Raw genomic sequence first — 72,089 nt, 5'->3', positions numbered from 1 at the left:
GACATGGAGGAGTGACATGGAATAGCGACATGGATGAGTGACATGGAGGAGTGACAAAGATGTTTGACGTGGAGGAGAGACATGGATGAGTGACATGGAGAAGTGACAGGGTTGATCAGGAAGGAGGATTGATATGGTGGAGTGACATGGCGGAGGGACATGGATGAGTGACATGGAGGAGTGACATGGAGGAGTGACATGGAGGAGCAACATGGAGTAGCAACACGGAGGAGCGACATGGAGGAGTGACATGGAGTAGTGACATGGAGGAGTGAGTTGGTGTAGCGACATGGAGGAGTGACATGAAGGAGTGAGTTGGTGTAGCGACATGGAGGAGTGACATGGAATAGCGACATGGAGGAGTGACATGGAGGAGTGACATGGAGAAGTGACATGGAGAAGTGACATGGAGGAGTGACATGGAATAGCGACATGGAGGAGTGACATGGAGGAGTGACAGAGGATTGAAGTGGATGATAGACATGGATGAGTGACATGGAGAAGTGACAGGGTTGATCAGGAAGGAGGATTGATATGGTGGAGTGACATGGCGGAGGGACATGGATGAGTGACATGGAGGAGTGACATGGAGGAGCAACATGGAGTAGCAACACGGAGGAGCGACATGGAGGAGTTACATGGAGTAGTGACATGGAGGAGTGAGTTGGTGTAGCGACATGGAGGAGTGACATGGAGGAGTGAGTTGGTGTAGCGACATGGAGGAGTGAAATGGAGGATTGATATGGAGGAGTTAAATGGAGGATTGATATGGAGGAGTGACATGGAGAAGTGACAGGATTGATCAGGAAGGAGGATTGATATGGTGGAGTGACATGGAGGAGCAACATGGAGTAGCAAAACGGAGGAGCGACATGTAGGAGTGACATGGAGTAGTGACATGGAGAAGTGACATGGAGGAGTGACATGGAATAGCGACATGGAGGAGTGACATGGAGGAGTGACAGAGGATTGAAGTGGATGAGAGACATGGATGAGTGACATGGAGAAGTGACAGGGTTGATCAGGAAGGAGGATTGATATGGTGGAATGACATGGCGGAGGGACATGGGTAAGTGACATGGAGGAGTGACATGGCGTAGCGACATGGAGGAGTGAAATGGAGGATTGATATGGAGGAGTTAAATGGAGGATTGATATGGAGGAGTTAAATGGAGGATTGATATGGAGGAGTGACATGGAGAAGTGAAATAGAGGAGTGATATGGAAAAGCGACATGGAGGAGTGACATGGAAGACATATAGAAGTGAAATTGAGGAGTGACTTGGAGTAGTGACATAAAGGAGTGAAATGGAGGAATGACATGGATGAGTGACATGGAGGAGTGACAAGGAGGTTTGAGTTGGTGTAGCGACATGGAGGAGTGACATGGAATAGCGACATGGATGAGTGACATGGAGGAGTGACAAAGATGTTTGACGTGGAGGAGAGACATGGATGAGTGACATGGAGAAGTGACAGGGTTGATCAGGAAGGAGGATTGATATGGTGGAGTGACATGGCGGAGGGACATGGATGAGTGACATGGAGGAGTGACATGGAGGAGCAACATGGAGTAGCAACACGGAGGAGCGACATGGAGGAGTGACATGGAGTAGTGACATGGAGGAGTGAGTTGGTGTAGCGACATGGAGGAGTGACATGGAGGAGTGAGTTGGTGTAGCGACATGGAGGAGTGACATGGAATAGCGACATGGAGGAGTGACATGGAGGAGTGACATGGAGAAGTGACATGGAGAAGTGACATGGAGGAGTGACATGGAATAGCGACATGGAGGAGTGACATGGGGGAGTGACAGAGGATTGAAGTGGATGAGAGACATGGATGAGTGACATGGAGAAGTGACAGGGTTGATCAGGAAGGAGGATTGATATGGTGGAGTGACATGGCGGAGGGACATGGATGAGCAACATGGAGTAGCAACACGGAGGAGCGACATGGAGGAGTTACATGGAGTAGTGACATGGAGGAGTGAGTTGGTGTAGCGACATGGAGGAGTGACATGGAGGAGTGAGTTGGTGTAGCGACATGGAGGAGTGAAATGGAGGATTGATATGGAGGAGTTAAATGGAGGATTGATATGGAGGAGTGACATGGAGAAGTGACAGGATTGATCAGGAAGGAGGATTGATATGGTGGAGTGACATGGCGGAGGGACATGGATGAGTGAAATGGAGGAGTGACATGGAGGAGCAACATGGAGTAGCAACACGGAGGAGCGACATGGAGGAGTTACATGGAGTAGTGACATGGAGGAGTGAGTTGGTGTAGCGACATGGAGGAGTGACATGGAGGAGTGAGTTGGTGTAGCGACATGGAGGAGTGAAATGGAGGATTGATATGGAGGAGTTAAATGGAGGATTGATATGGAGGAGTGACATGGAGAAGTGACAGGATTGATCAGGAAGGAGGATTGATATGGTGGAGTGACATGGCGGAGGGACATGGATGAGTGACATGGAGGAGTGACATGGAGGAGCAACATGGAGTAGCAACACGGAGGAGCGACATGGAGGAGTGACATGGAGTAGTGACATGGAGGAGTGAGTTGGTGTAGCGACATGGAGGAGTGACATGGAGGAGTGAGTTGGTGTAGCGACATGGAGGAGTGACATGGAATAGCGACATGGAGGAGTGACATGGAGGAGTGACATGGAGAAGTGACATGGAGGAGTGACATGGCATAGCGACATGGAGGAGTGACATGGAGGAGTGACAGAGGATTGAAGTGGATGAGAGACATGGATGAGTGACATGGAGAAGTGACAGGGTTGATCAGGAAGGAGGATTGATATGGTGGAGTGACATGGCGGAGGGACATGGATGAGTGACATGGAGGAGTGACATGGAGGAGCAACATGGAGTAGCAACACGGAGGAGCGACATGGAGGAGTTACATGGAGTAGTGACATGGAGGAGTGAGTTGGTGTAGCGACATGGAGGAGTGAGTTGGTGTAGCGACATGGAGGAGTGAAATGGAGGATTGATATGGAGGAGTTAAATGGAGGATTGATATGGAGGAGTGAAATGGAGAAGTGACAGGGTTGATCAGGAAGGAGGATTGATATGGTGGAGTGACATGGAGAAGCAACATGGAGTAGCAAAACGGAGGAGCGACATGGAGGAGTGACATGGAGTAGTGACATGGAGAAGTGACATGGAGGAGTGACATGGAATAGCGACATGGAGGAGTGACATGGAGGAGTGACAGAGGATTGAAGTGGATGAGAGACATGGATGAGTGACATGGAGAAGTGACAGGGTTGATCAGGAAGGAGGATTGATATGGTGGAATGACATGGCGGAGGGACATGGGTAAGTGACATGGAGGAGTGACATGGCGTAGCGACATGGAGGAGTGAAATGGAGGATTGATATGGAGGAGTTAAATGGAGGATTGATATGGAGGAGTGACATGGAGAAGTGACAGGGTTGATCAGGAAGGAGGATTGATATGGTGGAGTGACATGGAGGAGCAACATGGAGTAGCAAAACGAAGGAGCGACATGGAGGAGTGACATGGAGTAGTGACATGGAGGAGCAACATGGAGTAGCAAAACGGAGAAGTGACATGGAGGAGTGAGTTGGTGTAGGGACATGGAGGAGTGACATGGAATAGCGACATGGAGGAGTGTCAGAGGATTGAAGTGGATGAGAGACATGGAGGATGGACATGTAGAAGTGACAGGGCGGATCAGCAAGGAGGATTGATATGGTGGAATGACATGGCGGAGGGACATGGGTAAGTGACACGGAGGAGTGACATGGCGTAGCGACATGGAGGAGTGAAATGGAGGATTGATATGGAGGAGTTAAATGGAGGATTGATATGGAAAAGCGACATGGAGGAGTCACATGGAAGACATATAGAGGTGACATGGAGGAGTAACTTGGAGGAGTGACATAAAGGAGTGACATGGAGGAATGACATGGAGGATTGACATGAGGAGTGAGATGGTATAGCGACATGGAGGAGTGCCATGGAGTAACGACATGGAGGAGTGACATGGAGGTGTGACATATAGGAGTGATGTGGAGGAGTGACATGAAGGAGGGACATGGAGCAGTGACATGGAAGACATATAAAAGTGACATGGAGGAGTGACTTGGAGGAGTGATATAAAGGAGTGACATGGAGTTATGACATGGATGAGTGACATGGAGGAGTGACAAGGAGAATTGAGTTGGTGTAGTGACATGGAGGAGTGACATGGAGTAGCGACACAGAGGAGTGACATGAGGAGTGAGTTGGCGTAGCGACATGGAGGAGTGACATAGAGGAGTGATGTGGAGGAGCGACAAGGAGGAGTGACATAGAGGAGTGACATGGAGGAGTGACATTGAGGAGCAAGGAAGAGTAACATGGAGGAGTGACATGGAGGAGTGACATGTTGGAGTTTCATGGAGGAGGAAAGACATGGATGAGTGACATAGAGGAGTGATGTGGAGTAGCGACATGGAGGAGTGACATGGAGAAGCGACATGGAGGAGTGACATGGAGCAGTATCATTGAAGTGCGACAAGGAGGAGTGACATGGAGGAGTGACATTGAGGAGCAATGAAGAGTGACATGGAGGAGTGACATGGAGGAGTGACATGGAGGAGTGACATGGAGGATCAACATGTAGGATAGACATGGAGGATTGATATGGAGGAGTGACATAGAGGAGTGACATGGAGGATTGACATTGAGGAGCAAGGAAGAGTGACATGGAGTAGTGACATGGAGGAGCTTCATGGAGGAGTGACATGGAGGAGTGACTTGTAGGAGTGACATAGAGGAGCTTCATGGAGGAGTGACATGGAGGAGTGACATGTAGGAGTGACATGGAGGATCGACACGGAGGATAGACATGGAGGCTCAACATGGAGGAGTGACAGATGAGTGATGTGGAAGAGCGACATGGAGGAGTGACATGGAGGAGCGACATGGAGGAGTGAGATGGAGGAGTGACATGTTGGAGTGATATGTAGGAGTGACATGGAGGATTGACATGGAGGAGTTACATGGAGGATCGACATGGAGGAGTGACATGGAGGAGTGACATGGAGGAGCGACATGGAGGAGCGATATGGAGGAGCGAAATGGAGGAGTGACATGGCGGAGTGACATGAAGGAGGAGTGACATGGAGGAGTGACATAGAGGAGTGATGTGGAAGAGCGACATGGAGGAGTAACAAGGAGGATCGACATGGAGGAGCGACATGGAGCAGTGACATGGAAGTGTGACATGGAGGAGCGACATGGAGGATCGACATGTAGGAGTGACATGGAGGAACGACATGGAGGAGTGACATGGTGGATCAACATGGAGGAGTGACATGGAGTAGCTTCATGGAGGAGTGACATGGAGGAGTGACATGGAGAAGCGACAAGGAGGAGTGACATAGAGGAGTGATGTGGAGGAGTGACATGGAGAAGTGACGAGGAGGAGCGACATGGAGGAGTGACAACAAGGAGGTACATTCTGGAGGGACATGGTGGAGCGACATTCTGGAGTAACATGTTGGATCTACATGGAAGAATGACATTGAGGATCGACATGGAGGAGCGACATTGAGTAGCGACATGGAGGACTGACATGGAGGATCAACAAGGATTAGTGACATGGAGCAGTGACATGGAGGAGAGACATGCACGATCGACATGGAGGAGTCACATGGAAGATCGACATGGAGGAGTGACATGGAGGAGTATCATTGAAGTGCGACAAGGAGGAGTGACATGGAGGAGTGACATTGAGGAGCAATGAAGAGTGACATGGAGGAGTGACATGGAGGAGTGACATGGAGGAGTGACATGGAGGAGTGACATTTAGGAGTGACATGGAGGAGTGAAATGGAGGAGTGACATTGATGAGCAAGGAAGAGTGACATAGAGGAGTGACATGGAGGAGCTTCATGGAGGAGTGAAATGGAGGAGTGACATTTAGGAGTGACATGGAGGATCGACATGGAGGAGTGACATGGAGTGGTGTGACATGGAGGATTGACATGGAGGAGTGATATGGAGTAGCGACATGGAGGAGCTATATGGATGAGCGAAATGGAGGAGTGACATGGAGGAGTGACATGAAGGAGGAGTGACATGGAGGAGTGACATAGAGGAGTGATGTGGAGGAGCGACATGGAGGAGTGACATGGAGGAGCGACAAGTAGGAGTGAAATAGAGGAGTGACATGGAGGAGTGACATTTAGGAGTGACATGGATGATCGACATGGAGGAGTGACATAGAGGAGTGACATGGTGGAGTGACATTGAGGAGCAAGGAAGATTGACATAGAGGAGTGACATGTAGGAGCTTCATGGAGGAGTGACATGGAGGAGTGACATGTAGGAGTGACATGGAGGATCGACACGGAGGATAGACATGGAGGCTCAACATGGAGGAGTGACAGATGAGTGATGTGGAAGAGCGACATGGAGGAGTGACATGGAGGAGCGACATGGAGGAGTGAGATGGAGGAGTGACATGTTGGAGTGATTTGTAGGAGTGACATGGAGGATTGACATGGAGGAGTTACATGGAGGATCGACATGGAGGAGTGACATGGAGGAGTGACATGGAGGAGCGACATGGAGGAGCGATATGGAGGAGCGAAATGGAGGAGTGACATGGAGGAGTGACATGAAGGAGGAGTGACATGGAGGAGTGACATAGAGGAGTGATGTGGAAGAGCGACATGGAGGAGTAACAAGGAGGATCGACATGGAGGAGCGACATGGAGCAGTGACATGGAAGTGTGACATGGAGGAGCGACATGGAGGATCGACATGTAGGAGTGACATGGAGGAACGACATGGAGGAGTGACATGGTGGATCAACATGGAGGAGTGACATGGAGTAGCTTCATGGAGGAGTGACATGGAGGAGTGACATGGAGGAGCGACAAGGAGGAGTGACATAGAGGAGTGATGTGGAGGAGTGACATGGAGGAGTGACGAGGAGGAGCGACATGGAGGAGTGACAACGAGGAGGTACATTCTGGAGGGACATGTTGGAGCGACATTCTGGAGTAACATGTTGGATCTACATGGAAGAATGACATTGAGGATCGACATGGAGGAGCGACATTGAGTAGCGACATGGAGGACTGACATGGAGGATCAACAAGGATTATTGACATGGAGCAGTGACATGGAGGAGAGACATGGACGATCAACATGGAGGAGTCACATGGAAGATCGACATGGAGGAGTGACATGGAGGAGTATCATTGAAGTGCGACAAGGAGGAGTGACATGGAGGAGTGACATTGAGGAGCAATGAAGAGTGACATGGAGGAGTGACATGCAGGAGTGACATGGAGGAGTGACATGGAGAATCAACATGTAGGATAGACATGGAGGATTGATATGGAGGAGTGACATGTTGGAGTTTTATGGAGGAGGAGTGACATGGAGGAGTGACATAGAGGAGTGATGTGGAGTAGCGACATGGAGGAGTGACATGAAGGAGTATCATTGAAGTGCGACAAGGAGGAGTGACATGGAGGAGTGACATTGAGGAGCAATGAAGAGTGACATGGAGGAGTGACATGGAGGAGTGACATGGAGGAGTGACATGGAGGATCAACATGTAGGATAGACATGGAGGATTGATATGGAGGAGTGACATAGAGGAGTGACATGGAGGATTGACATTGAGGAGCAAGGAAGAGTGACATGGAGTAGTGACATGGAGGAGCTTCATGGAGGAGTGACATGGTGGAGTGACTTGTAGGAGTGACATAGAGGATTGATGTGGAGGAGTTTCATGGAGTAGTGATATGGAGGAGTGAGAAGGAGTGATGACATGGAGGAGTGACATGGAGGAGTGACATAGAGAAGTGACATGGAGGAGTGACATTGAGGAGCAAGGAAGATTGACATAGAGGAGTGACATGTAGGAGCTTCATGGAGGAGTGACATGGAGGAGTAACATGTAGGAGTGACATGGAGGATCGACATGGAGGATAGACATGGAGGAGTGATATGGAGGAGTGACATAGAGGAGTTACATGGAGGAGTGACATTGAGGAGTGACATTGAGGAGAAAGGAAGAGCAACATGGAGGAGTTACATGGAGGAGCTTCATGGAGGAGTGACATGGAGGAGTGACATAGAGGATCGACATGGAGGAGTGACATGGAGGAGTGACAAGGAGTAGCGACATGGAAGACGGACATGGAGGAGTGAATTTAAGGATAGTCATGGAGGAGTGACATGGAGAAGTAACACGGAGGCTCAACATATAGGAGTGATATTGAGGAGTGACATTGAAGGGCGACATGGAGGCTCAACATGGAGGAGTGACATAGAGGAGTTACATGGAGGAATGACATGGAGGAGTATCATTGAAGTGCGACATGGAGGCTCAACATGGAGGAATGACATAGAGGAGTGATGTGGAGGAGTGACATGGAGGAGTGACATGGAGGAGCGACATGGAGGAGTGACATAGAGGAGTGACATGGAGGAGCAACAAGGAGGAGTGACATGGTGGAGTGACATGGAGGAGTGACATGGAGTGGTGTGACATGGAGGATTGACATGGAGGAGTGATATGGAGTAGCGACATGGAGGAGCTATATGGATGAGCGAAATGGAGGAGTGACATGGAGGAGTGACATGAAGGAGGAGTGACATGGAGGAGTGACATAGAGGAGTGATGTGGAGGAGCGACATGGAGGAGTGACATGGAGGAGCGACAAGTAGGAGTGAAATAGAGGAGTGACATGGAGGAGTGACATTTAGGAGTGACATGGAGGATCGACAAGTAGGAGTGAAATAGAGGAGTGACATGGAAGAGTGACATGTAGGAGTGACATGGAGGATCGACACGGAGGATAGACATGGAGGAGTGACATAGAGGAGTGACATGGAGGAGTGACATGGAGGTGTATCATTGAAGTGCGACATGGAGGCTCAACATGGAGGAGTGACAGATGAGTGATGTGGAAGAGCGACATGGAGTGACATGGAGGAGCGACATGGAGGAGTGACATGTTGGAGTTATATGTAGGAGTGACATGGAGGATTGACATGGAGGAGTTACATGGAGGATCGACATGGAGGAGTGACAGAGAGGATTGACGTGGAGGAGCGACATGGAGGAGTGACGAGGAAAAGCGACATAGAGGAATGACATGGAGTAGATTCATGGAGGAGTGACATGGAGGAGCGACAAGGAGGAGTTACATAGAGGAGTGATGTGGAGGAGTGACATGGAGGAGTGACGAGGAGGAGCGACATGGAGGAGTGATGTGGAGGAGCGAAATCGAGAATTGACGAGGAGGAGCGACATGGAGGAGTGACATGGAGGACTTTCATTGAGGAGTGACATGGAGGGGTGACATGGAGGAGTGAGAAGTTGGAGTGATATGGAGTTGTAACATGGAGGATTGACATAGAGGAGTGACATGGGGGAGTGACATGGAGGAGTTTCATGGAGTAGTGACATGGAGGATCGACATAGAGGAGTGACATGGAAGACGGACATGGAGGAGTGAATTTAAGGATCGTCATGGAGGAGTGACATCGAGAAGCAACACGGAGGCTCAACATATAGGAGTGATATTGTGGAGTGACATTGAAGGGCGACATGGAGGCTCAACATGGAGGATTGACATAGAGGAGTGACATGGAGGAGTTTCATGGAGGAGTGAAATGGAGGAGGGAAATGGAGGAGTGACATTCTGGAGTTAAATTCTGGAGGGACATGGAGGAGAGGCATTCTGGAGTGACATGGAGGAGCAACATGGCGGAGTGACATGTAGGAGTGACATGAAGGATTGACATGGAGGACTTACATGGAGGAGTGACATGGAGGATCGACATGGAGGATCAACATGGAGGAGTGACATAGAGGAGTGAAATGGAGGAGCTTCATGGAGGAGCTTCATGGAGGAGTGTCATTTAGGAGTGACATGGAGGATCGACATGGAGGAGTGACATGGAGTGGTGTGACATGGAGGATTGACATGGAGGAGTGATATGGAGTAGCGACATGAAGGAGGAGTGACATGGAGGAGTGACATAGAGGAGTGATGTGGAGGAGCGACATGGTGGAGTGACATGGAGGAGCGACAAGTAGGAGTGAAATAGAGGAGTGACATGGAGGAGTGACATAGAGGAGTGACATGGAGGAGTGACATTGAGGAGCAAGGAAGATTGACATAGAGGAGTGACATGTAGGAGCTTCATGGAGGAGTGACATGGAGGAGTGACATGTAGGAGTGACATGGAGGATCGACACGGATGATAGACATGGAGGCTCAACATGGAGGAGTGACAGATGAGTGATGTGGAAGAGCGACATGGAGGAGTGACATGGAGGAGCGACATGGAGGAGTGAGATGGAGGAGTGACATGTTGGAGTGATATGTAGGAGTGACATGGAGGATTGACATGGAGGAGTTACATGGAGGATCGACATGGAGGAGTGACATGAAGGAGTGACATGGAGGAGCGACATGGAGGAGCGATATGGAGGAGCGAAATGGAGGAGTGACATGGAGGAGTGACATGAAGGAGGAGTGACATGGAGGATCGACATAGAGGAGTGACATGGAGGAGCGACAAGGAGGAGTGACATTGAGGAGTGACATGGAGGAGTGACATTGAGGACTAAGGAAGAGTGACATATAGGAGTGACATTGAGGAGCTTCATGGAGGAGTGACATGGAAGAGTGACATTTAGGAGTGACATGGCGGATCGACATGGAGGAGTGACATTGAGTAGTAATATGGAGGAGTGAGAAGGAGGAGTGACATGGAGGAGTGACATGGAGGAGTGACATAGAGGAGTGACATGGAGGAGTGACATTGAGGAGTGACATGAAGGAGGAGTGACATGGAGGAGTGACATAGAGGAGTGATGTGGAGGAGCGACAAGGAGGAGTGACATAGAGGAGTGACATGGAGGAGTGACATTGAGGAGCAAGGAAGAGTAACATGGAGGAGTGACATGGAGGAGTGACATGTTGGAGTTTCATGGAGGAGGAGTGACATGGATGAGTGACATAGAGGAGTGATGTGGAGTAGCGACATGGAGGAGTGACATGGAGGAGCGACATGGTGGAGTGACATGGAGGAGTAACATTGAAGTGCGACAAGGAGGAGTGACATGGAGGAGTGACATTGAGGAGCAATGAAGAGTGACATGGAGGAGTGACATGGAGGAGTGACATGGAGGATCAACATGTAGGATAGACATGGAGGATTGATATGGAGGAGTGACATAGAGGAGTGACATGGAGGATTGACATTGAGGAGCAAGGAAGAGTGACATGGAGTAGTGACATGGAGGAGCTTCATGGAGGAGTGACATGGAGGAGTGACTTGTAGGAGTGACATAGAGGATTGATGTGGAGGAGAGACATGGAGGAGTGACATAGAGTGTTGATGTGGAGGAGAGACATGGAGGAGTGACATGGAGAAGTGACAGGTTTGATCAGGAAGGAGGGTTGATATGGAGGAGTGACATGGCAGAGGGACATGGAGGAGTGAGTTGGTGTAGCGACATAAGGAGTGACATGGAATAGCAACATGGAGGAGTGACATGGAGGTGTGACATGGAGGAGTGACATAGAGGAACAACATGGAGGAGTGACTTGGAGGAGTGACATGGAGAAGTGACAGGGCGAATCAGCAAAGAGGATTGAAAAGGTGGAGTGACATGGCGGAGGGACATGGATGAGTGACATGGAGGAGTGACATGGAAGAGCAACATGGAATAGTTATATGGAAGACTTATAGAAGTGACATGGAGGAGTCACATGGAGTAGCAACATGGAAGAGTGACTTGGAGGAGTGACATGGAGTAGCTACATGGAGTAGCTACATGGGGTAGCTACATGGAGGAGTGACATGGAGGAGTGACATGGAGAAGTGACAGGGCGGATCATCAAGGAGGATTGATATGGTGTAGTGACATGGCGGAGGGACGTGGATAAGTGACATGGAGGAGTGACATGGAGTAGCGACATGGAGGAGTGACATGGAGGAGTGAGTTGGAGTAGTGACATGGAGGAGTGACATGGAGGAGTCACATGGAGTAGCGACATGGAGGAGTGACATTGAGGAGCAAGGAAGAGTAACATGGAGGAGTGACATGGAGGAGTGACATGTTGGAGTGATATGTAGGAGTGACATAGAGGAGTGATGTGGAGGGGTGACATGGAGGAGTGAGAAGTTGGAGTGATATGGAGTTGTAACATGGAGGAGTTACATAGAGGAGTGACATGGCGGAGTGACATGGAGGAGTTTCATGGAGGAGTGACATGGAGGAGCGACATAGAGGAGTGACATAGAGGAGTGAAATGGAGGAGTGACATTGAGGACTAAGGAAGAGTGACATAGAGGAGTGACATGGAGTAGCGACATGGAGGAGTGACATGGAGGAGTGAGTTGGAGTAGTGACATGGAGGAGTGACATGGAGGAGTCACATGGAGTAGCGACATGGAGGAGTGACATTGAGGAGCAAGGAAGAGTAACATGGAGGAGTGACATGGAGGAGCGACATGGAGGAGTGACATGGAGGAGTTACATTGAGGAGTGACATGGAGGGGTGACATGGAGGAGTGAGAAGTTGGAGTGATATGGAGTTGTAACATGGAGGAGTTACATAGAGGAGTGACATGGAGGAGTGACATGGAGGAGTTTCATGGAGGAGTGACATGGAGGAGCGACATTGAGGACTAAGGAAGAGTGACATAGAGGAGTGACATGGAGGAGCTTCATGGAGGAGTGACATGGAGGAGTGATATTTAGGAGTGACATGGCGGATCGACATGGAGGAGTGACATTGAGTAGTAATATGGAGGAGTGAGAAGGAGGAGTGACATGGAGGAGTGACATGGAGGAGTGACATAGAGGAGTGACATGGAGGAGTGACATTGAGGAGTGACATGAAGGAGGAGTGACATGGAGGAGCAAGGAAGAGTAACATGGAGGAGTGACATGGAGGAGTGACATGTTGGAGTGATATGTAGGAGTGACAGAGGAGTGATGTGTAGCAGCGAAATCGAGAATTGACTAGGAGGAGCGACATGAAGGAGTGACATGGAGGAGTTTCATTGAGGAGTGACATGGAGGGGTGACATGGAGGAGTGAGAAGTTGGAGTGATATGGAGTTGTAACATGGAGGAGTTACATAGAGGAGTGACATGTAGGAGTGACATGGAGGAGTTTCATGGAGGAGTGACATGGAGGAGTGCCATGTAGGAATGACATGGAGTAGTGACATGGAGGATCGACATAGAGGAGTGACATAGAGGAGTGACATGGAGGAGTGAAATTGAGGACTAAGGAAGAGTGACATAGAGGAGTGACATGGAGGAGCTTCATGGAGGAGTGACATGGAGGAGTGACATTTAGGAGTGACATGGCGGATCGACATGGAGGAGTGACATTGAGTAGTAATATGGAGGAGTGAGAAGGAGGAGTGACATGGAGGAGTGACATGGAGGAGTGACATAGAGGAGTGACATGGAGGAGTGACATTGAGGAGTGACATGAAGGAGGAGTGACATGGAGGAGTGACATAGAGGAGTGATGTGGAGGAGCGACAAGGAGGAGTGACATAGAGGAGTGACATGGAGGAGTGACATTGAGGAGCAAGGAAGAGTAACATGGAGGAGTGACATGGAGGAGTGACATGTTGGAGTTTCATGGAGGAGGAAAGACATGGATGAGTGACATAGAGGAGTGATGTGGAGTAGCGACATGGAGGAGTGACATGGAGGAGCGACATGGAGGAGTGACATGGAGCAGTATCATTGAAGTGCGACAAGGAGGAGTGACATGGAGGAGTGACATTGAGGAGCAATGAAGAGTGACATGGAGGAGTGACATGGAGGAGTGACATGGAGGAGTGACATGGAGGATCAACATGTAGGATAGACATGGAGGATTGATATTGAGGAGTGACATAGAGGAGTGACATGGAGGATTGACATTGAGGAGCAAGGAAGAGTGACATGGAGTAGTGACATGGAGGAGCTTCATGGAGGAGTGACATGGAGGAGTGACTTGTAGGAGTGACATAGAGGAGCTTCATGGAGGAGTGACATGGAGGAGTGACATGTAGGAGTGACATGGAGGATCGACACGGAGGATAGACATGGAGGCTCAACATGGAGGAGTGACAGATGAGTGATGTGGAAGAGCGACATGGAGGAGTGAAATGGAGGAGCGACATGGAGGAGTGAGATGGAGGAGTGACATGTTGGAGTGATATGTAGGAGTGACATGGAGGATTGACATGGAGGAGTTACATGGAGGATCGACATGGAGGAGTGACATGGAGGAGTGACATGGAGGAGCGACATGGAGGAGCGATATGGAGGAGCGAAATGGAGGAGTGACATGGAGGAGTGACATGAAGGAGGAGTGACATGGAGGAGTGACATAGAGGAGTGATGTGGAAGAGCGACATGGAGGAGTAACAAGGAGGATCGACATGGAGGAGCGACATGGAGCAGTGACATGGAAGTGTGACATGGAGGAGCGACATGGAGGATCGACATGTAGGAGTGACATGGAGGAACGACATGGAGGAGTGACATGGTGGATCAACATGGAGGAGTGACATGGAGTAGCTTCATGGAGGAGTGACATGGAGGAGTGACATGGAGGAGCGACAAGGAGGAGTGACATAGAGGAGTGATGTGGAGGAGTGACATGGAGGAGTGACGAGGAGGAGCGACATGGAGGAGTGACAACAAGGAGGTACATTCTGGAGGGACATGGTGGAGCGACATTCTGGAGTAACATGTTGGATCTACATGGAAGAATGACATTGAGGATCGACATGGAGGAGCGACATTGAGTAGCGACATGGAGGACTGACATGGAGGATCAACAAGGATTAGTGACATGGAGCAGTGACATGGAGGAGAGACATGCACGATCGACATGGAGGAGTCACATGGAAGATCGACATGGAGGAGTGACATGGAGGAGTATCATTGAAGTGCGACAAGGAGGAGTGACATGGAGGAGTGACATTGAGGAGCAATGAAGAGTGACATGGAGGAGTGACATGGAGGAGTGACATGGAGAAGTGACATGGAGAATCAACATGTAGGATAGACATGGAGGATTGATATGGAGGAGTGACATGTTGGAGTTTCATGGAGGAGGAGTGACATGGAGGAGTGACATAGAGGAGTGATGTGGAGTAGCGACATGGAGGAGTGACATGGAGGAGCGACATGGAGGAGTGACATGGAGGAGTATCATTGAAGTGTGACAAGGAGGAGTGACATGGAGGAGTGACATTGAGGAGCAATGAAGAGTGACATGGAGGAGTGACATGTAGGAGTGACATGAAGGATTGACATGGAGGACTTACATGGAGGAGTGACATGGTGGATCGACATGGAGGATCAACATGGAGGAGTGACATAGAGCAGTGAAATGGAGGAGTGACATTGATGAGCAAGGAAGAGTGACATAGAGGAGTGACATGGAGGAGCTTCATGGAGGAGTGAAATGGAGGAGTGACATTTAGGAGTGACATGGAAGATCGACATGGAGGAGTGACATGGAGTGGTGTGACATGGAGGATTGACATGGAGGAGTGATATGGAGTAGCGACATGGAGGAGCTATATGGATGAGCGAAATGGAGGAGTGACATGGAGGAGTGACATGAAGTAGGAGTGACATGGAGGAGTGACATAGAGGAGTGATGTGGAGGAGCGAAATGGAGGAGTGACATGGAGGAGCGACAAGTAGGAGTGAAATAGAGGAGTGACATGGAGGAGTGACATTTAGGAGTGACATGGATGATCGACATGGAGGAGTGACATAGAGGAGTGACATGGAAGAGTGACATTGAGGAGCAAGGAAGATTGACATAGAGGAGTGACATGTAGGAGCTTCATGGAGGAGTGACATGGAGGAGTGACATGTAGGAGTGACATGGAGGATCGACACGGAGGATAGACATGGAGGGTCAACATGGAGTAGTGACAGATGAGTGATGTGGAAGAGCGACATGGAGGAGTGAGATGGAGGAGTGACATGTTGGAGTGATATGTAGGAGTGACATGGAGGATTGACATGGAGGAGTTACATGGAGGATCGACATGGAGGAGTGACATGGAGGAGTGACATGGAGGAGCGACATGGAGGAGCGATATGGAGGAGCGAAATGGAGGAGTGACATGGAGGAGTGACATGAAGGAGGAGTGACATGGAGGAGTGACATAGAGGAGTGATGTGGAAGAGCGACATGGAGGAGTAACAAGGAGGATCGACATGGAGGAGCGACATGGAGCAGTGACATGGAAGTGTGACATGGAGGAGCGACATGGAGGATCGACATGTAGGAGTGACATGGAGGAACGACATGGAGGAGTGACATGGTGGATCAACATGGAGGAGTGACATGGAGTAGCTTCATGGAGGAGTGACATGGAGGAGTGACATGGAGGAGCGACAAGGAGGAGTGACATAGAGGAGTGATGTGGAGGAGTGACATGGAGGAGTGACGAGGAGGAGCGACATGGAGGAGTGACAACGAGGAGGTACATTCTGGAGCGACATGGTGGAGCGACATTCTGGAGTAACATGTTGGATCTACATGGGAGAATGACATTGAGGATCGACATGGAGGAGCGACATTGAGTAGCGACATGGAGGACTGACATGGAGGATCAACAAGGATTAGTGACATGGAGCAGTGACATGGAGGAGAGACATGGACGATCGACATGGAGGAGTCACATGGAAGATCGACATGGAGGAAAGACATGGAGGAGTGACATGTAGTATTGACATGGAGGAGTTACATAGAGGAGTGACATTGAAGGAAGGGAGGAGTGACATGGAGGAGGGACAAAGAGGAGTGACATTCTGGAGTTAAATTCTGGAGGGACATTCTGGAGTGACATTGAGGAGCGACACGGAGGAGGGACATGGAGGCGTAACATTCTGGAGTTAAATTCTGTAGTGACATTCTGGAGTGACATGGCGGAGCGACATTCTGGAGTGACATGGAAGAAAGACATGGAGGAGTGATATGGAGGAGCAAGGAGGAGCGACATGGGAGATAAACATGGAGGAGTGACTTGGAGGAGCGACATTCTGGAGTGAAATGGAGGAGTGAAATGGATGATAGACATGGAGGAGTGACATAGTAGAGTTAAATAGAGGAGCTACATGAGGAGCAACATCACGGAGCGACTTGGAGGACTGACATGGAGGAATTACAATCTGGAGGAACATGGAGGAGCGACATTATGGAGTGACATGTAGGAGCGACATTCTGGAGTGACATGGAGGAGCGACATGGAAGATCGACATGGAGGAGTAACATGTAGGATCTACATGGAGGAGTGACATGGAGGATCGACATGGAGGAGTGACATGTAGGATTGACATGGACGAGTTACATGGAGGAATGACGTGGACGAGCAACATGGAGGATCGAAATGGAGGATCAACATGTTAGCAGTGACATGGAGGACTGATATGGAAGTGTGACATGGAGGAGTGACATGGAGGATCGACATGGAGGAGTCACATGGAGGAGCGACATGGTGGAGTGACATGGAGGAGTGACATGTAGGCTTGACATGGAGGAGTTACATGGAGGAGTGACATGGAGGAGCGAAATAGAGGATCGACATGTAGGAGTGAGATGGAGGAGGGACCTGGAGAAGTGACATTCTGGAGTGACATGGAGGAGCGACATGGAGGAGGGACATGGAGGAGTAACAATCTGGAATTAAATTCTGGAGTGTAATTCTGGAATGACATGGAGGAGCGACATGGTGGAGTGACATGGAAGATCAACATTGAGTAGTGACATGGAGGAGTGAAAAGGAGGAGCGACATGGAGGAGTAACATGAAGGATCTACATGGAGGAGCGAAATGGAGGAGTGAGATGAAGAAGTGACATGGAAGACATAGAGGAGTGACATTGAGGAGCAACATGGAGTATCGACATGGAGGAGTGACATGGAGGATCGACATTGAGTAGTGACATGGAAGAACGACATGAAGGAGTGATATGGAGTAGCAAGGAGGAGCGACATGGAGGATAAACAAGGAGAAGTGATATGGAGGAGCGACACGGTCGAGTGACATGGAAGACATGGAGGAGTGACATGGAGGATTGACGTGGAGGAGAGACATGGAGGACTGACATGGAGAAGTGACAGGGCGGATCATCAAGGAGGATTGATATGGTGTAGTGACATGGCGGAGGGACGTGGATAAGTGACATGGAGGAGTGACATTGAGTAGCGACATGGAGGAGTGACATGGAGGAGTGAGTTGGAGTAGTGACATGGAGGAGTGACATGGAGGAGTCACATGGAGTAGCGACATGGAGGAGTGACATTGAGGAGCAAGGAAGAGTAACATGGAGGAGTGACATGGAGGAGTGACATGTTGGAGTGATATGTAGGAGTGACATAGAGGAGTCATGTGGAGCAGCGAAATCGAGAATTGACGAGGAGGAGCGACATGGAGGAGTGACATGGAAGAGTTTCATTGAGGAGTGACATGGAGGGGTGACATGGAGGAGTGAGAAGTTGGAGTGATATGGAGTTGTAACATGGAGGAGTTACATAGAGGAGTGACATGGAGGAGTGACATGGAGGAGTTTCATGGAGAAGTGACATGGAGTAGTGACATGGAGGATCGACATAGAGGAGTGACATGGAGGAGCGACAAGGAGGAGTGACATAGAGGAGTGACATGGAGGAGTGACATTGAGGACTAAGGAAGAGTGACATAGAGGAGTGACATGGAGGAGCTTCATGGAGGAGTGACATGGAGGAGTGACATTTAGGAGTGACATGGCGGATCGACATGGAGGAGTGACATTGAGTAGTAATATGGAGGAGTGAGAAGGAGGAGTGACATGGAGGAGTGACATAGAGGAGTGACATGGAGGAGTGACATTGAGGAGTGACATGAAGGAGGAGTGACATGGAGGAGTGACATAGAGGAGTGATGTGGAGGAGCGACAAGGAGGAGTGACATAGAGGAGTGACATGGAGGAGTGACATTGAGGAGCAAGGAAGAGTAACATGGAGGAGTGACATGGAGGAGTGACATGTTGGAGTTTCATGGAGAAGGAGTGACATGGAGGAGTGACATAGAGGAGTGATGTGGAGTAGCGACATGGAGGAGTGACATGGAGGAGCGACATGGAGAAGTGACATGGAGCGACACGGTCGAGTGACATGGAAGACATGGAGGAGTGACATGGAGGATCGACATTGAGTAGTTACATGGAGGAGTGACAAGGAGGAGCAACATGTAGGAGTAACATGAAGGATCTACATGGAGGAGCGACATGGAGGAGTGAGATGGGGGAGTGACATGGACGAGCGACATGGAGGAGTGAGATGGGGGAGTCACATGGAGGTGTGACAAGGAGGAGCGACATGTAGGAGTAACATGAAGGATCTACATGGAGGAGCGACATGGAGGAGTGACATGGAGGAATCGACATGGCGCAGTGACATGGAGGAGTGACAAGGAAGATAGGGAGGAATGACACGTAGGAGCGACAAGGAGGTGTGAAATAGAGCATCGACATGGAGGAGTGACATGGAGGAGGGACATGGAGGAATGACATTCTGGAGTGACATTCTGGAGGGACATTCTGGAGTGATATTCTGGAGGGAAATTCTGGACTGACATGGAGGAGTGACTTGGAGGATGGACAGAGAGGTTTGACATGGAGGAGGGACATGGAGGAGTGACATTCTGGATTTAAATTCTGGAGTGACATTCTGGAGTGACATGGAGGAGCGACATTCTAGAGTGACTCGGAGGAGGAACATGTAGGAGCAGCATGGAGGATCAACATGGAAGATCAACATGGAGCAGTGACATGGAGGATTGACAAAGTGTAGTGACAAGGAGGAGAAACATGCTGGATCGAAATGGAGGATTGACATGGAGCAGTGACAGGGCGAATCAGCAAAGAGGATTGATAAGGTGGAGTGACATGGCGGAGGGACATGGATGAGTGACATGGAGGAGTGACATGGAAGAGCAACATGGAATAGTTATATGGACGACATATAGAAGTGACATGGAGGAGTCACATGGAGTAGCAACATGGAAGAGTGACTTGGAGGAGTGACATAAAGGAGTGACATGGAGGAGTGACATGGAGGAGTGACATGGAGTAGCTACATGGAGTAGCTACATGGGGTAGCTACATGGAGGAGTGACATGGAGGAGTGACATGGAGAAGTGACAGGGCAGATCAGCAAGGAGGATTGATATGGTGTAGTGACATGGCGGAGGGATGTGGATAAGTGACATGGAGGAGTGACATGGAGTAGCGACATGGAGGAGTGACATGGAGGAGTGAGTTGGAGTAGTGACATGGAGGAGTGACATGGAGGAGTCACATGGAGTAGCGACATGGAGGAGTGACATTGAGGAGCAAGGAAGAGTAACATGGAGGAGTGACATGGAGGAGTGACATGTTGGAGTGATATGTAGGAGTGACATAGAGGAGTGATGTGGAGCAGCGAAATCGAGAATTGACTAGGAGGAGCGACATGGAGGAGTGACATGGAGGAGTTTCATTGAGGAGTGACATGGAGGGGTGACATGGAGGAGTGAGAAGTTGGAGTGATATGGAGTTGTAACATGGAGGAGTTACATAGAGGAGTGACATGGAGGAGTGACATGGAGTAGCGACATGGAGGAGTGACATGGAGGAGTGAGTTGGAGTAGTGACATGGAGGAGTGACATGGAGGAGTCACATGGAGTAGCGACATGGAGGAGTGACATTGAGGAGCAAGGAAGAGTAACATGGAGGAGTGACATGGAGGAGTGACATGTTGGAGTGATATGTAGGAGTGACATAGAGGAGTGATGTGGAGCAGCGAAATCGAGAATTGACGAGGAGGAGCGACATGGAGGAGTGACATGGAGGAGTTTCATTGAGGAGTGACATGGAGGGGTGACATGGAGGAGTGAGAAGTTGGAGTTGTAACATGGAGGAGTTACATAGAGGAGTGACATGGAGGAGTGACATGGAGGAGTTTCATGGAGGAGTGACATGGAGGAGTGCCATGTAGGAATGACATGGAGTAGTGACATGGAGGATCGACATAGAGGAGTGACATGGAGGAGCGACAAGGAGGAGTGACATAGAGGAGTGACATGGAGGAGTGACATTGAGGACTAAGGAAGAGTGACATAGAGGAGTGACATGGAGGAGCTTCTTGGAGGAGTGACATGGAGGAGTGACATTTAGGAGTGACATGGCGGATCGACATGGAGGAGTGACATTGAGTAGTAATATGGAGGAGTGAGAAGGAGGAGTGACATGGAGGAGTTACATGGAGGAGTGACATAGAGGAGTGACATGGAGGAGTGACATTGAGGAGTGACATGAAGGAGGAGTGACATGGAGGAGTGACATAGAGGAGTGATGTCTCCACATCACTCCTCTATGTCACTCCTCCATGTCACTCCTCCTTCGACAAGGAGGAGTGACATAGAGGAGTGACATGGAGGAGTGACATTGAGGAGCAAGGAAGAGTAACATGGAGGAGTGACATGGAGGAGTGACATGTTGGAGTTTCATGGAGGAGGAGTGACATGGAGGAGTGACATAGAGGAGTGATGTGGAGTAGCGACATGGAGGAGTGACATGGAGGAGCGACATGGAGAAGTGACATGGAGCGACACGGTCGAGTGACATGGAAGACATGGAGGAGTGACATGGAGGATCGACATTGAGTAGTTACATGGAGGAGTGACAAGGAGGAGCAACATGTAGGAGTAACATGAAGGATCTACATGGAGGAGCGACATGGAGGAGTGAGATGGGGGAGTGACATGGACGAGCGACATGGAGGAGTGAGATGGGGGAGTCACATGGAGGAGTGACAAGGAGGAGCGACATGTAGGAGTAACATGAAGGATCTACATGGAGGAGCGACAGGGAGGAGTGACATGGAGGAGCGACATGGCGCAGTGACATGGAGGAGTGACAAGGAAGATAGGGAGGAATGACACGTAGGAGCGACAAGGAGGTGTGAAATAGAGCATCGACATGGAGGAGTGACATGGAGGAGGGACATGGAGGAATGACATTCTGGAGTGACATTCTGGAGGGACATTCTGGAGTGATATTCTGGAGGGAAATTCTGGACTGACATGGAGGAGTGACTTGGAGGATGGACAGAGAGGTTTGACATGGAGGAGGGACATGGAGGAGTGACATTCTGGAGTGAAATGGGGGAATGACATGGAGGGTGGAAATAGAGGATTGACATGGAGGAGGGACATGGAGGAGTGACATTCTGGATTTAAATTCTGGAGTGACATTCTGGAGTGACATGGAGGAGCGACATTCTAGAGTGACTCGGAGGAGGAACATGTAGGAGCAGCATGGAGGATCAACATGGAAGATCAACATGGAGCAGTGACATGGAGGATTGACAAAGTGTAGTGACAAGGAGGAGAAACATGCTGGATCGAAATGGAGGATTGACATGGAGCAGTGACAGGGCGAATCAGCAAAGAGGATTGATAAGGTGGAGTGACATGGCGGAGGGACATGGATGAGTGACATGGAGGAGTGACATGGAAGAGCAACATGGAATAGTTATATGGACGACATATAGAAGTGACATGGAGGAGTCACATGGAGTAGCAACATGGAAGAGTGACTTGGAGGAGTGACATAAAGGAGTGACATGGAGGAGTGACATGGAGGAGTGACATGGAGTAGCTACATGGAGTAGCTACATGGGGTAGCTACATGGAGGAGTGACATGGAGGAGTGACATGGAGAAGTGACAGGGCAGATCAGCAAGGAGGATTGATATGGTGTAGTGACATGGCGGAGGGATGTGGATAAGTGACATGGAGGAGTGACATGGAGTAGCGACATGGAGGAGTGACATGGAGGAGTGAGTTGGAGTAGTGACATGGAGGAGTGACATGGAGGAGTCACATGGAGTAGCGACATGGAGGAGTGACATTGAGGAGCAAGGAAGAGTAACATGGAGGAGTGACATGGAGGAGTGACATGTTGGAGTGATATGTAGGAGTGACATGGAGGAGTGAGAAGTTGGAGTGATATGGAGTTGTAACATGGAGGAGTTACATAGAGGAGTGACATGGAGGAGTGACATGGAGGAGTTTCATGGAGGAGTGACATGGAGGAGTGCCATGTAGGAATGACATGGAGTAGTGACATGGAGGAGCGACAAGGAGGAGTGACATAGAGGAGTGACATGGAGGAGTTTCATTGAGGAGTGACATGGAGGGGTGACATGGAGGAGTGAGAAGTTGGAGTGATATGGAGTTGTAACATGGAGGAGTTACATAGAGGAGTGACATGGAGGAGTGACATGGAGGAGTTTCATGGAGGAGTGACATGGAGGAGTGCCATGTAGGAATGACATGGAGTAGTGACATGGAGGAGCGACAAGGAGGAGTGACATAGAGGAGTGACATGGAGGAGTGACATTGAGGACTAAGGAAGAGTGACATAGAGGAGTGACATGGAGGAGCTTCATGGAGTAGTGACATGGAAGAGTGACATTTAGGAGTGACATGGCGGATCGACATGGAGGAGTGACATTGAGTAGTAATATGGAGGAGTGACATTGAGGAGTGACATGAAGGAGGAGTGACATGGAGGAGTGACATAGAGGAGTGATGTGGAGGAGCGACAAGGAGGAGTGACATAGAGGAGTGACATGGAGGAGTGACATTGAGGAGCAAGGAAGAGTAACATTGAGGAATGACATGGAGGAGTGACATGTTGGAGTTTCATGGAGGAGGAGTGACATGGAGGAGTGACATAGAGGAGTGATGTGGAGTAGCGACATGGAGGAGTGACATGTAGGAGCGACATGGAGGAGTGACATGGAGGAGTATCATTGAAGTGAGACAAGGAGGAGTGACATGGAGGAGTTACATTGAGGAGCAATGAAGAGTGACATGGAGTAGTGACATGGAGGAGCTTCATGGAGGAGTGACATGGAGGAGTGACTTGTAGGAGTGACATAGAGGATTGATGTGGAGGAGTGACATGTAGGAGTGACATGGAGTAGCTACATGGAGTAGTTACATGGGGTAGCTACATGGAGGAGTGACATGGAGGAGTGACATGGAGAAGTGACAGGGCAGATCAGCAAGGAGGATTGATATGGTGGAGTGACATGGTGGAGTGACATGGAGGAGCAACATGGAGGAGCAACATGGAGGAGTTACATGGAGGAATGACATAGAGGATTGACGTGGAGGAGAGACATGGAGGACTGACATGGAGAAGTGACAGGGCGGATCATCAAGGAGGATTGATATGGTGTAGTGACATGGCGGAGGGACGTGGGTAAGTGACATGGAGGAGTGACATGGAGTAGCGACATGGAGGAGTGACATGGAGGAGTGAGTTGGAGTAGTGACATGGAGGAGTGACATGGAGGAGTCACATGGAGTAGCGACATGGAGGAGTGACATTGAGGAGCAAGGAAGAGTAACATGGAGGAGTGACATGGAGGAGTGACATGTTGGAGTGATATGTAGGAGTGACATAGAGGAGTGATGTGGAGCAGCGAAATCGAGAATTGACGAGGAGGAGCGACATGGAGGAGTGACATGGAGGAGTTTCATTGAGGAGTGACATGGAGGGGTGACATGGAGGAGTGAGAAGTTGGAGTTGTAACATGGAGGAGTTACATAGAGGAGTGACATGGAGGAGTGACATGGAGGAGTTTCATGGAGGAGTGACATGGAGGAGTGCCATGTAGGAATGACATGGAGTAGTGACATGGAGGATCGACATAGAGGAGTGACATGGAGGAGCGACAAGGAGGAGTGACATAGAGGAGTGACATGGAGGAGTGACATTGAGGACTAAGGAAGAGTGACATAGAGGAGTGACATGGAGGAGCTTCTTGGAGGAGTGACATGGAGGAGTGACATTTAGGAGTGACATGGCGGATCGACATGGAGGAGTGACATTGAGTAGTAATATGGAGGAGTGAGAAGGAGGAGTGACATGGAGGAGTTACATGGAGGAGTGACATAGAGGAGTGACATGGAGGAGTGACATTGAGGAGTGACATGAAGGAGGAGTGACATGGAGGAGTGACATAGAGGAGTGATGTCTCCACATCACTCCTCTATGTCACTCCTCCATGTCACTCCTCCTTCGACAAGGAGGAGTGACATAGAGGAGTGACATGGAGGAGTGACATTGAGGAGCAAGGAAGAGTAACATGGAGGAGTGACATGGAGGAGTGACATGTTGGAGTTTCATGGAGGAGGAGTGACATGGAGGAGTGACATAGAGGAGTGATGTGGAGTAGCGACATGGAGGAGTGACATGGAGGAGCGACATGGAGAAGTGACATGGAGCGACACGGTCGAGTGACATGGAAGACATGGAGGAGTGACATGGAGGATCGACATTGAGTAGTTACATGGAGGAGTGACAAGGAGGAGCAACATGTAGGAGTAACATGAAGGATCTACATGGAGGAGCGACATGGAGGAGTGAGATGGGGGAGTGACATGGACGAGCGACATGGAGGAGTGAGATGGGGGAGTCACATGGAGGAGTGACAAGGAGGAGCGACATGTAGGAGTAACATGAAGGATCTACATGGAGGAGCGACAGGGAGGAGTGACATGGAGGAGCGACATGGCGCAGTGACATGGAGGAGTGACAAGGAAGATAGGGAGGAATGACACGTAGGAGCGACAAGGAGGTGTGAAATAGAGCATCGACATGGAGGAGTGACATGGAGGAGGGACATGGAGGAATGACATTCTGGAGTGACATTCTGGAGGGACATTCTGGAGTGATATTCTGGAGGGAAATTCTGGACTGACATGGAGGAGTGACTTGGAGGATGGACAGAGAGGTTTGACATGGAGGAGGGACATGGAGGAGTGACATTCTGGAGTGAAATGGGGGAATGACATGGAGGGTGGAAATAGAGGATTGACATGGAGGAGGGACATGGAGGACTGACATTCTGGATTTAAATTCTGGAGTGACATTCTGGAGTGACATGGAGGAGCGACATTCTAGAGTGACTCGGAGGAGGAACATGTAGGAGCAGCATGGAGGATCAACATGGAAGATCAACATGGAGCAGTGACATGGAGGATTGACAAAGTGTAGTGACAAGGAGGAGAAACATGCTGGATCGAAATGGAGGATTGACATGGAGCAGTGACAGGGCGAATCAGCAAAGAGGATTGATAAGGTGGAGTGACATGGCGGAGGGACATGGATGAGTGACATGGAGGAGTGACATGGAAGAGCAACATGGAATAGTTATATGGAAGACATATAGAAGTGACATGGAGGAGTCACATGGAGTAGCAACATGGAGGAGTGACATGGAGTAGCTACATGGAGTAGCTACATGGCGTAGCTACATGGAGGAGTGACATGGAGGAGTGACATGGAGAAGTGACAGGGCAGATCAGCAAGGAGGATTGATATGGTGTAGTGACATGGCGGAGGGACGTGGATAAGTGACATGGAGGAGTGACATGGAGTAGCGACATGGAGGAGTGACATGGAGGAGTGAGTTGGAGTAGTGACATGGAGGAGTGACATGGGGGAGTCACATGGAGTAGCGACATGGAGGAGTGACATTGAGGAGCAAGGAAGAGTAACATGGAGGAGTGACATGGAGGAGTGACATGTTGGAGTGATATGTAGGAGTGACATAGAGGAGTGATGTGGAGCAGCGAAATCGAGAATTGACTAGGAGGAGCGACATGGAGGAGTGACATGGAGGAGTTTCATTGAGGAGTGACATGGAGGGGTGACATGGAGGAGTGAGAAGTTGGAGTGATATGGAGTTGTAACATGGAGGAGTTACATAGAGGAGTGACATGGAGGAGTGACATGGAGGAGTTTCATGGAGGAGTGACATGGAGGAGTGCCATGTAGGAATGACATGGAGTAGTGACATGGAGGAGCGACAAGGAGGAGTGACATAGAGGAGTGACATGGAGGAGTGACATTGAGGACTAAGGAAGAGTGACATAGAGAAGTGACATGGAGGAGCTTCATGGAGGAGTGACATGGAAGAGTGACATTTAGGAGTGACATGGCGGATCGAAATGGAGGAGTGACATTGAGTAGTAATATGGAGGAGTGAGAAGGAGGAGTGACATGGAGGAGTGACATGGAGGAGTGACATAGAGGAGTGATGTGGAGGAGCGACAAGGAGGAGTGACATAGAGGAGTGACATGGAGGAGTGACATTGAGGAGCAAGGAAGAGTAACATGGAGGAGTGACATGGAGGAGTGACATGGAGAAGTGACAGGGCAGATCAGCAAGGAGGATTGATATGGTGGAGTGACATGGTGGAGTGACATGGAGGAGCAACATGGAGGAGCAACATGGAGGAGTTACATGGAGGAGTGACATAGAGGATTGACGTGGAGGAGAGACATGGAGGACTGACATGGAGAAGTGACAGGGCGGATCATCAAGGAGGATTGATATGGTGTAGTGACATGGCGGAGGGACGTGGATAAGTGACATGGAGGAGTGACATGGGGTAGCGACATGGAGGAGTGACATGGAGGAGTGAGTTGGAGTAGTGACATGGAGGAGTGACATGGAGGAGTCACATGGAGTAGCGACATGGAGGAGTGACATTGAGGAGCAAGGAAGAGTAACATGGAGGAGTGACATGGAGGAGTGACATGTTGGAGTGATATGTAGGAGTGACATAGAGGAGTGATGTGGAGCAGCGAAATCGAGAATTGACGAGGAGGAGCGACATGGAGGAGTGACATGGAGGAGTTTCATTGAGGAGTGACATGGAGGGGTGACATGGAGGAGTGAGAAGTTGGAGTGATATGGAGTTGTAACATGGAGGAGTTACATAGAGGAGTGACATGGAGGAGTGACATGGAGGAGTTTCATGGAGGAGTGACATGGAGGAGTGCCATGTAGGAATGACATGGAGTAGTGACATGGAGGAGCGACAAGGAGGAGTGACATAGAGGAGTGACATGGAGGAGTGACATTGAGGACTAAGGAAGAGTGACATAGAGGAGTGACATGGAGGAGCTTCATGGAGGAGTGACATGGAAGAGTGACATTTAGGAGTGACATGGCGGATCGACATGGAGGAGTGACATTGAGTAGTAATATGGAGGAGTGACATTGAGGAGTGACATGAAGGAGGAGTGACATGGAGGAGTGACATAGAGGAGTGATGTGGAGGAGCGACAAGGAGGAGTGACATAGAGGAGTGACATGGAGGAGTGACATTGAGGAGCAAGGAAGAGTAACATTGAGGAATGACATGGAGGAGTGACATGTTGGAGTTTCATGGAGGAGGAGTGACATGGAGGAGTGACATAGAGGAGTGATGTGGAGTAGCGACATGGAGGAGTGACATGTAGGAGCGACATGGAGGAGTGACATGGAGGAGTATCATTGAAGTGAGACAAGGAGGAGTGACATGGAGGAGTTACATTGAGGAGCAATGAAGAGTGACATGGAGGAGTGACATGGAGGATCAACATTTAGGATAGACATGGAGGATTGATATGGAGGAGTGACATAGAGGAGTGAAATGGAGGATTGACATTGAGGAGCAAGGAAAAGTGACATGGAGTAGTGACATGGAGGAGCTTCATGGTGGAGTGACATGGAGGAGTGACTTGTAGGAGTGACATAGAGGATTGATGTGGAGGAGTGACATGTAGGAGTGACATGGAGTAGCTACATGGAGTAGCTACATGGGGTAGCTACATGGAGGAGTGACATGGAGGAGTGACATGGAGAAGTGACAGGGCAGATCAGCAAGGAGGATTGATATGGTGGAGTGACATGGTGGAGTGACATGGAGGAGCAACATGGAGGAGCAACATGGAGGAGTTACATGGAGGAATGACATAGAGGATTGACGTGGAGGAGAGACATGGAGGACTGACATGGAGAAGTGACAGGGCGGATCATCAAGGAGGATTGATATGGTGTAGTGACATGGCGGAGGGACGTGGATAAGTGACATGGAGGAGTGACATGGAGTAGCGACATGGAGGAGTGACATGGAGGAGTGAGTTGGAGTAGTGACATGGAGGAGTGACATGGAGGAGTCACATGGAGTAGCGACATGGAGGAGTGACATTGAGGAGCAAGGAAGAGTAACATGGAGGAGTGACATGGAGGAGTGACATGTTGGAGTGATATGTAGGAGTGACATAGAGGAGTGATGTGGAGCAGCGAAATCGAGAATTGACGAGGAGGAGCGACATGGAGGAGTGACATGGAGGAGTTTCATTGAGGAGTGACATGGAGGGGTGACATGGAGGAGTGAGAAGTTGGAGTTGTAACATGGAGGAGTTACATAGAGGAGTGACATGGAGGAGTGACATGGAGGAGTTTCATGGAGGAGTGACATGGAGGAGTGCCATGCAGGAATGACATGGAGTAGTGACATGGAGGATCGACATAGAGGAGTGACATGGAGGAGCGACAAGGAGGAGTGACATAGAGGAGTGACATGGAGGAGTGACATTGAGGACTAAGGAAGAGTGACATAGAGGAGTGACATGGAGGAGCTTCATGGAGGAGTGACATGGAGGAGTGACATTTAGGAGTGACATGGCGGATCGACATGGAGGAGTGACATTGAGTAGTAATATGGAGGAGTGAGAAGGAGGAGTGACATGGAGGAGTTACATGGAGGAGTGACATAGAGGAGTGACATGGAGGAGTGACATTGAGGAGTGACATGAAGGAGGAGTGACATGGAGGAGTGACATAGAGGAGTGAGGTGGAGGAGCGACAAGGAGGAGTGACATAGAGGAGTGACATGGAGGAGTGACATTGAGGAGCAAGGAAGAGTAACATGGAGGAGTGACATGGAGGAGTGACATGTTGGAGTTTCATGGAGGAGGAGTGACATGGAGGAGTGACATAGAGGAGTGATGTGGAGTAGCGACATGGAGGAGTGACATAGAGGAGCGACATGGAGAAGTGACATGGAGCGACACGGTCGAGTGACATGGAAGACATGGAGGAGTGACATGGAGGATCGACATTGAGTAGTTACATGGAGGAGTGACAAGGAGGAGCAACATGTAGGAGTAACATGAAGGATCTACATGGAGGAGCGACATGGAGGAGTGAGATGGGGGAGTGACATGGACGAGCGACATGGAGGAGTGAGATGGGGGAGTCACATGGAGGAGTGACAAGGAGGAGCGACATGTAGGAGTAACATGAAGGATCTACATGGAGGAGCGACAGGGAGGAGTGACATGGAGGAGCGACATGGCGCAGTGACATGGAGGAGTGACAAGGAAGATAGGGAGGAATGACACGTAGGAGCGACAAGGAGGTGTGAAATAGAGCATCGACATGGAGGAGTGACATGGAGGAGGGACATGGAGGAATGACATTCTGGAGTGACATTCTGGAGGGACATTCTGGAGTGATATTCTGGAGGGAAATTCTGGACTGACATGGAGGAGTGACTTGGAGGATGGACAGAGAGGTTTGACATGGAGGAGGGACATGGAGGAGTGACATTCTGGAGTGAAATGGGGGAATGACATGGAGGGTGGAAATAGAGGATTGACATGGAGGAGGGACATGGAGGAGTGACATTCTGGATTTAAATTCTGGAGTGACATTCTGGAGTGACATGGAGGAGCGACATTCTAGAGTGACTCGGAGGAGGAACATGTAGGAGCAGCATGGAGTATCAACATGGAAGATCAACATGGAGCAGTGACATGTAGGATTGACAAAGTGTAGTGACAAGGAGGAGAAACATGCTGGATCGAAATGGAGGATTGACATGGAGCAGTGACAGGGCGAATCAGCAAAGAGGATTGATAAGGTGGAGTGACATGGCGGAGGGACATGGATGAGTGACATGGAGGAGTGACATGGAAGAGCAACATGGAATAGTTATATGGACGACATATAGAAGTGACATGGAGGAGTCACATGGAGTAGCAACATGGAAGAGTGACTTGGAGGAGTGACATAAAGGAGTGACATGGAGGAGTGACATGGAGGAGTGACATGGAGTAGTTACATGGAGTAGCTACATGGGGTAGCTACATGGAGGAGTGACATGGAGGAGTGACATGGAGAAGTGACAGGGCAGATCAGCAAGGAGGATTGATATGGTGTAGTGACATGGCGGAGGGATGTGGATAAGTGACATGGAGGAGTGACATGGAGTAGCGACATGGAGGAGTGACATGGAGGAGTGAGTTGGAGTAGTGACATGGAGGAGTGACATGGAGGAGTCACATGGAGTAGCGACATGGAGGAGTGACATTGAGGAGCAAGGAAGAGTAACATGGAGGAGTGACATGGAGGAGTGACATGTTGGAGTGATATGTAGGAGTGACATGGAGGAGTGAGAAGTTGGAGTGATATGGAGTTGTAACATGGAGGAGTTACATAGAGGAGTGACATGGAGGAGTGACATGGAGGAGTTTCATGGAGGAGTGACATGGAGGAGTGCCATGTAGGAATGACATGGAGTAGTGACATGGAGGAGCGACAAGGAGGAGTGACATAGAGGAGTGACATGGAGGAGTTTCATTGAGGAGTGACATGGAGGGGTGACATGGAGGAGTGAGAAGTTGGAGTGATATGGAGTTGTAACATGGAGGAGTTACATAGAGGAGTGACATGGAGGAGTGACATGGAGGAGTTTCATGGAGGAGTGACATAGAGGAGTGACATGGAGGAGTGACATTGAGGACTAAGGAAGAGTGACATAGAGGAGTGACATGGAGGAGCTTCATGGAGTAGTGACATGGAAGAGTGACATTTAGGAGTGACATGGCGGATCGACATGGAGGAGTGACATTGAGTAGTAATATGGAGGAGTGACATTGAGGAGTGACATGAAGGAGGAGTGACATGGAGGAGTGACATAGAGGAGTGATGTGGAGGAGCGACAAGGAGGAGTGACATAGAGGAGTGACATGGAGGAGTGACATTGAGGAGCAAGGAAGAGTAACATTGAGGAATGACATGGAGGAGTGACATGTTGGAGTTTCATGGAGGAGGAGTGACATGGAGGAGTGACATAGAGGAGTGATGTGGAGTAGCGACATGGAGGAGTGACATGTAGGAGCGACATGGAGGAGTGACATGGAGGAGTATCATTGAAGTGAGACAAGGAGGAGTGACATGGAGGAGTTACATTGAGGAGCAATGAAGAGTGACATGGAGTAGTGACATGGAGGAGCTTCATGGAGGAGTGACATGGAGGAGTGACTTGTAGGAGTGACATAGAGGATTGATGTGGAGGAGTGACATGTAGGAGTGACATGGAGTAGCTACATGGAGTAGTTACATGGGGTAGCTACATGGAGGAGTGACATGGAGGAGTGACATGGAGAAGTGACAGGGCAGATCAGCAAGGAGGATTGATATGGTGGAGTGACATGGTGGAGTGACATGGAGGAGCAACATGGAGGAGCAACATGGAGGAGTTACATGGAGGAATGACATAGAGGATTGACGTGGAGGAGAGACATGGAGGACTGACATGGAGAAGTGACAGGGCGGATCATCAAGGAGGATTGATATGGTGTAGTGACATGGCGGAGGGACGTGGGTAAGTGACATGGAGGAGTGACATGGAGTAGCGACATGGAGGAGTGACATGGAGGAGTGAGTTGGAGTAGTGACATGGAGGAGTGACATGGAGGAGTCACATGGAGTAGCGACATGGAGGAGTGACATTGAGGAGCAAGGAAGAGTAACATGGAGGAGTGACATGGAGGAGTGACATGTTGGAGTGATATGTAGGAGTGACATAGAGGAGTGATGTGGAGCAGCGAAATCGAGAATTGACGAGGAGGAGCGACATGGAGGAGTGACATGGAGGAGTTTCATTGAGGAGTGACATGGAGGGGTGACATGGAGGAGTGAGAAGTTGGAGTTGTAACATGGAGGAGTTACATAGAGGAGTGACATGGAGGAGTGACATGGAGGAGTTTCATGGAGGAGTGACATGGAGGAGTGCCATGTAGGAATGACATGGAGTAGTGACATGGAGGATCGACATAGAGGAGTGACATGGAGGAGCGACAAGGAGGAGTGACATAGAGGAGTGACATGGAGGAGTGACATTGAGGACTAAGGAAGAGTGACATAGAGGAGTGACATGGAGGAGCTTCTTGGAGGAGTGACATGGAGGAGTGACATTTAGGAGTGACATGGCGGATCGACATGGAGGAGTGACATTGAGTAGTAATATGGAGGAGTGAGAAGGAGGAGTGACATGGAGGAGTTACATGGAGGAGTGACATAGAGGAGTGACATGGAGGAGTGACATTGAGGAGTGACATGAAGGAGGAGTGACATGGAGGAGTGACATAGAGGAGTGATGTCTCCACATCACTCCTCTATGTCACTCCTCCATGTCACTCCTCCTTCGACAAGGAGGAGTGACATAGAGGAGTGACATGGAGGAGTGACATTGAGGAGCAAGGAAGAGTAACATGGAGGAGTGACATGGAGGAGTGACATGTTGGAGTTTCATGGAGGAGGAGTGACATGGAGGAGTGACATAGAGGAGTGATGTGGAGTAGCGACATGGAGGAGTGACATGGAGGAGCGACATGGAGAAGTGACATGGAGCGACACGGTCGAGTGACATGGAAGACATGGAGGAGTGACATGGAGGATCGACATTGAGTAGTTACATGGAGGAGTGACAAGGAGGAGCAACATGTAGGAGTAACATGAAGGATCTACATGGAGGAGCGACATGGAGGAGTGAGATGGGGGAGTGACATGGACGAGCGACATGGAGGAGTGAGATGGGGGAGTCACATGGAGGAGTGACAAGGAGGAGCGACATGTAGGAGTAACATGAAGGATCTACATGGAGGAGCGACAGGGAGGAGTGACATGGAGGAGCGACATGGCGCAGTGACATGGAGGAGTGACAAGGAAGATAGGGAGGAATGACACGTAGGAGCGACAAGGAGGTGTGAAATAGAGCATCGACATGGAGGAGTGACATGGAGGAGGGACATGGAGGAATGACATTCTGGAGTGACATTCTGGAGGGACATTCTGGAGTGATATTCTGGAGGGAAATTCTGGACTGACATGGAGGAGTGACTTGGAGGATGGACAGAGAGGTTTGACATGGAGGAGGGACATGGAGGAGTGACATTCTGGAGTGAAATGGGGGAATGACATGGAGGGTGGAAATAGAGGATTGACATGGAGGAGGGACATGGAGGACTGACATTCTGGATTTAAATTCTGGAGTGACATTCTGGAGTGACATGGAGGAGCGACATTCTAGAGTGACTCGGAGGAGGAACATGTAGGAGCAGCATGGAGGATCAACATGGAAGATCAACATGGAGCAGTGACATGGAGGATTGACAAAGTGTAGTGACAAGGAGGAGAAACATGCTGGATCGAAATGGAGGATTGACATGGAGCAGTGACAGGGCGAATCAGCAAAGAGGATTGATAAGGTGGAGTGACATGGCGGAGGGACATGGATGAGTGACATGGAGGAGTGACATGGAAGAGCAACATGGAATAGTTATATGGAAGACATATAGAAGTGACATGGAGGAGTCACATGGAGTAGCAACATGGAGGAGTGACATGGAGTAGCTACATGGAGTAGCTACATGGCGTAGCTACATGGAGGAGTGACATGGAGGAGTGACATGGAGAAGTGACAGGGCAGATCAGCAAGGAGGATTGATATGGTGTAGTGACATGGCGGAGGGACGTGGATAAGTGACATGGAGGAGTGACATGGAGTAGCGACATGGAGGAGTGACATGGAGGAGTGAGTTGGAGTAGTGACATGGAGGAGTGACATGGGGGAGTCACATGGAGTAGCGACATGGAGGAGTGACATTGAGGAGCAAGGAAGAGTAACATGGAGGAGTGACATGGAGGAGTGACATGTTGGAGTGATATGTAGGAGTGACATAGAGGAGTGATGTGGAGCAGCGAAATCGAGAATTGACTAGGAGGAGCGACATGGAGGAGTGACATGGAGGAGTTTCATTGAGGAGTGACATGGAGGGGTGACATGGAGGAGTGAGAAGTTGGAGTGATATGGAGTTGTAACATGGAGGAGTTACATAGAGGAGTGACATGGAGGAGTGACATGGAGGAGTTTCATGGAGGAGTGACATGGAGGAGTGCCATGTAGGAATGACATGGAGTAGTGACATGGAGGAGCGACAAGGAGGAGTGACATAGAGGAGTGACATGGAGGAGTGACATTGAGGACTAAGGAAGAGTGACATAGAGAAGTGACATGGAGGAGCTTCATGGAGGAGTGACATGGAAGAGTGACATTTAGGAGTGACATGGCGGATCGAAATGGAGGAGTGACATTGAGTAGTAATATGGAGGAGTGAGAAGGAGGAGTGACATGGAGGAGTGACATGGAGGAGTGACATAGAGGAGTGATGTGGAGGAGCGACAAGGAGGAGTGACATAGAGGAGTGACATGGAGGAGTGACATTGAGGAGCAAGGAAGAGTAACATGGAGGAGTGACATGGAGGAGTGACATGGAGAAGTGACAGGGCAGATCAGCAAGGAGGATTGATATGGTGGAGTGACATGGTGGAGTGACATGGAGGAGCAACATGGAGGAGCAACATGGAGGAGTTACATGGAGGAGTGACATAGAGGATTGACGTGGAGGAGAGACATGGAGGACTGACATGGAGAAGTGACAGGGCGGATCATCAAGGAGGATTGATATGGTGTAGTGACATGGCGGAGGGACGTGGATAAGTGACATGGAGGAGTGACATGGGGTAGCGACATGGAGGAGTGACATGGAGGAGTGAGTTGGAGTAGTGACATGGAGGAGTGACATGGAGGAGTCACATGGAGTAGCGACATGGAGGAGTGACATTGAGGAGCAAGGAAGAGTAACATGGAGGAGTGACATGGAGGAGTGACATGTTGGAGTGATATGTAGGAGTGACATAGAGGAGTGATGTGGAGCAGCGAAATCGAGAATTGACGAGGAGGAGCGACATGGAGGAGTGACATGGAGGAGTTTCATTGAGGAGTGACATGGAGGGGTGACATGGAGGAGTGAGAAGTTGGAGTGATATGGAGTTGTAACATGGAGGAGTTACATAGAGGAGTGACATGGAGGAGTGACATGGAGGAGTTTCATGGAGGAGTGACATGGAGGAGTGCCATGTAGGAATGACATGGAGTAGTGACATGGAGGAGCGACAAGGAGGAGTGACATAGAGGAGTGACATGGAGGAGTGACATTGAGGACTAAGGAAGAGTGACATAGAGGAGTGACATGGAGGAGCTTCATGGAGGAGTGACATGGAAGAGTGACATTTAGGAGTGACATGGCGGATCGACATGGAGGAGTGACATTGAGTAGTAATATGGAGGAGTGACATTGAGGAGTGACATGAAGGAGGACTGACATGGAGGAGTGACATAGAGGAGTGATGTGGAGGAGCGACAAGGAGGAGTGACATAGAGGAGTGACATGGAGGAGTGACATTGAGGAGCAAGGAAGAGTAACATTGAGGAATGACATGGAGGAGTGACATGTTGGAGTTTCATGGAGGAGGAGTGACATGGAGGAGTGACATAGAGGAGTGATGTGGAGTAGCGACATGGAGGAGTGACATGTAGGAGCGACATGGAGGAGTGACATGGAGGAGTATCATTGAAGTGAGACAAGGAGGAGTGACATGGAGGAGTTACATTGAGGAGCAATGAAGAGTGACATGGAGGAGTGACATGGAGGATCAACATTTAGGATAGACATGGAGGATTGATATGGAGGAGTGACATAGAGGAGTGAAATGGAGGATTGACATTGAGGAGCAAGGAAAAGTGACATGGAGTAGTGACATGGAGGAGCTTCATGGTGGAGTGACATGGAGGAGTGACTTGTAGGAGTGACATAGAGGATTGATGTGGAGGAGTGACATGTAGGAGTGACATGGAGTAGCTACATGGAGTAGCTACATGGGGTAGCTACATGGAGGAGTGACATGGAGGAGTGACATGGAGAAGTGACAGGGCAGATCAGCAAGGAGGATTGATATGGTGGAGTGACATGGTGGAGTGACATGGAGGAGCAACATGGAGGAGCAACATGGAGGAGTTACATGGAGGAATGACATAGAGGATTGACGTGGAGGAGAGACATGGAGGACTGACATGGAGAAGTGACAGGGCGGATCATCAAGGAGGATTGATATGGTGTAGTGACATGGCGGAGGGACGTGGATAAGTGACATGGAGGAGTGACATGGAGTAGCGACATGGAGGAGTGACATGGAGGAGTGAGTTGGAGTAGTGACATGGAGGAGTGACATGGAGGAGTCACATGGAGTAGCGACATGGAGGAGTGACATTGAGGAGCAAGGAAGAGTAACATGGAGGAGTGACATGGAGGAGTGACATGTTGGAGTGATATGTAGGAGTGACATAGAGGAGTGATGTGGAGCAGCGAAATCGAGAATTGACGAGGAGGAGCGACATGGAGGAGTGACATGGAGGAGTTTCATTGAGGAGTGACATGGAGGGGTGACATGGAGGAGTGAGAAGTTGGAGTTGTAACATGGAGGAGTTACATAGAGGAGTGACATGGAGGAGTGACATGGAGGAGTTTCATGGAGGAGTGACATGGAGGAGTGCCATGCAGGAATGACATGGAGTAGTGACATGGAGGATCGACATAGAGGAGTGACATGGAGGAGCGACAAGGAGGAGTGACATAGAGGAGTGACATGGAGGAGTGACATTGAGGACTAAGGAAGAGTGACATAGAGGAGTGACATGGAGGAGCTTCATGGAGGAGTGACATGGAGGAGTGACATTTAGGAGTGACATGGCGGATCGACATGGAGGAGTGACATTGAGTAGTAATATGGAGGAGTGAGAAGGAGGAGTGACATGGAGGAGTTACATGGAGGAGTGACATAGAGGAGTGACATGGAGGAGTGACATTGAGGAGTGACATGAAGGAGGAGTGACATGGAGGAGTGACATAGAGGAGTGAGGTGGAGGAGCGACAAGGAGGAGTGACATAGAGGAGTGACATGGAGGAGTGACATTGAGGAGCAAGGAAGAGTAACATGGAGGAGTGACATGGAGGAGTGACATGTTGGAGTTTCATGGAGGAGGAGTGACATGGAGGAGTGACATAGAGGAGTGATGTGGAGTAGCGACATGGAGGAGTGACATAGAGGAGCGACATGGAGAAGTGACATGGAGCGACACGGTCGAGTGACATGGAAGACATGGAGGAGTGACATGGAGGATCGACATTGAGTAGTTACATGGAGGAGTGACAAGGAGGAGCAACATGTAGGAGTAACATGAAGGATCTACATGGAGGAGCGACATGGAGGAGTGAGATGGGGGAGTGACATGGACGAGCGACATGGAGGAGTGAGATGGGGGAGTCACATGGAGGAGTGACAAGGAGGAGCGACATGTAGGAGTAACATGAAGGATCTACATGGAGGAGCGACAGGGAGGAGTGACATGGAGGAGCGACATGGCGCAGTGACATGGAGGAGTGACAAGGAAGATAGGGAGGAATGACACGTAGGAGCGACAAGGAGGTGTGAAATAGAGCATCGACATGGAGGAGTGACATGGAGGAGGGACATGGAGGAATGACATTCTGGAGTGACATTCTGGAGGGACATTCTGGAGTGATATTCTGGAGGGAAATTCTGGACTGACATGGAGGAGTGACTTGGAGGATGGACAGAGAGGTTTGACATGGAGGAGGGACATGGAGGAGTGACATTCTGGAGTGAAATGGGGGAATGACATGGAGGGTGGAAATAGAGGATTGACATGGAGGAGGGACATGGAGGAGTGACATTCTGGATTTAAATTCTGGAGTGACATTCTGGAGTGACATGGAGGAGCGACATTCTAGAGTGACTCGGAGGAGGAACATGTAGGAGCAGCATGGAGTATCAACATGGAAGATCAACATGGAGCAGTGACATGTAGGATTGACAAAGTGTAGTGACAAGGAGGAGAAACATGCTGGATCGAAATGGAGGATTGACATGGAGCAGTGACAGGGCGAATCAGCAAAGAGGATTGATAAGGTGGAGTGACATGGCGGAGGGACATGGATGAGTGACATGGAGGAGTGACATGGAAGAGCAACATGGAATAGTTATATGGACGACATATAGAAGTGACATGGAGGAGTCACATGGAGTAGCAACATGGAAGAGTGACTTGGAGGAGTGACATAAAGGAGTGACATGGAGGAGTGACATGGAGGAGTGACATGGAGTAGTTACATGGAGTAGCTACATGGGGTAGCTACATGGAGGAGTGACATGGAGGAGTGACATGGAGAAGTGACAGGGCAGATCAGCAAGGAGGATTGATATGGTGTAGTGACATGGCGGAGGGATGTGGATAAGTGACATGGAGGAGTGACATGGAGTAGCGACATGGAGGAGTGACATGGAGGAGTGAGTTGGAGTAGTGACATGGAGGAGTGACATGGAGGAGTCACATGGAGTAGCGACATGGAGGAGTGACATTGAGGAGCAAGGAAGAGTAACATGGAGGAGTGACATGGAGGAGTGACATGTTGGAGTGATATGTAGGAGTGACATAGAGGAGTGATGTGGAGCAGCGAAATCGAGAATTGACTAGGAGGAGCGACATGGAGGAGTGACATGGAGGAGTTTCATTGAGGAGTGACATGGAGGGGTGACATGGAGGAGTGAGAAGTTGGAGTGATATGGAGTTGTAACATGGAGGAGTTACATAGAGGAGTGACATGGAGGAGTGACATGGAGGAGTTTCATGGAGGAGTGACATGGAGGAGTGCCATGTAGGAATGACATGGAGTAGTGACATGGAGGAGCGACAAGGAGGAGTGACATAGAGGAGTGACATGGAGGAGTGACATTGAGGACTAAGGAAGAGTGACATAGAGGAGTGACATGGAGGAGCTTCATGGAGGAGTGACATGGAAGAGTGACATTTAGGAGTGACATGGCGGATCGACATGGAGGAGTGACATTGAGTAGTAATATGGAGGAGTGACATTGAGGAGTGACATGAAGGAGGAGTGACATGGAGGAGTGACATAGAGGAGTGATGTGGAGGAGCGACAAGGAGGAGTGACATAGAGGAGTGACATGGAGGAGTGACATTGAGGAGCAAGGAAGAGTAACATTGAGGAATGACATGGAGGAGTGACATGTTGGAGTTTCATGGAGGAGGAGTGACATGGTGGAGTGACATAGAGGAGTGATGTGGAGTAGCGACATGGAGGAGTGACATGTAGGAGCGACATGGAGGAGTGACATGGAGGAGTATCATTGAAGTGAGACAAGGAGGAGTGACATGGAGGAGTTACATTGAGGAGCAATGAAGAGTGACATGGAGGAGTGACATGGAGGATCAACATGTAGGATAGACATGGAGGATTGATATGGAGGAGTGACATAGAGGAGTGAAATGGAGGATTGACATTGAGGAGCAAGGAAAAGTGACATGGAGTAGTGACATGGAGGAGCTTCATGGAGGAGTGACATGGAGGAGTGACTTGTAGGAGTGACATAGAGGATTGATGTGGAGGAGTGACATGTAGGAGTGACATGGAGTAGCTACATGGAGTAGCTACATGGGGTAGCTACATGGAGGAGTGACATGGAGGAGTGACATGGAGAAGTGACAGGGCAGATCAGCAAGGAGGATTGATATGGTGGAGTGACATGGTGGAGTGAAATGGAGGAGCAACATGGAGGAGCAACATGGAGGAGTTACATGGAGGAATGACATAGAGGATTGACGTGGAGGAGAGACATGGAGGACTGACATGGAGAAGTGACAGGGCGGATCATCAAGGAGGATTGATATGGTGTAGTGACATGGCGGAGGGACGTGGATAAGTGACATGGAGGAGTGACATGGAGTAGCGACATGGAGGATTGACATGGAGGAGTGAGTTGGAGTAGTGACATGGAGGAGTGACATGGAGGAGTCACATGGAGTAGCGACATGGAGGAGTGACATTGAGGAGCAAGGAAGAGTAACATGGAGGAGTGACATGGAGGAGTGACATGTTGGAGTGATATGTAGGAGTGACATAGAGGAGTGATGTGGAGCAGCGAAATCGAGAATTGACGAGGAGGAGCGACATGGAGGAGTGACATGGAGGAGTTTCATTGAGGAGTGACATGGAGGGGTGACATGGAGGAGTGAGAAGTTGGAGTTGTAACATGGAGGAGTAACATAGAGGAGTGACATGGAGGAGTGACATGGAGGAGTTTCATGGAGGAGTGACATGGAGGAGTGCCATGTAGGAATGACATGGAGTAGTGACATGGAGGATCGACATAGAGGAGTGACATGGAGGAGCGACAAGGAGGAGTGACATAGAGGAGTGACATGGAGGAGTGACATTGAGGACTAAGGAAGAGTGACATAGAGGAGTGACATGGAGGAGCTTCATGGAGGAGTGACATGGAGGAGTGACATTTAGGAGTGACATGGCGGATCGACATGGAGGAGTGACATTGAGTAGTAATATGGAGGAGTGAGAAGGAGGAGTGACATGGAGGAGTTACATGGAGGAGTGACATAGAGGAGTGACATGGAGGAGTGACATTGAGGAGTGACATGAAGGAGGAGTGACATGGAGGAGTGACATAGAGGAGTGATGTCTCCACATCACTCCTCTATGTCACTCCTCCATGTCACTCCTCCTTCGACAAGGAGGAGTGACATAGAGGAGTGACATGGAGGAGTGACATTGAGGAGCAAGGAAGAGTAACATGGAGGAGTGACATGGAGGAGTGACATGTTGGAGTTTCATGGAGGAGGAGTGACATGGAGGAGTGACATAGAGGAGTGATGTGGAGTAGCGACATGGAGGAGTGACATGGAGGAGCGACATGGAGAAGTGACATGGAGCGACACGGTCGAGTGACATGGAAGACATGGAGGAGTGACATGGAGGATCGACATTGAGTAGTTACATGGAGGAGTGACAAGGAGGAGCAACATGTAGGAGTAACATGAAGGATCTACATGGAGGAGCGACATGGAGGAGTGAGATGGGGGAGTGACATGGACGAGCGACATGGAGGAGTGAGATGGGGGAGTCACATGGAGGAGTGACAAGGAGGAGCGACATGTAGGAGTAACATGAAGGATCTACATGGAGGAGCGACAGGGAGGAGTGACATGGAGGAGCGACATGGCGCAGTGACATGGAGGAGTGACAAGGAAGATAGGGAGGAATGACACGTAGGAGCGACAAGGAGGTGTGAAATAGAGCATCGACATGGAGGAGTGACATGGAGGAGGGACATGGAGGAATGACATTCTGGAGTGACATTCTGGAGGGACATTCTGGAGTGATATTCTGGAGGGAAATTCTGGACTGACATGGAGGAGTGACTTGGAGGATGGACAGAGAGGTTTGACATGGAGGAGGGACATGGAGGAGTGACATTCTGGAGTGAAATGGGGGAATGACATGGAGGGTGGAAATAGAGGATTGACATGGAGGAGGGACATGGAGGACTGACATTCTGGATTTAAATTCTGGAGTGACATTCTGGAGTGACATGGAGGAGCGACATTCTAGAGTGACTCGGAGGAGGAACATGTAGGAGCAGCATGGAGGATCAACATGGAAGATCAACATGGAGCAGTGACATGGAGGATTGACAAAGTGTAGTGACAAGGAGGAGAAACATGCTGGATCGAAATGGAGGATTGACATGGAGCAGTGACAGGGCGAATCAGCAAAGAGGATTGATAAGGTGGAGTGACATGGCGGAGGGACATGGATGAGTGACATGGAGGAGTGACATGGAAGAGCAACATGGAATAGTTATATGGAAGACATATAGAAGTGACATGGAGGAGTCACATGGAGTAGCAACATGGAAGAGTGACTTGGAGGAGTGACATAAAGGAGTGACATGGAGAAGTGACATGGAGGAGTGACATGGAGTAGCTACATGGAGTAGCTACATGGCGTAGCTACATGGAGGAGTGACATGGAGGAGTGACATGGAGAAGTGACAGGGCAGATCAGCAAGGAGGATTGATATGGTGTAGTGACATGGCGGAGGGACGTGGATAAGTGACATGGAGGAGTGACATGGAGTAGCGACATGGAGGAGTGACATGGAGGAGTGAGTTGGAGTAGTGACATGGAGGAGTGACATGGAGGAGTGACATGGAGGAGTGACATGGAGTAGCTACATAGAGTAGCTACATGGGGTAGCTACATGGAGGAGTGACATGGAGGAGTGACATGGAGAAGTGACAGGGCAGATCAGCAAGGAGGATTGATATGGTGTAGTGACATGGCGGAGGGATGTGGATAAGTGACATGGAGGAGTGACATGGAGTAGCGACATGGAGGAGTGACATGGAGGAGTGAGTTGGAGTAGTGACATGGAGGAGTGACATGGAGGAGTCACATGGAGTAGCGACATGGAGGAGTGACATTGAGGAGCAAGGAAGAGTAACATGGAGGAGTGACATGGAGGAGTGACATGTTGGAGTGATATGTAGGAGTGACATAGAGGAGTGATGTGGAGCAGCGAAATCGAGAATTGACTAGGAGGAGCGACATGGAGGAGTGACATGGAGGAGTTTCATTGAGGAGTGACATGGAGGGGTGACATGGAGGAGTGAGAAGTTGGAGTGATATGGAGTTGTAACATGGAGGAGTTACATAGAGGAGTGACATGGAGGAGTGACATGGAGGAGTTTCATGGAGGAGTGACATGGAGGAGTGCCATGTAGGAATGACATGGAGTAGTGACATGGAGGAGCGACAAGGAGGAGTGACATAGAGGAGTGACATGGAGGAGTGACATTGAGGACTAAGGAAGAGTGACATAGAGGAGTGACATGGAGGAGCTTCATGGAGGAGTGACATGGAAGAGTGACATTTAGGAGTGACATGGCGGATCGACATGGAGGAGTGACATTGAGTAGTAATATGGAGGAGTGACATTGAGGAGTGACATGAAGGAGGAGTGACATGGAGGAGTGACATAGAGGAGTGATGTGGAGGAGCGACAAGGAGGAGTGACATAGAGGAGTGACATGGAGGAGTGACATTGAGGAGCAAGGAAGAGTAACATTGAGGAATGACATGGAGGAGTGACATGTTGGAGTTTCATGGAGGAGGAGTGACATGGAGGAGTGACATAGAGGAGTGATGTGGAGTAGCGACATGGAGGAGTGACATGTAGGAGCGACATGGAGGAGTGACATGGAGGAGTATCATTGAAGTGAGACAAGGAGGAGTGACATGGAGGAGTTACATTGAGGAGCAATGAAGAGTGACATGGAGGAGTGACATGGAGGATCAACATGTAGGATAGACATGGAGGATTGATATGGAGGAGTGACATAGAGGAGTGAAATGGAGGATTGACATTGAGGAGCAAGGAAAAGTGACATGGAGTAGTGACATGGAGGAGCTTCATGGAGGAGTGACATGGAGGAGTGACTTGTAGGAGTGACATAGAGGATTGATGTGGAGGAGTGACATGTAGGAGTGACATGGAGTAGCTACATGGAGTAGCTACATGGGGTAGCTACATGGAGGAGTGACATGGAGGAGTGACATGGAGAAGTGACAGGGCAGATCAGCAAGGAGGATTGATATGGTGGAGTGACATGGTGGAGTGACATGGAGGAGCAACATGGAGGAGCAACATGGAGGAGTTACATGGAGGAATGACATAGAGGATTGACATGGAGGAGTGACATGGAGGAGTGAGTTGGAGTAGTGACATGGAGGAGTGACATGGAGGAGTCACATGGAGTAGCGACATGGAGGAGTGACATTGAGGAGCAAGGAAGAGTAACATGGAGGAGTGACATGGAGGAGTGACATGTTGGAGTGATATGTAGGAGTGACATAGAGGAGTGATGTGGAGCAGCGAAATCGAGAATTGACGAGGAGGAGCGACATGGAGGAGTGACATGGAGGAGTTTCATTGAGGAGTGACATGGAGGGGTGACATGGAGGAGTGAGAAGTTGGAGTTGTAACATGGAGGAGTTACATAGAGGAGTGACATGGAGGAGTGCCATGTAGGAATGACATGGAGTAGTGACATGGAGGATCGACATAGAGGAGTGACATGGAGGAGCGACAAGGAGGAGTGACATAGAGGAGTGACATGGAGGAGTGACATTGAGGACTAAGGAAGAGTGACATAGAGGAGTGACATGGAGGAGCTTCATGGAGGAGTGACATGGAGGAGTGACATTTAGGAGTGACATGGCGGATCGACATGGAGGAGTGACATTGAGTAGTAATATGGAGGAGTGAGAAGGAGGAGTGACATGGAGGAGTTACATGGAGGAGTGACATAGAGGAGTGACATGGAGGAGTGACATTGAGGAGTGACATGAAGGAGGAGTGACATGGAGGAGTGACATAGAGGAGTGATGTGGAGGAGCGACAAGGAGGAGTGACATAGAGGAGTGACATGGAGGAGTGACATTGAGGAGCAAGGAAGAGTAACATGGAGGAGTGACATGGAGGAGTGACATGTTGGAGTTTCATGGAGGAGGAGTGACATGGAGGAGTGACATAGAGGAGTGATGTGGAGTAGCGACATGGAGGAGTGACATGGAGGAGCGACATGGAGAAGTGACATGGAGCGACACGGTCGAGTGACATGGAAGACATGGAGGAGTGACATGGAGGATCGACATTGAGTAGTTACATGGAGGAGTGACAAGGAGGAGCAACATGTAGGAGTAACATGAAGGATCTACATGGAGGAGCGACATGGAAGAGTGAGATGGGGGAGTGACATGGACGAGCGACATGGAGGAGTGAGATGGGGGAGTCACATGGAGGAGTGACAAGGAGGAGCGACATGTAGGAGTAACATGAAGGATCTACATGGAGGAGCGACAGGGAGGAGTGACATGGAGGAGCGACATGGCGCAGTGACATGGAGGAGTGACAAGGAAGATAGGGAGGAATGACACGTAGGAGCGACAAGGAGGTGTGAAATAGAGCATCGACATGGAGGAGTGACATGGAGGAGGGACATGGAGGAATGACATTCTGGAGTGACATTCTGGAGGGACATTCTGGAGTGATATTCTGGAGGGAAATTCTGGACTGACATGGAGGAGTGACTTGGAGGATGGACAGAGAGGTTTGACATGGAGGAGGGACATGGAGGAGTGACATTCTGGAGTGAAATGGGGGAATGACATGGAGGGTGGAAATAGAGGATTGACATGGAGGAGGGACATGGAGGACTGACATTCTGGATTTAAATTCTGGAGTGACATTCTGGAGTGACATGGAGGAGCGACATTCTAGAGTGACTCGGAGGAGGAACATGTAGGAGCAGCATGGAGGATCAACATGGAAGATCAACATGGAGCAGTGACATGGAGGATTGACAAAGTGTAGTGACAAGGAGGAGAAACATGCTGGATCGAAATGGAGGATTGACATGGAGCAGTGACAGGGCGAATCAGCAAAGAGGATTGATAAGGTGGAGTGACATGGCGGAGGGACATGGATGAGTGACATGGAGGAGTGACATGGAAGAGCAACATGGAATAGTTATATGGAAGACATATAGAAGTGACATGGAGGAGTCACATGGAGTAGCAACATGGAGGAGTGACATGGAGTAGCTACATGGAGTAGCTACATGGCGTAGCTACATGGAGGAGTGACATGGAGGAGTGACATGGAGAAGTGACAGGGCAGATCAGCAAGGAGGATTGATATGGTGTAGTGACATGGCGGAGGGACGTGGATAAGTGACATGGAGGAGTGACATGGAGTAGCGACATGGAGGAGTGACATGGAGGAGTGAGTTGGAGTAGTGACATGGAGGAGTGACATGGGGGAGTCACATGGAGTAGCGACATGGAGGAGTGACATTGAGGAGCAAGGAAGAGTAACATGGAGGAGTGACATGGAGGAGTGACATGTTGGAGTGATATGTAGGAGTGACATAGAGGAGTGATGTGGAGCAGCGAAATCGAGAATTGACTAGGAGGAGCGACATGGAGGAGTGACATGGAGGAGTTTCATTGAGGAGTGACATGGAGGGGTGACATGGAGGAGTGAGAAGTTGGAGTGATATGGAGTTGTAACATGGAGGAGTTACATAGAGGAGTGACATGGAGGAGTGACATGGAGGAGTTTCATGGAGGAGTGACATGGAGGAGTGCCATGTAGGAATGACATGGAGTAGTGACATGGAGGAGCGACAAGGAGGAGTGACATAGAGGAGTGACATGGAGGAGTGACATTGAGGACTAAGGAAGAGTGACATAGAGAAGTGACATGGAGGAGCTTCATGGAGGAGTGACATGGAAGAGTGACATTTAGGAGTGACATGGCGGATCGAAATGGAGGAGTGACATTGAGTAGTAATATGGAGGAGTGAGAAGGAGGAGTGACATGGAGGAGTGACATGGAGGAGTGACATAGAGGAGTGATGTGGAGGAGCGACAAGGAGGAGTGACATAGAGGAGTGACATGGAGGAGTGACATTGAGGAGCAAGGAAGAGTAACATGGAGGAGTGACATGGAGGAGTGACATGGAGAAGTGACAGGGCAGATCAGCAAGGAGGATTGATATGGTGGAGTGACATGGTGGAGTGACATGGAGGAGCAACATGGAGGAGCAACATGGAGGAGTTACATGGAGGAGTGACATAGAGGATTGACGTGGAGGAGAGACATGGAGGACTGACATGGAGAAGTGACAGGGCGGATCATCAAGGAGGATTGATATGGTGTAGTGACATGGCGGAGGGACGTGGATAAGTGACATGGAGGAGTGACATGGAGGAGTGAGTTGGAGTAGTGACATGGAGGAGTGACATGGAGGAGTCACATGGAGTAGCGACATGGAGGAGTGACATTGAGGAGCAAGGAAGAGTAACATGGAGGAGTGACATGGAGGAGTGACATGTTGGAGTGATATGTAGGAGTGACATAGAGGAGTGATGTGGAGCAGCGAAATCGAGAATTGACGAGGAGGAGCGACATGGAGGAGTGACATGGAGGAGTTTCATTGAGGAGTACCATGGAGGGGTTACATGGAGGAGTGAGAAGTTGGAGTGATATGGAGTTGTAACATGGAGGAGTTACATAGAGGAGTGACATGGAGGAGTGACATGGAGGAGTTTCATGGAGGAGTGACATGGAGGAGTGCCATGTAGGAATGACATGGAGTAGTGACATGGAGGAGCGACAAGGAGGAGTGACATAGAGGAGTGACATGGAGGAGTGACATTGAGGACTAAGGAAGAGTGACATAGAGGAGTGACATGGAGGAGCTTCATGGAGGAGTGACATGGAAGAGTGACATTTAGGAGTGACATGGCGGATCGACATGGAGGAGTGACATTGAGTAGTAATATGGAGGAGTGACATTGAGGAGTGACATGAAGGAGGAGTGACATGGAGGAGTGACATAGAGGAGTGATGTGGAGGAGCGACAAGGAGGAGTGACATAGAGGAGTGACATGGTGGAGTGACATTGAGGAGCAAGGAAGAGTAACATTGAGGAATGACATGGAGGAGTGACATGTTGGAGTTTCATGGAGGAGGAGTGACATGGAGGAGTGACATAGAGGAGTGATGTGGAGTAGCGACATGGAGGAGTGACATGTAGGAGCGACATGGAGGAGTGACATGGAGGAGTATCATTGAAGTGAGACAAGGAGGAGTGACATGGAGGAGTTACATTGAGGAGCAATGAAGAGTGACATGGAGGAGTGACATGGAGGATCAACATTTAGGATAGACATGGAGGATTGATATGGAGGAGTGACATAGAGGAGTGAAATGGAGGATTGACATTGAGGAGCAAGGAAAAGTGACATGGAGTAGTGACATGGAGGAGCTTCATGGTGGAGTGACATGGATGAGTGACTTGTAGGAGTGACATAGAGGATTGATGTGGAGGAGTGACATGTAGGAGTGACATGGAGTAGCTACATGGAGTAGCTACATGGGGTAGCTACATGGAGGAGTGACATGGAGGAGTGACATGGGGAAGTGACAGGGCAGATCAGCAAGGAGGATTGATATGGTGGAGTGACATGGTGGAGTGACATGGAGGAGCAACATGGAGGAGCAACATGGAGGAGTTACATGGAGGAATGACATAGAGGATTGACGTGGAGGAGAGACATGGAGGACTGACATGGAGAAGTGACAGGGCGAATCATCAAGGAGGATTGATATGGTGTAGTGACATGGCGGAGGGACGTGGATAAGTGACATGGAGGAGTGACATGGAGTAGCGACATGGAGGAGTGACATGGAGGAGTGAGTTGGAGTAGTGACATGGAGGAGTGACATGGAGGAGTCACATGGAGTAGCGACATGGAGGAGTGACATTGAGGAGCAAGGAAGAGTAACATGGAGGAGTGACATGGAGGAGTGACATGTTGGAGTGATATGTAGGAGTGACATAGAGGAGTGATGTGGAGCAGCGAAATCGAGAATTGACGAGGAGGAGCGACATGGAGGAGTGACATGGAGGAGTTTCATTGAGGAGTGACATGGAGGGGTGACATGGTGAAGTGAGAAGTTGGAGTTGTAACATGGAGGAGTTACATAGAGGAGTGACATGGAGGAGTGACATGGAGGAGTTTCATGGAGGAGTGACATGGAGGAGTGCCATGCAGGAATGACATGGAGTAGTGACATGGAGGATCGACATAGAGGAGTGACATGGAGGAGCGACAAGGAGGAGTGACATAGAGGAGTGACATGGAGGAGTGACATTGAGGACTAAGGAAGAGTGACATAGAGGAGTGACATGGAGGAGCTTCATGGAGGAGTGACATGGAGGAGTGACATTTAGGAGTGACATGGCGGATCGACATGGAGGAGTGACATTGAGTAGTAATATGGAGGAGTGAGAAGGAGGAGTGACATGGAGGAGTTACATGGAGGAGTGACATAGAGGAGTGACATGGAGGAGTGACATTGAGGAGTGACATGAAGGAGGAGTGACATGGAGGAGTGACATAGAGGAGTGATGTGGAGGAGCGACAAGGAGGAGTGACATAGAGGAGTGACATGGAGGAGTGACATTGAGGAGCAAGGAAGAGTAACATGGAGGAGTGACATGGAGGAGTGACATGTTGGAGTTTCATGGAGGAGGAGTGACATGGAGGAGTGACATAGAGGAGTGATGTGGAGTAGCGACATGGAGGAGTGACATAGAGGAGCGACATGGAGAAGTGACATGGAGCGACACGGTCGAGTGATATGGAAGACATGGAGGAGTGACATGGAGGATCGACATTGAGTAGTTACATGGAGGAGTGACAAGGAGGAGCAACATGTAGGAGTAACATGAAGGATCTACATGGAGGAGCGACATGGAGGAGTGAGATGGGGGAGTGACATGGACGAGCGACATGGAGGAGTGAGATGGGGGAGTCACATGGAGGAGTGACAAGGAGGAGCGACATGTAGGAGTAACATGAAGGATCTACATGGAGGAGCGACAGGGAGGAGTGACATGGAGGAGCGACATGGCGCAGTGACATGGAGGAGTGACAAGGAAGATAGGGAGGAATGACACGTAGGAGCGACAAGGAGGTGTGAAATAGAGCATCGACATGGAGGAGTGACATGGAGGAGGGACATGGAGGAATGACATTCTGGAGTGACATTCTGGAGGGACATTCTGGAGTGATATTCTGGAGGGAAATTCTGGACTGACATGGAGGAGTGACTTGGAGGATGGACAGAGAGGTTTGACATGGAGGAGGGACATGGAGGAGTGACATTCTGGAGTGAAATGGGGGAATGACATGGAGGGTGGAAATAGAGGATTGACATGGAGGAGGGACATGGAGGAGTGACATTCTGGATTTAAATTCTGGAGTGACATTCTGGAGTGACATGGAGGAGCGACATTCTAGAGTGACTCGGAGGAGGAACATGTAGGAGCAGCATGGAGGATCAACATGGAAGATCAACATGGAGCAGTGACATGTAGGATTGACAAAGTGTAGTGACAAGGAGGAGAAACATGCTGGATCGAAATGGAGGATTGACATGGAGCAGTGACAGGGCGAATCAGCAAAGAGGATTGATAAGGTGGAGTGACATGGCGGAGGGACATGGATGAGTGACATGGAGGAGTGACATGGAAGAGCAACATGGAATAGTTATATGGACGACATATAGAAGTGACATGGAGGAGTCACATGGAGTAGCAACATGGAAGAGTGACTTGGAGGAGTGACATAAAGGAGTGACATGGAGGAGTGACATGGAGGAGTGACATGGAGTAGCTACATGGAGTAGCTACATGGGGTAGCTACATGGAGGAGTGACATGGAGGAGTGACATGGAGAAGTGACAGGGCAGATCAGCAAGGAGGATTGATATGGTGTAGTGACATGGCGGAGGGATGTGGATAAGTGACATGGAGGAGTGACATGGAGTAGCGACATGGAGGAGTGACATGGAGGAGTGAGTTGGAGTAGTGACATGGAGGAGTGACATGGAGGAGTCACATGGAGTAGCGACATGGAGGAGTGACATTGAGGAGCAAGGAAGAGTAACATGGAGGAGTGACATGGAGGAGTGACATGTTGGAGTGATATGTAGGAGTGACATAGAGGAGTGATGTGGAGCAGCGAAATCGAGAATTGACTAGGAGGAGCGACATGGAGGAGTGACATGGAGGAGTTTCATTGAGGAGTGACATGGAGGGGTGACATGGAGGAGTGAGAAGTTGGAGTGATATGGAGTTGTAACATGGAGGAGTTACATAGAGGAGTGACATGGAGGAGTGACATGGAGGAGTTTCATGGAGGAGTGACATGGAGGAGTGCCATGTAGGAATGACATGGAGTAGTGACATGGAGGAGCGACAAGGAGGAGTGACATAGAGGAGTGACATGGAGGAGTGACATTGAGGACTAAGGAAGAGTGACATAGAGGAGTGACATGGAGGAGCTTCATGGAGGAGTGACATGGAAGAGTGACATTTAGGAGTGACATGGCGGATCGACATGGAGGAGTGACATTGAGTAGTAATATGGAGGAGTGACATTGAGGAGTGACATGAAGGAGGAGTGACATGGAGGAGTGACATAGAGGAGTGATGTGGAGGAGCGACAAGGAGGAGTGACATAGAGGAGTGACATGGAGGAGTGACATTGAGGAGCAAGGAAGAGTAACATTGAGGAATGACATGGAGGAGTGACATGTTGGAGTTTCATGGAGGAGGAGTGACATGGAGGAGTGACATAGAGGAGTGATGTGGAGTAGCGACATGGAGGAGTGACATGTAGGAGCGACATGGAGGAGTGACATGGAGGAGTATCATTGAAGTGAGACAAGGAGGAGTGACATGGAGGAGTTACATTGAGGAGCAATGAAGAGTGACATGGAGGAGTGACATGGAGGATCAACATGTAGGATAGACATGGAGGATTGATATGGAGGAGTGACATAGAGGAGTGAAATGGAGGATTGACATTGAGGAGCAAGGAAAAGTGACATGGAGTAGTGACATGGAGGAGCTTCATGGAGGAGTGACATGGAGGAGTGACTTGTAGGAGTGACATAGAGGATTGATGTGGAGGAGTGACATGTAGGAGTGACATGGAGTAGCTACATGGAGTAGCTACATGGGGTAGCTACATGGAGGAGTGACATGGAGGAGTGACATGGAGAAGTGACAGGGCAGATCAGCAAGGAGGATTGATATGGTGGAGTGACATGGTGGAGTGAAATGGAGGAGCAACATGGAGGAGCAACATGGAGGAGTTACATGGAGGAATGACATAGAGGATTGACGTGGAGGAGAGACATGGAGGACTGACATGGAGAAGTGACAGGGCGGATCATCAAGGAGGATTGATATGGTGTAGTGACATGGCGGAGGGACGTGGATAAGTGACATGGAGGAGTGACATGGAGTAGCGACATGGAGGAGTGACATGGAGGAGTGAGTTGGAGTAGTGACATGGAGGAGTGACATGGAGGAGTCACATGGAGTAGCGACATGGAGGAGTGACATTGAGGAGCAAGGAAGAGTAACATGGAGGAGTGACATGGAGGAGTGACATGTTGGAGTGATATGTAGGAGTGACATAGAGGAGTGATGTGGAGCAGCGAAATCGAGAATTGACGAGGAGGAGCGACATGGAGGAGTGACATGGAGGAGTTTCATTGAGGAGTGACATGGAGGGGTGACATGGAGGAGTGAGAAGTTGGAGTTGTAACATGGAGGAGTAACATAGAGGAGTGACATGGAGGAGTGACATGGAGGAGTTTCATGGAGGAGTGACATGGAGGAGTGCCATGTAGGAATGACATGGAGTAGTGACATGGAGGATCGACATAGAGGAGTGACATGGAGGAGCGACAAGGAGGAGTGACATAGAGGAGTGACATGGAGGAGTGACATTGAGGACTAAGGAAGAGTGACATAGAGGAGTGACATGGAGGAGCTTCATGGAGGAGTGACATGGAGGAGTGACATTTAGGAGTGACATGGCGGATCGACATGGAGGAGTGACATTGAGTAGTAATATGGAGGAGTGAGAAGGAGGAGTGACATGGAGGAGTTACATGGAGGAGTGACATAGAGGAGTGACATGGAGGAGTGACATTGAGGAGTGACATGAAGGAGGAGTGACATGGAGGAGTGACATAGAGGAGTGATGTGGAGGAGCGACAAGGAGGAGTGACATAGAGGAGTGACATGGAGGAGTGACATTGATGAGCAAGGAAGAGTAACATGGAGGAGTGACATGGAGGAGTGACATGTTGGAGTTTCATGGAGGAGGAGTGACATGGAGGAGTGACATAGAGGAGTGATGTGGAGTAGCGACATGGAGGAGTGACATGGAGGAGCGACATGGAGAAGTGACATGGAGCGACACGGTCGAGTGACATGGAAGACATGGAGGAGTGACATGGAGGATCGACATTGAGTAGTTACATGGAGGAGTGACAAGGAGGAGCAACATGTAGGAGTAACATGAAGGATCTACATGGAGGAGCGACATGGAGGAGTGAGATGGGGGAGTGACATGGACGAGCGACATGGAGGAGTGAGATGGGGGAGTCACATGGAGGAGTGACAAGGAGGAGCGACATGTAGGAGTAACATGAAGGATCTACATGGAGGAGCGACAGGGAGGAGTGACAAGGAAGATAGGGAGGAATGACACGTAGGAGCGACAAGGAGGTGTGAAATAGAGCATCGACATGGAGGAGTGACATGGAGGAGGGACATGGAGGAATGACATTCTGGAGTGACATTCTGGAGGGACATTCTGGAGGGACATTCTGGAGTGATATTCTGGAGGGAAATTCTGGACTGACATGGAGGAGTGACTTGGAGGATGGACAGAGAGGTTTGACATGGAGGAGGGACATGGAGGAGTGACATTCTGGAGTGAAATGGGGGAATGACATGGAGGGTGGAAATAGAGGATTGACATGGAGGAGGGACATGGAGGAGTGACATTCTGGATTTAAATTCTGGAGTGACATTCTGGAGTGACATGGAGGAGCGACATTCTAGAGTGACTCGGAGGAGGAACATGTAGGAGCAGCATGGAGGATCAACATGGAAGATCAACATGGAGCAGTGACATGGAGGATTGACAAAGTGTAGTGACAAGGAGGAGAAACATGCTGGATCGAAATGGAGGATTGACATGGAGCAGTGACAGGGCGAATCAGCAAAGAGGATTGATAAGGTGGAGTGACATGGCGGAGGGACATGGATGAGTGACATGGAGGAGTGACATGGAAGAGCAACATGGAATAGTTATATGGAAGACATATAGAAGTGACATGGAGGAGTCACATGGAGTAGCAACATGGAAGAGTGACTTGGAGGAGTGACATAAAGGAGTGACATGGAGAAGTGACATGGAGGAGTGACATGGAGTAGCTACATGGAGTAGCTACATGGGGTAGCTACATGGAGGAGTGACATGGAGGAGTGACATGGAGAAGTGACAGGGCAGATCAGCAAGGAGGATTGATATGGTGTAGTGACATGGCGGAGGGACGTGGATAAGTGACATGGAGGAGTGACATGGAGTAGCGACATGGAGGAGTGACATGGAGGAGTGAGTTGGAGTAGTGACATGGAGGAGTGACATGGAGGAGTCACATGGAGTAGCGACATGGAGGAGTGACATTGAGGAGCAAGGAAGAGTAACATGGAGGAGTGACATGGAGGAGTGACATGTTGGAGTGATATGTAGGAGTGACATAGAGGAGTGATGTGGAGCAGCGAAATCGAGAATTGACTAGGAGGAGCGACATGGAGGAGTGACATAGAGGAGTTTCATTGAGGAGTGACATGGAGGGGTGACATGGAGGAGTGAGAAGTTGGAGTGATATGGAGTTGTAACATGGAGGAGTTACATAGAGGAGTGACATGGATGAGTGACATGGAGGAGTTTCATGGAGGAGTGACATGGAGGAGTGCCATGTAGGAATGACATGGAGTAGTGACATGGAGGAGCGACAAGGAGGAGTGACATAGAGGAGTGACATGGAGGAGTGACATTGAGGACTAAGGAAGAGTGACATAGAGAAGTGACATGGAGGAGCTTCATGGAGGAGTGACATGGAAGAGTGACATTTAGGAGTGACATGGCGGATCGAAATGGAGGAGTGACATTGAGTAGTAATATGGAGGAGTGAGAAGGAGGAGTGACATGGAGGAGTGACATGGAGGAGTGACATAGAGGAGTGATGTGGAGGAGCGACAAGGAGGAGTGACATAGAGGAGTGACATGGAGGAGTGACATTGAGGAGCAAGGAAGAGTAACATGGAGGAGTGACATGGAGGAGTGACATGGAGAAGTGACAGGGCAGATCAGCAAGGAGGATTGATATGGTGGAGTGACATGGTGGAGTGACATGGAGGAGCAACATGGAGGAGCAACATGGAGGAGTTACATGGAGGAGTGACATAGAGGATTGACGTGGAGGAGAGACATGGAGGACTGACATGGAGAAGTGACAGGGCGGATCATCAAGGAGGATTGATATGGTGTAGTGACATGGCGGAGGGACGTGGATAAGTGACATGGAGGAGTGACATGGGGTAGCGACATGGAGGAGTGACATGGAGGAGTGAGTTGGAGTAGTGACATGGAGGAGTGACATGGAGGAGTCACATGGAGTAGCGACATGGAGGAGTGACATTGAGGAGCAAGGAAGAGTAACATGGAGGAGTGACATGGAGGAGTGACATGTTGGAGTGATATGTAGGAGTGACATAGAGGAGTGATGTGGAGCAGCGAAATCGAGAATTTACGAGGAGGAGCGACATGGAGGAGTGACATGGAGGAGTTTCATTGAGGAGTGACATGGAGGGGTGACATGGAGGAGTGAGAAGTTGGAGTTGTAACATGGAGGAGTTACATAGAGGAGTGACATGGAGGAGTGACATGGAGGAGTTTCATGGAGGAGTGACATGGAGGAGTGCCATGTAGGAATGACATGGAGTAGTGACATGGAGGATCGACATAGAGGAGTGACATGGAGGAGCGACAAGGAGGAGTGACATAGAGGAGTGACATGGAGGAGTGACATTGAGGACTAAGGAAGAGTGACATAGAGGAGTGAGATGGAGGAGCTTCATGGAGGAGTGACATGGAGGAGTGACATTTAGGAGTGACATGGCGGATCGACATGGAGGAGTGACATTGAGTAGTAATATGGAGGAGTGAGAAGGAGGAGTGACATGGAGGAGTTACATGGAGGAGTGACATAGAGGAGTGACATGGAGGAGTGACATTGAGGAGTGACATGAAGGAGGAGTGACATGGAGGAGTGACATAGAGGAGTGATGTGGAGGAGCGACAAGGAGGAGTGACATAGAGGAGTGACATGGAGGAGTGACATTGAGGAGCAAGGAAGAGTAACATGGAGGAGTGACATGGAGGAGTGACATGTTGGAGTTTCATGGAGGAGGAGTGACATGGAGGAGTGACATAGAGGAGTGATGTGGAGTAGCGACATGGAGGAGTGACATGGAGGAGCGACATGGAGAAGTGACATGGAGCGACACGGTCGAGTGACATGGAAGACATGGAGGAGTGACATGGAGGATCGACATTGAGTAGTTACATGGAGGAGTGACAAGGAGGAGCAACATGTAGGAGTAACATGAAGGATCTACATGGAGGAGCGACATGGAGGAGTGAGATGGGGGAGTGACATGGACGAGCGACATGGAGGAGTGAGATGGGGGAGTCACATGGAGGAGTGACAAGAAGGAGCGACATGTAGGAGTAACATGAAGGATCTACATGGAGGAGCGACAGGGAGGAGTGACAAGGAAGATAGGGAGGAATGACACGTAGGAGCGACAAGGAGGTGTGAAATAGAGCATCGACATGGAGGAGTGACATGGAGGAGGGACATGGAGGAATGACATTCTGGAGTGACATTCTGGAGGGACATTCTGGAGTGATATTCTGGAGGGAAATTCTGGACTGACATGGAGGAGTGACTTGGAGGATGGACAAAGAGGTTTGACATGGAGGAGGGACATGGAGGAGTGACATTCTGGAGTGAAATGGGGGAATGACATGGAGGGTGGAAATAGAGGATTGACATGGAGGAGGGACATGGAGGAGTGACATTCTGGATTTAAATTCTGGAGTGACATTCTGGAGTGACATGGAGGAGCGACATTCTAGAGTGACTCGGAGGAGGAACATGTAGGAGCAGCATGGAGGATCAACATGGAAGATCAACATGGAGCAGTGACATGGAGGATTGACAAAGTGTAGTGACAAGGAGGAGAAACATGCTGGATCGAAATGGAGGATTGACATGGAGCAGTGACAGGGCGAATCAGCAAAGAGGATTGATAAGGTGGAGTGACATGGCGGAGGGACATGGATGAGTGACATGGAGGAGTGACATGGAAGAGCAACATGGAATAGTTATATGGAAGACATATAGAAGTGACATGGAGGAGTCACATGGAGTAGCAACATGGAAGAGTGACTTGGAGGAGTGACATAAAGGAGTGACATGGAGAAGTGACATGGAGGAGTGACATGGAGTAGCTACATGGAGTAGCTACATGGGGTAGCTACATGGAGGAGTGACATGGAGGAGTGACAGGGCAGATCAGCAAGGAGGATTGATATGGTGTAGTGACATGGCGGAGGGACGTGGATAAGTGACATGGAGGAGTGACATGGAGTAGCGACATGGAGGAGTGACATGGAGGAGTGAGTTGGAGTAGTGACATGGAGGAGTGACATGGAGGAGTCACATGGAGTAGCGACATGGAGGAGTGACATTGAGGAGCAAGGAAGAGTAACATGGAGGAGTGACATGGAGGAGTGACATGTTGGAGTGATATGTAGGAGTGACATAGAGGAGTGATGTGGAGCAGCGAAATCGAGAATTGACTAGGAGGAGCGACATGGAGGAGTGACATAGAGGAGTTTCATTGAGGAGTGACATGGAGGGGTGACATGGAGGAGTGAGAAGTTGGAGTGATATGGAGTTGTAACATGGAGGAGTTACATAGAGGAGTGACATGGAGGAGTGACATGGAGGAGTTTCATGGAGGAGTGACATGGAGGAGTGCCATGTAGGAATGACATGGAGTAGTGACATGGAGGAGCGACAAGGAGGAGTGACATAGAGGAGTGACATGGAGGAGTGACATTGAGGACTAAGGAAGAGTGACATAGAGAAGTGACATGGAGGAGCTTCATGGAGGAGTGACATGGAAGAGTGACATTTAGGAGTGACATGGCGGATCGAAATGGAGGAGTGACATTGAGTAGTAATATGGAGGAGTGAGAAGGAGGAGTGACATGGAGGAGTGACATGGAGGAGTGACATAGAGGAGTGATGTGGAGGAGCGACAAGGAGGAGTGACATAGAGGAGTGATATGGAGGAGTGACATTGAGGAGCAAGGAAGAGTAACATGGAGGAGTGACATGGAGGAGTGACATGGAGAAGTGACAGGGCAGATCAGCAAGGAGGATTGATATGGTGGAGTGACATGGTGGAGTGACATGGAGGAGCAACATGGAGGAGCAACATGGAGGAGTTACATGGAGGAGTGACATAGAGGATTGACGTGGAGGAGAGACATGGAGGACTGACATGGAGAAGTGACAGGGCGGATCATCAAGGAGGATTGATATGGTGTAGTGACATGGCGGAGGGACGTGGATAAGTGACATGGAGGAGTGACATGGGGTAGCGACATGGAGGAGTGACATGGAGGAGTGAGTTGGAGTAGTGACATGGAGGAGTGACATGGAGGAGTCACATGGAGTAGCGACATGGAGGAGTGACATTGAGGAGCAAGGAAGAGTAACATGGAGGAGTGACATGGAGGAGTGACATGTTGGAGTGATATGTAGGAGTGACATAGAGGAGTGATGTGGAGCAGCGAAATCGAGAATTGACGAGGAGGAGCGACATGGAGGAGTGACATGGAGGAGTTTCATTGAGGAGTGACATGGAGGAGTGAGAAGTTGGAGTGATATGGAGTTGTAACATGGAGGAGTTACAAAGAGGAGTGACATGGAGGAGTGACATGGAGGAGTTTCATGGAAGAGCAACATGGAGTAGTGATATGGAGGACAGACTTGGAGGAGTGACATTCTGGAGTGACATTCTGGAGGGACATTCTGGAGGGACATTCTGGAGTGACATTCTGGAGTGACATTCTGGAGTGACATTCTGGACTGAAATGGCGGAGTGACATGGAGGGTGGAAATAGAGGATTGACATGGAGGAGGGACATGGAGGAGTGACATTCTGGAGTGAAATGGCGGAGTGACATGGAGGGTGGAAATAGAGGATTGACACGGAGGAGGGACATGGAGGAGTGACATTCTGGAGTTAAATTCTGGAGTGACACTCTGGAGTGACATGGAGGATCGACATTCTAGAGTGAGTCGGAGGAGGAACATGTAGGAGCAGCATGGAGGATCGACATGGGGAGTGACATGGAGGAGTGACATGGAGGAGTGAGTTGGTGTAGGGACATGGAGGAGTGACATGGAGTAGCGACATGGAGCAGTGACATGGAGGAGTGACATAGAGGAGCGACATGGAGGAGTGACATGGAAGACATATAGAAGTGACATAGAGGTGTGATGTGGAGGAGTGACATGGAGGAGTGACAAGGAGGAGTGACATGGAGTAGCGACATGGAGGAGTGACATGAGGAGTGAGTTGGTGTAGCGACATGGAGGAGTGACAAGGAGTAACGACATGGAGGAGTGACATGGAGGTGTGACATGGAGGAGTGATATAGAGGAGTGATGTGGAGGAGTGACATGGAGGAGGGACATGGAGGAGTGACATGGAAGACATATAGAAGTGACATGGAGGAGTGACTTGGATGAGTGACATGAAAGAGTGTAAAGGAGGATTGAGTTGGTGTAGCGACATGGAAGAGTGATATGGAGGAGCGAAATGGAGGAGTGACATTGAGGAGTGACATAGAGGAGTGACATGGAGGAAAGAGTTGGTGTAGCGACATGGAGTACTGACATGGAGGAGCGAAATGGAGGAGTGACATTGAGGAGTGACATAGAGGAGTGACATGGAGGAGTGACATAGAGGAGTGACATGGAATAGCGACATGGAGGAGAGACATGGAGGATTGACATAGAGTGTTGATGTGGAGGAGAGACATGGAGGAGTGACATGGAGAAGTGAGAGGTTTGATCAGGAAGGAGGGTTGATATGGAGGAGTGACATGGCGGAGGGACATGGAGGAGTGAGTTGGTGTAGCGACATAAGGAGTGACATGGAATAGCAACATGGAGGAGTGACATGGAGGTGTGACATGGAGGAGTGACATAGAGGAGCAACATGGAGGAGTGACTTGGAGGAGTGACATGGAGAAGTGACAGGGCGAATCAGCAAAGAGGATTGATAAGGTGGAGTGACATGGCGGAGGGACATGGATGAGTGACATGGAGGAGCAACATGGAATAGTTATATGGAAGACATATAGAAGTGACATGGAGGAGTCACATGGAGTAGCAACATGGAAGAGTGACTTGGAGGAGTGACATAAAGGAGTGACATGGAGGAGTGACATGGAGGAGTGACATGGAGTAGCTACATGGAGTAGCTACATGGGGTAGCTACATGGAGGAGTGACATGGAGGAGTGACATGGAGAAGTGACAGGGCAGATCAGCAAGGAGGATTGATATGGTGGAGTGACATGGTGGAGTGACATGGAGGAGCAACATGGAGGAGCAACATGGAGGAGTTACATGGAGGAGTGACATAGAGGATTGACGTGGAGGAGAGACATGGAGGACTGACATGGAGAAGTGACAGGGCGGATCATCAAGGAGGATTGATATGGTGTAGTGACATGGCGGAGGGACGTGGATAAGTGACATGGAGGAGTGACATGGAGTAGCGACATTGAGGAGCAAGGAAGAGTAACATGGAGGAGTGACATGGAGGAGTGACATGTTGGAGTGATATGTAGGAGTGACATAGAGGAGTGATGTGGAGCAGCGAAATCGAGAATTGACGAGGAGGAGCGACATGGAGGAGTGACATGGAGGAGTTTCATTGAGGAGTGACATGGAGAGGTGACATGGAGGAGTGAGAAGTTGGAGTGATATGGAGTTGTAACATGGAGGAGTTACATAGAGGAGTGACATGGAGGAGTGACATAGAGGAGTGACATGGAGGAGTGACATTGAGGAGTGACATGAAGGAGGAGTGACATGGAGGAGTGACATAGAGGAGTGATGTGGAGGAGCGACAAGGAGGAGTGACATAGAGGAGTGACATGGAGGAGTGACATTGAGGAGCAAGGAAGAGTAACATGGAGGAGGGACATGGCGGAGTGACATTCTGGAGTGAAATGGGGGAATGACATGGAGGGTGGAAATAGAGGATTGACATGGAGGAGGGACATGGAGGAGTGACATTCTGGATTTAAATTCTGGAGTGACATTCTGGAGTGACATGGAGGAGCGACATTCCAGAGTGACTCGGAGGAGGAAAATGTAGGAGCAGCATGGAGGATCAACATGGAGCAGTGACATGGAGGAGTGACAAAGTGTAGTGACAAGGAGGAGAAACATGCTGGATCGAAATGGAGGATTGACATGGAGCAGTGACATGGAAGTGTGACATGAAGGAGCGACATGGAGGATCGACATGGAGTAGTGAGATGGAGGAACGACATGGAGGAGTGACATGGAGGAGTGACAAGGAAGACAGGGAGGAATGACACGTAGGAGCGACAAGGAGGTGTGAAATAGAGCATCGACATGGAGGAGTGACATGTAGGAATGACATTCTGGAGTGACATTCTAGAGGCACATTCTGGAGTGATATTCTGGAGTGAAATTCTGGACTGACATGGAGGAGTGACTTGGGGGATGGACAGAGAGGATTGACATGGAGGAGGGACATGGAGGAGTGACATTCTGGAGTTAAATTCTGGAGGGACATGGAGGAGAGGCATTCTGGAGTGACATGGAGGAGCAACATGGCGGAGTGACATGTAGGAGTGACATGAAGGATTGACATGGAGGACTTACATGGAGGAGTGACTTGGAAGAGCGACATTCTGGAGTGACATGGAGAAGTGAAATGGAGGAGAGAAATGGAGGATCAACATGGAGGAGTGACATGGAGGAGCGACATGGAAGAGCAACATGGAGTAGTGATATGGAGGACAGACTTGGAGGAGTGACATTCTGGAGTGACATTCTGGAGTGACATTCTGGACTGAAATGGCGGAGTGACATGGAGGGTGGAAATAGAGGATTGACATGGAGGAGGGACATGGAGGAGTGACATTCTGGAGTGAAATGGCGGAGTGACATGGAGGGTGGAAATAGAGGATTGACACGGAGGAGGGACATGGAGGAGTGACATTCTGGGGTTAAATTCTGGAGTGACACTGGAGTGACATGGAGGATCGACATTCTAGAGTGACTCGGAGGATAAAACATGTAGGAGCAGCATGGAGGATCGACATGGGGAGTGACATGGAGGAGTGACATGGAGGAGTGAGTTGGTGTAGGGACATGGAGGAGTGACATGGAGTAGCGACATGGAGCAGTGACATGGAGGAGTGACATAGAGGAGCGACATGGAGGAGTGACATGGAAGACATATAGAAGTGACATAGAGGTGTGATGTGGAGGAGTGACATGGAGGAGTGACAAGGAGGAGTGACATGGAGTAGCGACATGGAGGAGTGACATGAGGAGTGAGTTGGTGTAGCGACATGGAGGAGTGACAAGGAGTAACGACATGGAGGAGTGACATGGAGGTGTGACATGGAGGAGTGATATAGAGGAGTTATGTGGAGGAGTGACATGGAGGAGGGACATGGAGGAGTGACATGGAAGACATATAGAAGTGACATGGAGGAGTGACTTGGATGAGTGACATGAAAGAGTGTAAAGGAGGATTGAGTTGGTGTAGCGACATGGAAGAGTGATATGGAGTAGTGACATGGAGGAGTGACATGGAGGAGTGACATGGTGGAAAGAGTTGGTGTAGCGACATGGAGTACTGACATGGAGGAGCGAAATGGAGGAGTGACATTGAGGAGTGACATAGAGGAGTGACATGGAGGAGTGACATAGAGGAGTGACATGGAATAGCGACATGGAGGAGAGACATGGAGGATTGACATAGAGTGTTGATGTGGAGGAGAGACATGGAGGAGTGACATGGAGAAGTGAGAGGTTTGATCAGGAAGGAGGGTTGATATGGAGGAGTGACATGGCGGAGGGACATGGCGGAGTGAGTTGGTGTAGCGACATAAGGAGTGACATGGAATAGCAACATGGAGGAGTGACATGGAGGTGTGACATGGAGGAGTGACATAGAGGAGCAACATGGAGGAGTGACTTGGAGGAGTGACATGGAGAAGTGACAGGGCGAATCAGCAAAGAGGATTGATAAGGTGGAGTGACATGGCGGAGGGACATGGAGGAGTGACATGGAGGAGCAACATGGAATAGTTATATGGAAGACATATAGAAGTGACATGGAGGAGTCACATGGAGTAGCAACATGGAAGAGTGACTTGGAGGAGTGACATAAAGGAGTGACATGGAGGAGTGACATGGAGGAGTGACATGGAGTAGCTACATGGAGTAGCTACATGGGGTAGCTACATGGAGGAGTGACATGGAGGAGTGACATAGAGGATTGACGTGGAGGAGAGACATGGAGGACTGACATGGAGAAGTGACAGGGCGGATCATCAAGGAGGATTGATATGGTGTAGTGACATGGCGGAGGGACGTGGATAAGTGACATGGAGGAGTGACATGGAGTAGCGACATTGAGGAGCAAGGAAGAGTAACATGGAGGAGTGACATGGAGGAGTGACATGTTGGAGTGATATGTAGGAGTGACAGAGGAGTGATGTGGAGCAGCGAAATCGAGAATTGACGAGGAGGAGCGACATGGAGGAGTGACATGGAGGAGTTTCATTGAGGAGTGACATGGAGGGGTGACATGGAGGAGTGAGAAGTTGGAGTGATATGGAGTTGTAACATGGAGGAGTTACATAGAGGAGTGACATGGAGGAGTGACATAGAGGAGTGACATGGAGGAGTGACATTGAGGAGTGACATGAAGGAGGAGTGACATGGAGGAGTGACATAGATGAGTGATGTGGAGGAGCGACAAGGAGGAGTGACATAGAGGAGTGACATGGAGGAGTGACATTGAGGAGCAAGGAAGAGTAACATGGAGGAGGGACATGGCGGAGTGACATTCTGGAGTGAAATGGGGGAATGACATGGAGGGTGGAAATAGAGGATTGACATGGAGGAGGGACATGGAGGAGTGACATTCTGGATTTAAATTCTGGAGTGACATTCTGGAGTGACATGGAGGAGCGACATTCCAGAGTGACTCGGAGGAGGAAAATGTAGGAGCAGCATGGAGGATCAACATGGAAGATCAACATGGAGCAGTGACATGGAGGAGTGACAAAGTGTAGTGACAAGGAGGAGAAACATGCTGGATCGAAATGGAGGATTGACATGGAGCAGTGACATGGAAGTGTGACATGAAGGAGCGACATGGAGGATCGACATGGAGTAGTGAGATGGAGGAACGACATGGAGGAGTGACATGGAGGAGTGACAAGGAAGACAGGGAGGAATGACACGTAGGAGCGACAAGGAGGTGTGAAATAGAGCATCGACATGGAGGAGTGACATGTAGGAATGACATTCTGGAGTGACATTCTAGAGGCACATTCTGGAGTGATATTCTGGAGTGAAATTCTGGACTGACATGGAGGAGTGACTTGGGGGATGGACAGAGAGGATTGACATGGAGGAGGGACATGGAGGAGTGACATTCTGGAGTTAAATTCTGGAGGGACATGGAGGAGAGGCATTCTGGAGTGACATGGAGGAGCAACATGGCGGAGTGACATGTAGGAGTGACATGAAGGATTGACATGGAGGACTTACATGGAGGAGTGACTTGGAAGAGCGACATTCTGGAGTGACATGGAGAAGTGAAATGGAGGAGAGAAATGGAGGATCAACATGGAGGAGTGACATGGAGGAGCGACATGGAAGAGCAACATGGAGTAGTGATATGGAGGACAGACTTGGAGGAGTGACATTCTGGAGTGACATTCTGGAGGGACATTCTGGAGGGACATTCTGGAGTGACATTCTGGAGTGACATTCTGGACTGAAATGGCGGAGTGAAATGGAGGGTGGAAATAGAGGATTGACATGGAGGAGGGACATGGAGGAGTGACATTCTGGAGTGAAATGGCGGAGTGACATGGAGGGTGGAAATAGAGGATTGACACGGAGGAGGGACATGGAGGAGTGACATTCTGGGGTTAAATTCTGGAGTGACACAGGAGTGACATGGAGGATCGACATTCTAGAGTGACTCGGAGGATAAAACATGTAGGAGCAGCATGGAGGATCGACATGGGGAGTGATATGGAGGAGTGACATGGAGGAGTGACATGGAGTAGCGACATGGAGCAGTGACATGGAGGAGTGACATAGAGGAGTGACATGGAGGAGTGACATGGAAGACATATAGAAGTGACATAGAGGAGTGATGTGGAGGAGTGACATGGATGAGTGACAAGGAGGAGTGACATGGAGTAGCGACATGGAGGAGTGACATGAGGAGTGAGTTGGTGTAGCGACATGGAGGAGTGACAAGGAGTAACGACATGGAGGAGTGACATGGAGGTGTGACATGGAGGAGTGATATAGAGGAGTGATGTGGAGGAGTGACATGGAGGAGGGACATGGAGGAGTGACATGGAAGACATATAGAAGTGACATGGAGGAGTGACTTGGATGAGTGACATGAAAGAGTGTAAAGGAGGATTGAGTTGGTGTAGCGACATGGAAGAGTGATATGGAGTAGTGACATGGAGGAGTGACATGGAGGAGTGACATGGAGGAAAGAGTTGGTGTAGCGACATGGAGTACTGACATGGAGGAGCAAAATGGAGGAGTGACATTGAGGAGTGACATAGAGGAGTGACATGGAGGAGTGACATAGAGGAGTGACATGGAATAGCGACATGGAGGAGTGACATGGAGGAGTGACATAGAGGATTGATGTGGAGGAGAGACATGGAGGAGTGACATAGAGTGTTGATGTGGAGGAGAGACATGGAGGAGTGACATGGAGAAGTGAGAGGTTTGATCAGGAAGGAGGGTTGATATGGAGGAGTGACATGGCGGAGGGACATGCAGGAGTGAGTTGGTGTAGCGACATAAGGAGTGACATGGAATAGCAACATGGAGGAGTGACATGGAGGTGTGACATGGAGGAGTGACATAGAGGAGCAACATGGAGGAGTGACTTGGAGGAGTGACATGGAGAAGTGACAGGGCGAATCAGCAAAGAGGATTGATAAGGTGGAGTGACATGGCGGAGGGACATGGATGAGTGACATGGAGGAGCAACATGGAATAGTTATATGGAAGACATATAGAAGTGACATGGAGGAGTCACATGGAGTAGCAACATGGAAGAGTGACTTGGAGGAGTGACATAAAGGAGTGACATGGAGGAGTGACATGGAGGAGTGACATGGAGTAGCTACATGGAGTAGCTACATGGGGTAGCTACATGGAGGAGTGACATGGGGGAGTGACATGGAGAAGTGACAGGGCAGATCAGCAAGGAGGATTGATATGGTGGAGTGACATGGTGGAGTGACATGGAGGAGCAACATGGAGGATTGACGTGGAGGAGAGACATGGAGGACTGACATGGAGAAGTGACAGGGCGGATCATCAAGGAGGATTGATATGGTGTAGTGACATGGCGGAGGGACGTGGATAAGTGACATGGAGGAGTGACATGGAGTAGCGACATGGAGGAGTGACATGGAGGAGTGAGTTGGAGTAGTGACATGGAGGAGTTACATGGAGGAGTCACATGTAGTAGCGACATGGAGGAGTGACATTGAGGAGCAAGGAAGAGTAACATGGAGGAGTGACATGGAGGAGTGACATGTTGGAGTGATATGTAGGTGTGACATAGAGGAGTGATGTGGAGCAGCGAAATCGAGAATTGACTAGGAGGAGCGACATGGAGGAGTGACATGGAGGAGTTTCATTGAGGAGTGACATGGAGGGGTGACATGGAGGAGTGAGAAGTTGGAGTGATATGGAGTTGTAACATGGAGGAGTTACATAGAGTGACATGGAGGAGTGACATGGAGGAGTTTCATGGAGGAGTGACATTGAGGACTAAGGAAGAGTGACATAGAGGAGTGACATGGAGGAGTGACATGGAGGATCGACATAGAGGAGTGACATGGAGGAGCGACAAGGAGGAGTGACATAGAGGAGTGACATGGAGGAGTGACATTGAGGACTAAGGAAGAGTGACATAGAGGAGTGACATGGAGGAGCTTCATGGAGGAGTGACATGGAAGAGTGACATTTAGGGGTGACATGGCGGATCGACATGGAGGAGTGACATTGAGTAGTAATATGGAGGAGTGAGAAGGAGGAGTGACATGGATGAGTGACATGGAGGAGTGACATAGAGGAGTGACATGGAGGAGTGACATTGAGGAGTGACATGAAGGAGGAGTGACATGGAGGAGTGACATAGAGGAGTGATGTGGAGGAGCGACAAGGAGGAGTGACATAGAGGAGTGACATGGAGGAGTGACATTGAGGAGCAAGGAAGAGTAACATGGAGGAGTGACATGGAGGAGTGACATGTTGGAGTTTCATGGAGGAGGAGTGACATGGAGGAGTGACATAGAGGAGTGATGTGGAGTAGCGACATGGAGGAGTGACATGGAGGAGCGACATGGAGGAGTGACATGGAGGAGTATCATTGAAGTGCGACAAGGAGGAGTGACATGGAGGAGTGACATTGAGGAGCAATGAAGAGTGACATGGAGAAGTGACATGGAGGAGTGACATGGAGGAGTGACATGGAGGATCAACTTGTAGGATAGACATGGAGGATTGATATGGAGGAGTGACATAGAGGAGTGACATGGAGGATTGACATTGAGGAGCAAGGAAGAGTGACATGGAGTAGTGACATGGAGGAGCGACATGGAGGAGTGACTTGTAGGAGTGACATAGAGGATTGATGTGGAGGAGAGACATGGAGGAGTGACATAGAGTGTTGATGTGGAGGAGAGACATGGAGGAGTGACATGGAGAAGTGACAGGTTTGATCAGGAAGGAGAGTTGATATGGAGGAGTGACATGGCGGAGGGACATGGAGGAGTGAGTTGGTGTAGCGACATAAGGAGTGACATGGAATAGCAACATGGAGGAGTGACATGGAGGTGTGACATGGAGGAGTGACATAGAGGAGTGATGTGGAGTAGCGACATGGAGGAGTGACATGGAGGAGCGACATGGAGGAGTGACATGGAGGATTATCATTGAAGTGCGACAAGGAGGAGTGACATGGAGGAGTGACATTGAGGAGCAATGAAGAGTGACATGGAGGAGTGACATGGAGGAGTGACATGGAGGAGTGACATGGAGGATCAACTTGTAGGATAGACATGGAGGATTGATATGGAGGAGTGACATAGAGGAGTGACATGGAGGATTGATATGGAGGAGTGACATAGAGGAGTGACATGGAGGTTTGACATTGAGGAGCAAGGAAGAGTGACATGGAGTAGTGACATGGAGGAGCGACATGGAGGAGTGACTTGTAGGAGTGACATAGAGGATTGATATGGAGGAGTGACATGGCGGAGGGACATGGAGGAGTGAGTTGGTGTAGCGACATAAGGAGTGACATGGAATAGCAACATGGAGGAGTGACATGGAGGTGTGACATGGAGGAGTGACATAGAGGAACAACATGGAGGAGTGACTTGGAGGAGTGACATGGAGAAGTGACAGGGCGAATCAGCAAAGAGGATTGATAAGGTGGAGTGACTTGGCGGAGGGACATGGATGAGTGACATGGAGGAGTGACATGGAAGAGCAACATGGAATAGTTATATGGAAGACATATAGAAGTGACATGGAGGAGTCACATGGAGTAGCAACATGGAAGAGTGACTTGGAGGAGTGACATAAAGGAGTGACATGGAGGAGTGACATGGAGGAGTGACATGGAGTAGCTACATGGAGTAGCTACATGGGGTAGCTACATGGAGGAGTGACATGGAGGAGTGACAGGGCAGATCAGCAAGGAGGATTGATATGGTGTAGTGACATGGCGGAGGGACGTGGATAAGTGACATGGAGGAGTGACATGGAGTAGCGACATGGAGGAGTGACATGGAGGAGTGAGTTGGAGTAGTGACATGGAGGAGTGACATGGAGGAGTCACATGGAGTAGCGACATGGAGGAGTGACATTGAGGAGCAAGGAAGAGTAACATGGAGGAGTGACATGGAGGAGTGACATGTTGGAGTGATATGTAGGAGTGACATAGAGGAGTGATGTGGAGCAGCGAAATCGAGAATTGACTAGGAGGAGCGACATGGAGGAGTGACATAGAGGAGTTTCATTGAGGAGTGACATGGAGGGGTGACATGGAGGAGTGAGAAGTTGGAGTGATATGGAGTTGTAACATGGAGGAGTTACATAGAGGAGTGACATGGAGGAGTGACATGGAGGAGTTTCATGGAGGAGTGACATGGAGGAGTGCCATGTAGGAATGACATGGAGTAGTGACATGGAGGAGCGACAAGGAGGAGTGACATAGAGGAGTGACATGGAGGAGTGACATTGAGGACTAAGGAAGAGTGACATAGAGAAGTGACATGGAGGAGCTTCATGGAGGAGTGACATGGAAGAGTGACATTTAGGAGTGACATGGCGGATCGAAATGGAGGAGTGACATTGAGTAGTAATATGGAGGAGTGAGAAGGAGGAGTGACATGGAGGAGTGACATGGAGGAGTGACATAGAGGAGTGATGTGGAGGAGCGACAAGGAGGAGTGACATAGAGGAGTGACATGGAGGAGTGACATTGAGGAGCAAGGAAGAGTAACATGGAGGAGTGACATGGAGGAGTGACATGGAGAAGTGACAGGGCAGATCAGCAAGGAGGATTGATATGGTGGAGTGACATGGTGGAGTGACATGGAGGAGCAACATGGAGGAGCAACATGGAGGAGTTACATGGAGGAGTGACATAGAGGATTGACGTGGAGGAGAGACATGGAGGACTGACATGGAGAAGTGACAGGGCGGATCATCAAGGAGGATTGATATGGTGTAGTGACATGGCGGAGGGACGTGGAAAAGTGACATGGAGGAGTGACATGGGGTAGCGACATGGAGGAGTGACATGGAGGAGTGAGTTGGAGTAGTGACATGGAGGAGTGACATGGAGGAGTCACATGGAGTAGCGACATGGAGGAGTGACATTGAGGAGCAAGGAAGAGTAACATGGAGGAGTGACATGGAGGAGTGACATGTTGGAGTGATATGTAGGAGTGACATAGAGGAGTGATGTGGAGCAGCGAAATCGAGAATTGACGAGGAGGAGCGACATGGAGGAGTGACATGGAGGAGTTTCATTGAGGAGTGACATGGAGGAGTGAGAAGTTGGAGTGATATGGAGTTGTAACATGGAGGAGTTACAAAGAGGAGTGACATGGAGGAGTGACATGGAGGAGTTTCATGGAAGAGCAACATGGAGTAGTGATATGGAGGACAGACTTGGAGGAGTGACATTCTTGAGTGACATTCTGGAGGGACATTCTGGAGGGACATTCTGGAGTGACATTCTGGAGTGACATTCTGGAGTGACATTCTGGACTGAAATGGCGGAGTGACATGGAGGGTGGAAATAGAGGATTGACATGGAGGAGGGACATGGAGGAGTGACATTCTGGAGTGAAATGGCGGAGTGACATGGAGGGTGGAAATAGAGGATTGACACGGAGGAGGGACATGGAGGAGTGACATTCTGGAGTTAAATTCTGGAGTGACACTCTGGAGTGACATGGAGGATCGACATTCTAGAGTGAGTCGGAGGAGGAACATGTAGGAGCAGCATGGAGGATCGACATGGGGAGTGACATGGAGGAGTGACATGGAGGAGTGAGTTGGTGTATGGACATGGAGGAGTGACATGGAGTAGCGACATGGAGCAGTGACATGGAGGAGTGACATAGAGGAGCGACATGGAGGAGTGACATGGAAGACATATAGAAGTGACATAGAGGAGTGATGTGGAGGAGTGACATGGAGGAGTGACAAGGAGGAGTGACATGGAGTAGCGACATGGAGGAGTGACATGAGGAGTGAGTTGGTGTAGCGACATGGAGGAGTGACAAGGGCAGCATGGAGGATCAACATGGAAGATCAACATGGAGCAGTGACATGGAGGAGTGACAAAGTGTAGTGACAAGGAGGAGAAACATGCTGGATCGAAATGGAGGATTGACATGGAGCAGTGACATGGAAGTGTGACATGAAGGAGCGAGATGGAGGATCGACATGGAGTAGTGAGATGGAGGAACGACATGGAGGAGTGACATGGAGGAGTGACAAGGAAGACAGGGAGGAATGACACATAGGAGCGACAAGGAGGTGTGAAATAGA

The sequence above is a fragment of the Sebastes fasciatus genome, chromosome 3 (assembly GCF_043250625.1).
Source record: "Sebastes fasciatus isolate fSebFas1 chromosome 3, fSebFas1.pri, whole genome shotgun sequence".
NCBI lineage: Eukaryota > Metazoa > Chordata > Actinopteri > Perciformes > Sebastidae > Sebastes > Sebastes fasciatus.
This window is presented reverse-complemented; position numbering follows the sequence as displayed.